At 29.8% G+C, this 72,089-nt stretch overlaps 6 protein-coding genes across 7 annotated transcripts in view; 4 read left to right on the forward strand and 2 right to left on the reverse strand.

The window, feature by feature from the left end:
• Positions 1–5,486: 5,486 nt before the first annotated feature.
• LOC127239963 (rho guanine nucleotide exchange factor 8-like) lies at positions 5,487–9,427 on the reverse strand. The gene is made up of 7 exons (XM_051258363.1): positions 8,993–9,427; positions 8,733–8,849; positions 8,468–8,622; positions 8,275–8,349; positions 7,919–8,188; positions 7,268–7,588; positions 5,487–6,155 (listed from the first exon to the last, which is right to left on the reverse strand). The coding sequence occupies exons 1-7, from the start codon at positions 9,063–9,065 to the stop codon at positions 5,685–5,687; spliced, it is 1,482 nt and encodes a 493-aa protein (XP_051114320.1). The 5' UTR covers positions 9,066–9,427; the 3' UTR covers positions 5,487–5,684.
• Positions 9,428–12,454: 3,027 nt separating this feature from the next.
• LOC127239979 (reticulon-like protein B21) lies at positions 12,455–18,240 on the reverse strand. Its single transcript, XM_051258384.1, has 9 exons — positions 17,326–18,240; positions 17,172–17,222; positions 16,993–17,095; positions 16,844–16,918; positions 16,588–16,741; positions 16,437–16,506; positions 14,661–14,726; positions 13,024–13,146; positions 12,455–12,819 (listed from the first exon to the last, which is right to left on the reverse strand). The coding sequence occupies exons 1-9, from the start codon at positions 18,107–18,109 to the stop codon at positions 12,713–12,715; spliced, it is 1,533 nt and encodes a 510-aa protein (XP_051114341.1). The 5' UTR covers positions 18,110–18,240; the 3' UTR covers positions 12,455–12,712.
• Positions 18,241–25,031: 6,791 nt separating this feature from the next.
• Positions 25,032–35,631, forward strand: LOC127239929 (mitotic spindle checkpoint protein MAD1). Its single transcript, XM_051258315.1, has 17 exons — positions 25,032–25,362; positions 25,900–25,999; positions 26,216–26,376; positions 27,819–28,016; positions 28,100–28,192; positions 28,724–28,834; positions 29,591–29,838; positions 30,188–30,359; positions 30,629–30,739; positions 30,838–31,041; positions 31,855–32,017; positions 32,699–32,789; positions 32,871–32,940; positions 33,835–33,963; positions 34,637–34,675; positions 34,955–35,343; positions 35,428–35,631. The coding sequence occupies exons 1-16, from the start codon at positions 25,165–25,167 to the stop codon at positions 35,042–35,044; spliced, it is 2,178 nt and encodes a 725-aa protein (XP_051114272.1). The 5' UTR covers positions 25,032–25,164; the 3' UTR covers positions 35,045–35,343; positions 35,428–35,631.
• Positions 35,632–42,263: 6,632 nt separating this feature from the next.
• Positions 42,264–49,125, forward strand: LOC127239926 (uncharacterized). Of its 2 annotated transcripts, none has more exons than XM_051258310.1 (12): positions 42,264–42,514; positions 42,585–42,702; positions 42,794–42,869; positions 44,204–44,300; positions 44,774–44,876; positions 45,651–45,784; positions 46,444–46,621; positions 46,902–47,059; positions 47,439–47,648; positions 47,745–48,092; positions 48,207–48,333; positions 48,729–49,125. In XM_051258310.1, exons 1-12 carry the CDS (start codon positions 42,374–42,376, stop codon positions 48,878–48,880), a joined length of 1,842 nt encoding a protein of 613 aa, XP_051114267.1. In that variant the 5' UTR covers positions 42,264–42,373; the 3' UTR covers positions 48,881–49,125. The 2 variants fall into 2 exon arrangements, with proteins under 2 accessions (XP_051114267.1, XP_051114268.1); XM_051258311.1 differs by having other exon boundaries at positions 42,266–42,514; positions 42,612–42,702.
• A 4,764-nt stretch (positions 49,126–53,889) lies between these two features.
• On the forward strand, positions 53,890–60,337 carry LOC127239873 (VAMP-like protein YKT61). The gene is made up of 6 exons (XM_051258227.1): positions 53,890–54,275; positions 55,774–55,871; positions 55,950–56,054; positions 56,160–56,225; positions 59,397–59,483; positions 60,020–60,337. Exons 1-6 carry the CDS (start codon positions 54,080–54,082, stop codon positions 60,068–60,070), a joined length of 603 nt encoding a protein of 200 aa, XP_051114184.1. The 5' UTR covers positions 53,890–54,079; the 3' UTR covers positions 60,071–60,337.
• Positions 60,338–70,904: 10,567 nt separating this feature from the next.
• The window catches only part of LOC127239995 (nod factor hydrolase protein 1-like), a 3,963-nt gene continuing 2,778 nt past the window's right edge, over positions 70,905–72,089 (forward strand). The window contains exon 1 of the mRNA XM_051258408.1: positions 70,905–72,052. Coding sequence (XP_051114365.1) covers positions 70,966–72,052 — 1,087 coding nt within the window. The 5' untranslated portion in view covers positions 70,905–70,965. The remainder of the gene's footprint in view (positions 72,053–72,089) is intronic.

Genomic DNA, 72,089 nt, shown 5'->3' on the forward strand with positions numbered 1-72,089 from the left:
ATGACTAAAATTGCAAAAATTTTTCACTTATGTGACTAGTTTGCGACATGGTCCACTTACATGACTAAAATGATAAGAGGGTCAGTTACGGGACTAAAAAAACGATTTACCCTTTAATTTATTATTATCATTGCATTTGATCTTTAAAAAAATTATATGATGCCACCAAACGATTGAAAATCATTAAGATCGATTTGGCTGTGGTGTTTTTGATAAAATTATTTTAGAAATAACTTTATTTTGTTCCACGATATAATAGGATGTCAAAATACATGGAACAATTAATGAAACTTAGAATTCATATATCCTTTTTAGCATTTAATTTATTTTTTTAATACTCTCTCCGTCGTTCAAATCTATGCACACTTTTTTTTTTGAATTGTTATCGAAAAATATTCTCATTTTCTTTTTAGGTAAAAAATCATTTCATTTTTGTACTTCTTTTACTATAAAAGAAAAAATTAACAATTATTATTCACTTTTATTAAAACTCGTACCCAGTCAAATGAACATACATTTGAACGACGGAGGGAGTACTTTATAATAATAAATAATTAATTTAGTAGTTCTAGAGTATTTAAAATCTAAACTAATTAAAATTTTATTCATTTAGAATTTACTATCAAATTTAAATTCACCCAACAAAATCAGCCCTTACAACTATATAAATTTAGTTGTGGCTAAAATGGTCACCACATATTCAAATAGCATGTGCAACACTAGGAGATTAAGAAAGACAAAGGAAATTTAGGGTGTGTTTCTTTTGTGTAAGTTTGAAAAAATTAGGTTTGAGTTTATATTGGATTTGAATTTTAGATTGAGTTTGAAATTTTATACTCTTTCCATCGTGCAAATATGTGCTCATTTGATCAGGCACGAATTTTAATAAAAGTGAGCAATAATTGTTAATTTTTCCTTTTATAGTAAAAAACAGTACAAAAATGAAATGATTTTTTACTTAAAAAGGAAATTCGAATATTTTTCGATGACAATCCAAAAAGAAAAGTGAGTATAGATTGACAGATGGGGTATTTCTTTTGATTTATAGATTTGGTTTGAGTTTGAGGGTTTTGATGTGTATTAAATTTGATAGGTAAAAAAATAATGATATAAAATATGTATTGAATTAAATTTTATGGAATAAAGAATAGTATAATTTGAGCATTAATTTGTGTTAATTATATATAAATATTTATATTTTTTATTTAATTATATTATATAAAATTTTATTCTTTACACAATGATATATATTATATATTTATTATTAAGGGTATGTTTCTTTTGACGTGGTTTGAAAAACTTTGGTTTGAATTTAGATTAAAATAATGTATGATGGGATGTTTTGTGAAAGAAAATTTATATTTTTTTTCGAGAATCGCAAAATTTAAATAGTAAAAATTTGAGGTTTGGGATTAAAGAAACACACCCTTACTGTAATATAAAAAATTAAAAATTATTTGTACAAAATGTATTATAAAATATGATTCTTACTCCATAATTATATACTCTCCCTCTTACCCTGCCGGAATGTACTCTACCGGGTTTTATAGTTGATTAATAAATAATAATATTTTATTGGTTAATAAAAATGTGTAAGAGGTTTTGATATTTTTATCAATATATAAAATAATTGTACGTGCAATAGTATGTTTATAATTTAGATAAAAATTAAAAAGTATTTTAGTATCAGCGTATAATTACTTTTTACTAAAAAATAAATAAATACTTTTAAATGATATTAACAAAAATGATAAAAAAATAAATAAATAAATAAATACTTTGATTTGGGATGAAGAAAGTATATGAAAAGGTTACATGCATGCGAATTTAATTTAAACAAATCATCTAATTTGCCTCAATCAACGTATATAATATATATCCAGACAATAGATATTTTTTATTTAACACAATCTCTTATACTCCCTCCGTCCTTTAACAATCTATCCATTTTTTCATTTTGGTCTGTCTCGTAACAAAGTATCTATTTCTTTTTTTAAGTAATTGAACTATCTACTTAATATTACAAATACCCTTTCAATTTACAATATATTACACAAATATCATTACCTTTATACCATACAATACTAATATGTTAATTTAGACTTTTTACTTTTATTTCTACTTTATCCCAATATAATACTAATATTTCTAAAACTCCGTAAAAAAACAAATAAATATATAGATATGGGACGAATTGAGTATTTCTAAAAAAATGATAAATTATGTGAGATAAACCGAAATAAAAAATATGAGCATTTTATGTGGGAAGGAGAGAGTAACAAAGTATACTTAATAAAAAAAATTATCTCAAAATTGATCCCCCAAGTGCTTCCGTCTCTGCATGTAAGACACTTTTAAAATTTCTGAAAAAAAATTTGAGATAAAAAATATTTAAACTATAATGGTAACTCTGGTTTCAAAGACAACCAAACACATCCTTACTGAAAATTACAGAATTGACGTTAAAACATTATAGCTGGCAAGAATTAGAGATTGAAAAATTTATCGAACATACCGAAATACCAACTTATTGTACCGTATCGTATCGAAAATATCGAAAATTTCGGTATGGTATCCAAACCGTACCGAAGTTTTCGGTATGGTATTGGTATGAATTTTCGAAGAGTTTGGTATTTCGGTATGATATCGTACCGATATTATTTTTATTAAATAATTTAATTATTAATATAAATAATAATTATTAATTTTTTCTTAAATAATAACAAAAAAAAATGTAAACTATTGAAAATTTATTGATTTTTTCATAATATTTTTGTGGTGGAGAAATGTGATATTTATTAATTTTTTAATTATTTTGAAATTTAAAATTATATTTTCGTTATAATCGGTATATACCGGTATCTACCGAAATCAAAATTTTCGGTATAAGCAGTATATACCGGTATCGTACCGAAATTGAAATTTTCGGTATAAACGATATATATCGATACCGTACCGAAAACTTTGGTATACCAAAATTCGGTATATTAAAACTTTCGGTACTGTACTTGTATGTATTTTCGTCATACCGAAAAATTTAATATGGTATCGGTATCAACCGATATTTTCGATACAGTACGGTATGCCGGATAGAAAGATTGAAGAGCATGAATTGAAGTAATCATTTGGGTGGGTTAATTTGCTTGTGGGTTTTGGAATTAGATGAGAAGCTATGAATAATAAATTTTTGAATTAAAATAATTTATTTAATGTATATAAAAAATAAAAAAAAATAAAAATTTATAAATATCATACCATAAATATAAGATATAAATTATACTTTCCTTGTCCTTGTCTGATTTTTTAAGATAGGAGAAGACAATATTATAGTTAGTAAATATTAAAAAGTATATTAGTATAATTGTATAATACAAATATTTATAAATTAAAATAATTAATTAATTTAATTAAAATTTAAAAATTTATAAAATTTAAAATACAATTAAAATGTATACATTATTATTTTAAAAAACAAATAAACAAATTACATGAATATATAAAAATAAAAAATATAGACAACTTATATAACATAGAGAGAATGTGCATTGAACAATTTTGACATTTTATAAAATTAAAAAAATATTATAGATTTTCCGTAAAGTTACTCCAATAAATAATATAGTAGTATAAAAATTAGACTTGTCTCGGTCAGCGGAATGGACTGGCCCATAACTCGCCGTAACCCGCAAATAAGCGGGTTATTTTCCGGTCGGCGGGACGGATAAAAATTTCATCAACTCAACTCAACTCATCGGCGGTGGTGAGCTAATCGGGCTACCCACTAGCATTTTAAAAATATTAATATTATAAATATTTTTTGTAATTAATATTTAAAAATAGTTTTATTGTAAAATTTAAATAATAAATATTTTAAATTAAATAACAAATATAGAAATTCTTAATTCTAAAAATTAGTATTAGTTAATGTATTAAAAAATAATAATAAGAAATATTTTTAACATAAATTATAATTAATTTTATGACTCTTGTGAATAGATTCTAGAATAAAAAAAAATTATAAAATGGAAGGCCAACAAAATAAATGATGAAAAATTGAAATAAATAAGATAGAAAAGAAAAATAACATGTAGACAATATTCATTAATTTATTTAAGCTAATGATAATATAAATTTTATTTTATTCGTTTTAACTAAAAATATCTCTTTTCAGTAGATTAAAAATAATAATATATTATTTATTTTAAATAAAGTGTACAAGATGATTTTGATATTTTTCTACTCTTTGTACCGTTATTTATAAATTAATTGTATTTATAATGGTATATTTGTAATTTAAATAAAATTTTAAAAAAAAGGTAAAAAGAAATTACATTCAGTTGAGACGAGTGAGTGCTAATTATTATATTTACTTGGCCCGCGAGCTAATCCGCCCCACAGACTAACCCATTTTCAACCCACGGTCCACAGGGTTGGCCCGTTTAAGCCCGTATTTTAACGGGCTTAAAAAATTACAACTCAACCCTCTTTAAAAGTGAGGCATGTCGGGCCAACTCGACGAATTCAACCCAATTTCACTGCTCTAATAAAAATATATTGCAAAACAAAATTCTTAATTATTAAAAAAAAAAAAAAAATGTAACAAAATATAGTAAAAAAGATGTGCATGAAAAGAAGAATATAGAAATACATTTAGGGTGGTGCGTTTGTTTGGGAGTTTGGATTTTGAGTTGAGATTTGAATAGTAAAAATTTTGAATTTGAATAATTGTATGATGTGATATAAATAGGTGTTGATGTGATGTTTTGAATGTAAAATTGATTTCTAATATAATATAAAAAATAAAAATAGGTGTTTGATTTGATATTTTCTGAGGCAAAAAATTGGATGAATAATAGTAAAAAAAGTCCAATCCCCCAAACAAACACACCCTTAATGCTTTAAAGGGTGAACGTGTTTTTGTTAATTTGATGTGAAAGAAAGATAAAAATAAAAACAAAAATAAAAATAGAGAAAGTCTCTATCTCAGTGCCGACAACGTGAAAATTCAGCAGTAATCAAAATAAAAAGTTTCTAAATATACATAAATAATATTTTTTAATCTAAAGTTTTTGAAAGTGTTAATAAAATAATACTGTATTTTTAAATAATTTGTGAAAGAAAGTAATATATTCTTATTAAAAGATATGAATAAAAAAAAATTATAAAGATATGTATAAAAAAAATTTATATTGAGATTGGAGAAAATAATAAGAGAATAAGTCTAAAGTTCCAAGATCGTTTCTTAATTATTTCCGCGAAATATCGTGAACGTTAGGATTTGTTTTTCTTTGTAATATTTTTTTAATATATTTTTTAAAAATAATTAATATATTACACTCACTCGTCAACTTATTATTATCTATACAGTTATCTATTCGCCGTATAAAAAATTTTCCTAGCACCCCCTTTAGGCTTTACAAGATAGGCAAACATGACTTAAAAATTAACAACTTAATGATCGAACCTTCAACAAAAACACAAAATAATACAACAAACAAAAAATTTACATTTCCTAAAAGTCAAGAGAACAACATCATCTACAACCAAATGAACAGACTCAATACATATACATATTTACTTTCCTACCCAAATGCGAAAATACAGTTCGACGAAACGTCACTCTATCTTTACCCTGTCGTTTTATTTTTTTAAAAAAAAAAAAAAAAAAATTTACTACCCGGTCTTTAATGTCGGGCAATCGGGCTTTTCAAACCGCTCAAATCGATCTTATCTATGTACAAATACTTCTTGAACGTACTAGTAGACTTAGATGCCGTGGTGACCACATTTTCTTCTTCCTCCTTCGCGTTACTATTGACGGGCTCTGCCTGAACCGGCGGGCTGGCATGCGCGACATCTCCCTCGGGAGGCTCGAGGTTCCATCCCATGAAATCCGAGAGGGTCATCGAAGAAGTCGGGGTCTCGGCAGATGAGTCCAACTTGTCGGAATTATTCTCTTCGGGGTTCGGATAAGCATTCAGTTTTGACGGGAGTGGCAGGGATTCGACCGCCTGGTGAGATGGAGGCTCAGCAGCAAGTGATGGATCACGAGCCATCTTATCGGCGTAAAGGACATCTTCAATTCGGGACAACACCGTGTTGCCCAAAGTTTCGAGCACCCTTGAGTAGCTCTCGAGGGAGGACAGACCTACATCCTACAAGGAACAACGAGGTTCGATTATATGAAATGAATATATTCGATACGCTTCAATTTTGCGTTCTGACAGCGTGATAATACAACACACACTACTGTATATTATTGATTTTCAGCACAATAAGCATATATATATATATATCACACTTTAGGATGAATAATATTATTTTATCCAACCTGATCACATGTTTACTTTAATATATTAAAAGCCGAGATTGATTAAAATCCATTATAGTAATCTATTAATTAAGAATAGTTAATCCTACCTAGATAGGTGAGATTAATTTATCCAAGCAATATTTATATTAAAGTCTGTCTTATTCATTAGTTAATCCGGCAAAGTAAACATAATATGAATAATCTCATATTAAGGATTATCATTCTATACTACGAAGTAAACACACTCTTGTATAAATTAAACCGTGCATGCTTCTATATAGCAGCATTATGTTGTGCTTAGAGCTGCTAAACGTGTTGAGCGAGCTCGAGTATCGATTGTTCGAGCTCGACTCAAACTTGTTAACAGTGGAGGTTCGACTCGATTTGTTAAGAATTTGAATCAAAATAGTGGCTCGAGCTGGGCTCAATAAGCTCAAATTCAAGCTCGAGCTGGGCTCAATAGGCTCAAATTCAAGCTCGAGCTCAGCTCGAATTTTATACATATTCTATATATTTTTTAATATATAAATTAAATATATTTAATTTTATTTATAATTTTTTATAATAAAATATTCAAATTTTATTAATAAATGTAGATTTTGATATAAAAATTATATATATTATATTAATATATAAATAATATAAATATACCATCACTAACGAGCTCAATTGAGCTACTTGCGAGCCAAGCTCGAGCTCGACTCGTTTATAAAAAAATAATTTTCGAGGTCGAGCTCAGCTCGTTTATCTTTATAAACAAGTCGAGTCTAGTCGAGTCGAGCTTAGCTCGCAAGCTACTCGATTCGTTTAATAGGTCTAGTTGTGCTATATAGAACCATGAGTTATTTGCCTTGCCATTAGAGTGCCGACTGGGCTATCAGCACTCTAATTGCCGCCATATTGGATATGTTTAAAGTAGTAAAATGCGTGAAAAGGCTTGGTAGCGATTCGTACTTTGTTGTATTGGATTTTGGTGATCTCGAGCGAGGATTGAGGGAGGCCGGGGAATTGATGTTTTAGCAGTAGTAAGATTGTCTCGGCTCTTTCCTCGAAGAGTTCTCTCTTCTCGGAGCTCAATGCCAATCCCCACGAAGCCTTTGAGTCCTTGTAGTGCAGCTTCCTCTTCCATATCACCACAGAGGCTTCGATTCTGTTCTTGAGATCAAGAACTTTGTGCTCGGAAGAGAGGTCCATTGTCGACAGGAATTGATGAGGATCGAATACATCGTCAGTAATGTTTTTGTAGATGGACTCCCCGAGGCTTGATTTTCCGTTCTGCAAGACAAACATAAATCAGTTCGCGGCAACAATTTTTCAGTTTTTTTGCACAAATACATTGGAAAATTGGAAAAAATATCTCACATGTATACCCATTATCACTTTTGTCTTGTATTTATCTCGCTGACAAAATATATCCTACATGTTTACAAAAGTCGCTATTTCTGTCCTTTGGCTGCGCGTAATGTTCACGCCACGCGCGGTTAAAAAATAGAAATAGCGACTTTTGCAAACATATAGGATATAAATACAGGACAAAAGTAATAATGGGGTATACATGTGACATATTTTTTGCAATTTTCCCCATTCTTCTTGGAATTTTTAGACCTTCGGCAGGGATTCGATGTAGCTTTCAGGAATGTCCATGTCGGAGAGTATTTGAGCGTTGATCGCCATTGAAGCTTTCTGCACTTGATTCACTGATTCCTTTTGCTTCAATATGAACTGTCGGGTTTCTTCTGATAGCCCGTTTGGCGGAACCTTGATCGTCGGTAGCCACCATTTGACGTCGTCCCTTTGAACCCCTTTCTCCGAATCACTAGCATTTTTCGATGCATACCAGAACTCGTGCTGGCCTTTGAAGTTATCCAGAGTGTCCTAAACATTACACAATTACATATAATCGAACGAACACAAAAAGCATAAAGCGAATTGGATCAACAATTGACACCATTGATTCTTACCACGAGCATTGCATCGAGCTTGCGCAGAGCTGGAATGTTCATAAGCAGGTCTCGCCTTTGTTGTGTTGTCATTACCTGCGAAATCATCGATGCATAACCAAGAAAAAAGGCGAATCGAATCGAAAGCATTTATATATATATCCATTCTCCTAAGGAATCATACGATAAGAAATGAAAATGAAATGAATTCAACCTCCATGCTCGATCCATCCTTCTGTTTCTGCTGAGAAGGAACGAATTCGACAATGTAATCAGTGACGGATAAAAGCCAACCGATCTCCCTCTTCCACCGAGCTTTTCTCTCCGGAGACATAGGCTCGAGCTTCGATTGTTCCCCGAAAACAGAAGCTGAATCAATTAGGAAATATCATTCATTGTTTGTCGAACAAATAAATCGCTCTTTAGATTCAAATGACCACAACAAAACAATAATTTTGCAGAAGCTATGAAATGCTTACCAGCAAGATTAGTAATGGCGTTTGAGAGTGCCAAAGCAGAGGAAACGCCTTTTCCACCTCCAGACATGTCCTCTCCTAGCAGAAGCTTCGCGAATTTTTCCTTCATCATCTCCATTTCTATAAAAGCAACATGATTCCTCAATTAACACAAACACACAGAACGAAGCAAAATTAGGGCTCCTAAATTTCTTCAGCAACAAACCGCCATTGAAATTCAAATCGGCAAAAATGAATCAGAAATTCAGAATACAAATACGCACCTGCTAGGAGTCGCTTATCCTCTGCCGATTCCATCTGTTCTGGATTCTCCTCACCTTGGTTCCTGACTTGCATTTTTTATTTTTTATTTTTTAGGATTATTACTATAATTATAACTTCAGATTGGATCGATGATTCGATCAGTCGAGAGAGTTGTAAATGGCGCGCGCGAAAATGGAAATGGCAGAGTAAAGGTGGGTAGAGTAGGCAGGTAGCAAGCGAAGCGAAAGCGCGCAAGGGAGAAAGCCCTAGACGTACGGAAACGGGAAAAGGGCTCTTCTGAATCCGGTGTGGGGCTACAGAGACAGTTTTCTGAAGGAGAGCGGCCATGGATGTGAGGAGAGGAGGAGCAGGTGGCTCCGCTTCCGGCGCTGCCCAACAAATCCGCTCCCTCCTCCATCCCCAAACTGAAACCCAATTTTTGGAATAGGATCATAACTAACTATCATCGCGACAACGATAATATAAATTAATTAATTAATTTCTTAATCACCGTTATTATATATCCTATCTAATCTTAATTATTTATTTATAACCTTGTAGGAAAAAAGAAATAGAGGTATCCTGTTTAATTATGTTATGCATTTGAGTTTAGATACCGGAGACAGAAATTTTAAGGCGAAGTAAATTGTAATATCTCGACTTTGATTTAAAAGTCTATAAAATAATATTATTATAATAATTAATATTCTAAATTAAATTTTATTATTATTTTTTATATCGATAAAAATAAAAATAAAAGTAAATATAAATTATATTATATATAATATAATAATATAATAATAATAAAAAAAATAAAAACGATGATAAATGTAAATAATAATAATAATATAAATTATATAAAAGATAATAATAATAATAATAATAATAATATATATTCTTTCCGTCCTAAAAGAGTAGTGAGCTTGTTATTATGAAGTCGAGGTTATTCCGGTTTGTGATTATGAAACCGAGGTTATTCTCACTGTTCACTTCGACGAGGTATATATGTGTGTGCATGTGCATGGTTGTCGAGTTCGATATCTTTGTTAGATCATTTCAATATTGACATAGCATGACATGTATTTTGTGATTGACGGAGATTGGACTTTATTATTTTTAAAAAAAGTATAACATGTCATATTTTATATTAGTTTTTAAAATATATTTAATTCTAAACTACTTTTAAGAAAAATAATTGGGTATGACACATCTAGGATATAGGACGTCTCGAGACATAGAAAGACGAGCTAATTGAGTGAACTTGTTCGTATGAATCATATGTAAATTTTTAACTAGAAAAACCTCTTATTTATGAGTGTTTTTTTGGTAAATATTCATAAAATTGCTTATACTTTTATAGTTAATTTTTAGCCTTAATATTGTATTGTGGGACCCGAAATAAGAGGCGACGACCTCATGATGCAGTGTAACAGTAGCATTTTTAGTATGAGTCAATTGGGCCTTAATACTGTATTGTGGGGTCCGAAATAGGAGATGACGACCTCTTGATGCAGTGTGACTGTAGCATTCCCCAGTTGGCTCATTTGGAAATGCTACTGCTACATTGCATCATGAGGTTGTCACCTCCTACTTCGGGCCCCACAATACAGTGTTAAGGCTAAAAATTAACTATAAAAGCACATTATTATTTAACACAATCTCATTTATGAATATTTACAAATATACGCTTGTAAATAGAATATTCTTTTTTCTGGTTAAAAATTTAAATATAATACATAAAAGCAAGTTCACTCACTCAACCCGTGTTTCTATCTTATGTGACATCACGTGTTCCGGAGGTGCTATGAATACTTGAACCAAATATTTTTCTTAAAAGCAGTTTAGAATTAAATTAATTTTAAAAACTAACATAAAATGATGCTATTGCATTTCTCAGTTAACTTGTCCATAAATCTCTCCACTTATTTTGACGTTAGATTGGACAATTGATCTTACATATGATCATTGTTTGACGATTACTCTCTCTTTTTTTTAGGGGTAATTATCTTGTTTCATAGCGCAGTAAAAAATAAACTATTATTTCTTATTCTAGCACTAAATCAAAATATTATGCATTTTATAAACAGGTATTCTACTTTTAATTTTTAATATTAATTTGAATAGTATTTTAAATATAATATTTTATATAAAAAAATTAATAATAATAATTTATTTTTTAAAAAAATTAAAAATTTAATGGTTAAGAAAAATCATAAAAAGAACAAACCATAAGTCTTTGAGCTCTAATTTGGTATTTTGTTCATATTAGGTTATAGTTAAATTTGGATTATATACTCTCAATTTTTATTTATTTATTTATTTCTTTGCCATTCCCTCAAAACAAAAAATAAATAAATATATAAATGAAACCAAATATTTCTTTCTATATCTCTCTTAAATAAACGCAATATTTATATCATATAGAACTTTCTTTTGCAAATTAATTTATATCAATTATATATAAATATATTATTTTTATTTTTATTATATATTAATTTTACTTTTTAGAAGATGATATGCATATTGAATATCAATGTGTAATTTTTAAAACAATCAAAATATATAATTTAAATATTCTTTCCGTTGTGCCAATTTTTTGGTCAATCGGCTAGACTATTTATAATTCATAATTTTATTAGTTTTATTTTAATAAATAGTAATCAATTTATTTATTTTTTTTTCAAATACCGATTATTTTTGTATACATTTTTCAATAAATTTCTTATAATAGATGTATTTTACTTTTTAATCTACCCTATTTTATATCATAATACTATTATTTTTTTGGTATTTAGATTCGAGCCAAATTCCAAATAAATAAAACCAAAGTTACTAGTTTTCTATTCATAAATCTCTGTTTTTTTATTATATATTTTTGAAATCTTTAGTTGCTTTTCTATACAAAATAAATAAATAAAAAGTATATTTTTGATATAATATCTTATATAAAAGATAATTTTGAATACAATACTTTTTAGACAAAAGCTTTTATGATATGAAAATAAATATAAAAAACATAAGCAAGCAAAGGTACGTCTCAGGTCACTGACACACATGGTTCGTCTAGTGTAACTTGTCTGTCGAGCTTAGTTTACATGGTATTAATTCTGACCGGAGATTTACCCAATGCGCACTTTCGGGTAGCGGCTACGGATTCCCACGTCATTAAAAAAAATTACTTAATTTTGTGTATTTTTTATAAAATACAAATGTTTTGTGTATTTTTACTAAAATATATATAAAAAAAAATGTTATATAGTCTACCCTTTTAATTATTCCATGGTTAAATATATATAAATATTCAATGTCTAAACCATAAAGCTCAATTATAAAATCATTTGAAAACTCCCTTTTACAAGTACTCAACTCAATACCCAAAGCTTTATAGATCAAACGGTAAAACATCGCTAACTTAGAGCCGGGCCGGGCTGGGCCGGGCTCCAGGTTCGATTCCGAGAGGATGTGTGTGAAATTCAAGTATCATTGAAATACCACATGCAAAGTATATTATACCAACATTGCTGCTTATCATTATTACTTTAAAAAATAAATAAAAATGAAAGAATACACTGATTCCTACTTACAAAACTATTAGAACATTTATTCCTGAACTAAACTAAGGAAAGACATCAGTATCACAGATAGACTCTGTATGAATTCACTTATTCTTAAAGGCACATATATATCTATATATATATATATGTGTGTGTGTGTGTGCGTGTCTATATATCGATGTAGTTTCAACTCACTTTGTTTTGCTTTCCTGTATCGGCTGGACTCCGGGCTTCTTCGGTTGTGCACGGTGATGACTGCTGGTAGTACTTTATCACCACAACTAACATGAAAGCTGAGGCATGGGAATCAAAATAGCAAACAAAGTGAAAAGATTATTCATATGAGAAATATTTAGGCCTAAGAAACAACTTGCACAAAAAAATGTAAGTAAAGCTTTTTGTTGTCTAGCAATATCTGACGGCGCTATATTTATTTATGCTAACAATGTGCAAAAATATTGAAAACTTTTAAGGAGCGAGATATACAGCGGGCATACCCATCCATATCCGGGCAATGAGCGAGGCCAAATTCCAAACCGCAGTGAAAACAACAAAGCCTACTATTTTCTTGTGAGAGCATGACTTCCAAGCATCGGAAAATCGGCGTACCCAGAATGAACCTACATTGGCATATTTCGAAAAAGCAATTTTATGGACAGCAGCTTTCGCAACAAAAAAAATTTAACTCATCTTTTTCACAAACTATATAAACATTTCTAGTTTATATCTAAAAAGCAGTGGAATCAGCATCATACTGATTTGACTAAATTAGCAAACTAACTTAAACTAATTAGCAAATCATTACATGGCAGATACCATACTACCAAGTTGTGCCATTAACTTAAATTAGCAAATCGGATCGCATATGTTATGTTATAATGTGCTATTAAAATATGTGTTATATATTATATTAATAGTTGTTACTTTCTTTATATATATTTGTTGATTGAATCAAATTATAATTGTGCTGAAATCATAATATATTTTACTGTATATAATTATATATTTATTATATTAATATTTGTTACTTTTATTATAAACATGTGTTGATTGGGTCAAATCAACATCATATTGATTTAATCCAATTAGTAGGATGACATAAGCCAACAGCACGGTAATCGAAGCGATCTAAGAATAACGCAATAGAATAGATTAGAGAAAATACCCTTTTATGGTTATAATGCATGGCTGCAAATTTCTTATTTTTTTCATTTTAATGCTTGTGAAATCTTGAAAGCTTAAAAAAGGTATTTTAATATAGGGGATATAAAAATAACTATAAAGCAAGTAACAATTCTAATTAGTAGCAATTTCTAAGATGTAATAACATGTCTCAATTTAGGTAGTAAAAAAGGATGCATTTTTACTTTATATAATTAAATATTCTCTCGTCCCATTTAAATAGCATCACTTTCCATTTAGAGTTGTTTTATCTAACTAACTTCTATTTATAATTTATGAGGCCACTATCCAATTATCAATTTACTTTTGTTTTTACTTCCATCTATCTAAATTGGAAACGGATCAGATGTTGATCAAATCAAATCAGTACGGTGCTGATTTAATCGAGTCAACATATAATAAAGGCATACAATATATATTTTTGCGTAAAAGAGCATATGTTATGTTATAAAATATCATATATTGAGTTATAACATAACATATATTGTATCATAAATTTTTTTGATTACTTTTATGTGATATGTTGATGCCAATAAATCAGCACCTGCAACCATCTAAATATTATCCCACACTTCATTTTTAGCCCCATTATATAATATATTACTTCCTCCGTCCAGTTTCTATTGTCCTAAAGTATATTTACACGGTTTTTTAGGTGATTGTCTTTTTGTTATGAATGGACAAATTTGCCCTTAAATGTATGGTAGAGATTAAAAGTAATAAATGAATGAAGGGTAAAAATGTAAAATTTGTGTTTAAAAAAATGAAATAGGACAATAGTTGTTGGACGTCCCAAATAGAAAAGTAGGAGATTAGTTTATGGACGGAGGGAGTATCTTTTTAATCTACTATTAAATTCTTTTGAGACAATTAAAGTGGCACAGAGATAGTAACAAGCCCGTATAATTCATTATGACTATATAAGTAAAAAATCACAAGAATTTGTAGTTACCTTGAGCAGTCATGCGAGAAGAGTAGGTACAGCAGAGTTTGGGCACAATAAATACTCCAAAAAAACCTGCCAAAAAATAGTTTTAAGTAAATATTTAACTAATTTAGACAAACAAATTAATTAATAAATCAATTATACGAAGATAGTAAATTATTAACACTAATTATTTCTTTCCTGAGAGTTATGTGTGTTTGTATGCAATTTCAGATATATTTTTGCACTGTAAAATTCACAGCAGAATAAATTTTTGCATCCAAAAAAAATCACACCAGAATATTTTACCTATGTTTTCAGCTTCATTTCACATTATTCATAAAAAAATTTCTCTAAATAAAATTATTATATCCAACAGTTATTCTCATCACATTCAACACCTATTTACCATTCATATTATTCACTTACTTTAAAAAATGATTATTGCATTATCAACACTATTTTATAAAATTTCAACACTCTACAAAACCAAATTTCAAATCATAACAACACATAATAAACATTGAAAATTATGATGGAGAAACTCTTAGGATTCTTTTTTTTTTTTTTTTTTATGACGTAGAAACCTGCAGTCGCTCCCAAAAGTGCGCACTGGGTAAACGATCTCTTGGTAGTGCTACTTATAATTTCAGTTTCTCTATTATACATTTCCTACTATTCCTTATAAAAAATACACTAGTCTTCTCACATCCAAACATTATTAAAATGCAAAACACGTACACAAAACACAAACACAAACACACCCCAAGTATTTCTAAATTTTGACCACACTAATTCATTTTATCTTTCACCATCAGTCATTCAATTTGCATCTTCATTATTTTTTTCAATATTTTTGTATTTTAAGAAATTTTACAAATTTGTGGAAGTATCTAAACGCCTATTTAAAACCAGAATGTTTATATGAAAAAATAAAAAAATAAGGATCTGGCTAACAAAACTTATTTGAAATAGGATGTTAGATTTGAGTTTTTTTTTGTTTAAATAGCATTTTGATGTAATGTTTCAAATCACAACCAGACACACCATAACAAAATCACTATTCTAACTGATTCAGTATTAAGATTCGCGCATCAACATTCAATTTTACCAATCACTCTATTAGAAGTAGGGTTGGTCCAGTATATCGAAACTTATACCGTGAACCGTACTGAAATTTTTAGTATAGTAATTTATCATACTGTTATTGAACCGAAAAATCGGTATATCGAAAATTCGGTATGACTTATATTTTATACCGTACCGTACCGATTATTCGGTATGCCGAACTATCCATACTTTATCGATATATACCGATTTATAACAAAATAACAAAATTTAAACAGTATCAATATATATCATATTATACCGAAATATCGAAATTCAAACGGTAGATGTATACCGATTATACCAAAATACCAAAATTTAAACGGTATTAACATGTACACTATTATACCGAAATACCAAATTAGTTTTTTTTTTTTTTACTATTTAGAATTATCAAGAATATATTACCATATATTATATATAAAAAAATAACAATTTCGGTATTTCGATTAATACAAAAGATACTAAAATACCAAAATATATAAAATAATTCGGTATGCCAGTTTTTTCGGTATATACCAAAATACCGAAAAAATTGAAAGTGCATACCGTTACCGTACAGAAAATATACAGTACGATATCATACCGTACTGAAATTTACAGTATATCGGTATATTTTCACACCCCTACTTAGAAGTATTCAACTTTCTTTTAAGATTTAAAGATAAATAAATTAACAAACAACTATAAACTGACCTAATTTCACCACTTTCCAGATGGTAATGGAGCCTCCACATTGTGCCAAAGCAAACAGCATCACAGCCAACTGCCAAAACACCCCAAAATTTTTATTGCCATTGATCAACATGACCAGCTTTAATTCAATCAATTTGAAAGCACTACTGACCTTCATCGTTGTCGCGGGATCCCCTGAAAAAAGGTCCTTCAAATTCACAAGAAACTCATTCAAATATGGTAGAAACATTTTTGTCACCCTAATGGCTTCTTCTTCCCCAATAACATACTCTTCATTCGAGCCATTAGCTACCTCTATCGATCCCCTTACAAGTTTTGGCAAAAAAACAAAAACCACAGGTGAAATTTGATTGATTCATTACAAGAATTACATCATCTTAAAATGGCTCTCGAATTTGTTGCAATACCTGGAAATAAGGGATCTGAAGATAAAATTTGCAGCAAGGTAGACAAGGCCCAAGTAAGAAACTACAGAAATAAAACTGCAGAATATATCCCCAGTCAAAAAAAATGAAGAAATTATAAGTGAATGTGTATGTGTGTGTATCTATCTAACCTGATGTTGAGATCATTTGTGAATGATGAAGAAATAATTGCAAATGTCCCAATCCCAAAAACAAATGCTGATTTTGATGCATCTCTCCACATTACCAAGTCAACTGACATTGATAAACCATAAGAAAATTTCATCATAACCCAAAATATTTCTTCAAAGACAGTGAAAGAAGCTCTCACCAAAGCTTTGAAGTTTGCCGCTGGTTCTGGGAATTTCAGGGGAACTTCTCTCTGAATGTTGAAATCAAGAACACAGAAGATTCAGACAGTAAAATTTTACGATCACGCAATATTTGAGTGGATATATATAAAAAAATAAAAAATTATTAATTACCCTCGTCTGGACTGGATTTTGATGGAATTGGGCGACGCAATTTGACATGACTTGCAGGAATTTTGACAGGCTTTGCATTGCTGTGGATGAGTTTCTTCTCTTCAGCCACAGCTTTCTTCTTCGGTTTCTGTGGCTCTTGCGAAGTGACTTCCTTAACAACCAGAGCGCTGCCGCCCACTCCTCCACCGTCGGATGGAGGCTTGATCCGACGGTTCACATTGCTCGAGATGGCTTCCTTCTCTACAAAATGTCGGTGTTCAGATCTCACCTCGTTAAGCTCATCTGGAAGCTTCTTCTCCAACTCTGTAACCAATTGATCAAGTGAATTCCCATCGGACGGCTCAGATTTCATCGTCTCCGAATCGTTCATCTCATCATCTCCGCAGACGGCGACTTCCTTCACCTGCTGGCCAGATTCAGATCTCTGGCGCGCAATTTGAATGATAGGGCTAGGGCTTCCCTCAGGATTCTCCGATTTCCATGTCTTCCTCTTGCCGCTCAAACCGATAGCACCTTGTTTGGGACGCGCATTGTCACTATCCGAATCGATCACTCCTTTGTCGATCTGCGGCTCAGGAGAAGCTGTGGCGGAAGATTTTCGCGGAGTGGAGTGAGCAATAATTCCATCATGAATGGCGTCGAAGGCTTTGATTTTGATCCCACCTTTAACTTGGTCGAGCTTCATTCTGCTCTCCCAAACAGAACCTGCTTTGGGGCCAGTAGTGCCCCTTCTTCTGCTCCCACCATCCGCAGCGGCCATTGCCTCCTTGGTGGTGCTCATCATTAGTTGCCAGTTCGCTGGGGACACGAATTACAGAGCAGTCTATTATTGCATGATGAATTGCAGCAAGTTGGGGTTTTTTGGGATGCACAGCAAGGAACGGTACCACCGAAGTCTCTTTTTCTTCTTCCTTTTTTTTTTTTTTTTTGCCTTTTTACTCTTTGTCGGGTATTCAATCAATCAACGTCTACTTGTTTCTTTATATTTGATAATTTTTTAAATGAATAATGTGTATTATTATTGGTTGCTTAACAATGTTTATTTAATTTTAATTAAGGCTACTATGTTATTTAGCTAAAAATAAAAATGGAAATAAAAAATTACACATTTTTTTATTAATACTATTATATAGAAACTATTAATATATATATTCATATAAAAAATATAAAAAATACTTTATTTATGTTAAAAAATAATAATTTAATATAAAATACTTCATCCGTCCCGTCACAGATAATCTCTTTCTATTTTTAGTAATTTTATCAATCTTAAACATATTTAACAAATATAAACCAATTTAGGGTGTGTTTGTTTGGGAGTTTGGATTTTGAACTGGAATTTGAATAATAAAAATTTTGAATTTGAATAGTTGTATGATGCGATATAAACAGGTATTTGATTTGATGTTTTTGGAAAAAAAATTGGATGAATAGTGTAAATCCAATCCAATCCCTCGAACAAACACACCCTTAATTAAACTTCTAACATCTTACCCGTAGGATCCACTTAAAATCCCTTTATTTATATCACTCCTCAATAAACATAATTTTTTATTTATATTTAAAACTCTTCATTTTCTATAAAATTAATTCATAGTAATGATAAATAAATAAATAATTTTTTGAAATATAATCTTAAAAAAATTTATAAAATACCAATAATATTATTCATATAAAAAATAAACTAATATCATAACTTATTATTGATAATTTACTAATTTACATTACCTAAAAAATTGTGTCTCTAATAAAAGGGTTTATCCCGGGGACAGAGGAAGTATTATTTTTTATATTATTAGTATATTTTTATATTTAATTAAAAAAATATTATTTTTTTTTAGGTTTAAAATAGAAAACAAGTGCACCTCTATGTATAGTTCTTTTAAAAAACTTGTGTACACACACCCATAGTATATATAACACTTATATAAAAATATATTATTATTTATGTGAAAATATCATATTTGATTTATTATTTACTGAGTATATAGATGATTTTCTAATTTTTTTAAATACATCTACAATAATTTATAAGTAATGGGGTCATACTCGACGATTTTCTAATTTTTTTAAATATATATCTACATTTTAAATATTTATAAATATCTTTTATAAACAATTCATAAATAATGTGGTCATACTTGATGATTTTCTAATTTTTAAAATATATATTTACATTTTAAATATTTATAAATAATTTATAAGTAATGTGGTCATACTCAATGATTTTCTTATCTTTTATATATATATTTCTACATTTTAAATATTTATAAATAATTTATAAGTAGTCGGATGAAACAAAAATATTTTCATGAACAACATGATGACGAACAATATGACAGTCAATTTCAATATGTTTAATGCATTTATGAAAAATATGATTGTGAAAATTTTGAATAACACCTCTATTGCTGCAATGCAAAGTAATACTCTATCCGTTCCAAAAGTATAGTTTTATTGTATTGGGCACGAGATTTAAAAAATATTGATATTATATTGGTAGTTGGTAAAAAGTAAGAATAAATAATTTTTTTTTGCCTTTGTGAGTATATTAGTGTAAAAAGTAGTTACAATTATGTAATAATAATAAAATATGAATAGTTTTATGGTGATATAATTATTTATGTAAATGAAACTATTTTTTTAAACAAATAAAAATAATAAATAAAACTATTGTATTAGGACGGAAAGAATAGAATATAATTGAAGTACTCCACTCTCAACAATAACCCAATATAAGAGCTCAGAAATAGCTAATGGCAGACGCACTAAGGAGCAAGCGAGTCCTTTAATTTTTATTTTTTGTTATTTTTTATTTGAACATATATATATATATAGATATATAATATGCAGTCCTCTTTTCGAAAAAAATTTGGTTTAAGTTTTGTATTAAAATAATATTTGATAGGATGTTTATAAGAAAAAAAATATATTTTTTCAGAAAACATAAAGTTCAAATATTAAAAAATTGAAAAATTTGCGCTAAAGAAACACACCATAGTAATAAAAAATTTTAAATTGAATTTTTTTTTTTTTTTGTGTGACATAAAGAAATTTTATGTGACATTTTGAATGCAAAATTTATTTTTAATAAAAGTAAAAAATATTTAAAAAACACAAATGAAACACACAGAAGAAAAAACAATTTTCAATATTTTTCTTTAATGAAATTTCCTTCGGATAAAAAATTGTATTTATCAATTTCAAACAATACAAAAATAAATATTGTAATATGTAGTTGATGTTGCTATAGTTTGTTATTTTGCATGGTTTTCAAAATATGACATCATAAAGAATAAAATTATTCGATAATAAATAGATAGTATTATTTCGAAAAATTTTAAAATTAGCCCCCCACTCGTCAAATCCTTGTTCCGCCACTAGAAGTAGCATCAGTAAGGGTACAATATTCAAATTCAATGCTAGAATAAGAAACGATTGTTCGCTTCTTGTTACCCCAAAAGACAAAACAATCACTTTAAAAAAAAAAAAAAAGACAGAAACAAGTCATTGAGCGATAATTAGTAGGATTGTCTGCCCAACCACCATTAGAATAACCAGATAGAGTTAAAAGAGTGATTTGGAGTTGTAACCATACGTACAGTTGCAATGTTGTGACACTCCGACCTGCAAGCCACTAGCCTTACAAGTTAACACGAATTCTTCCAGCGCACTTTTGTCATCACTCACACGCATCTTAGGAGACTTCTCAGTGGTCACCCATCCTCAAAGTATTTTAGGGAAAGCATCGTCAAATTACTCTAGGAAAAATACACTTAACTCTAGGGTTCTTTCAATAGAGCTTCCGAAAAAAAAATATGCACATTTTAATATGAATAGTTTATTCAATTCATTTAATTTCTATTTACTCTTGATTGGCCTAGCACTGCCTCATCCATACTCGAGAATTGACCTAGCAACAGCCTAAGTCCAATGGTATCACAAAAGTAATGAATGACGCGCAGTGCAACAATAAATCGAATAACCAGGTGGATAACTTAAGCAATGTCAAGATAGGTGATTGCCAAATAGATCAAGCAAGAGGAAGACATCCATTGGTGTAAAGTGGCATTTAGCATCGAGGGGTGTCATAATTGTCTTGCAATTAACGAGGCCAGCATAAGACAATATATCAAAAACATATGTTACTAAGACATGTAATATTCACTAGAACTATAGAAATTTCAAGATCCAAGAAATATCGAATGTGACAAAGACTCTTCGTATAAAATGTTTTTGAGGTAGTCTTACAGGTAAGAGATACCACACTTGTAATCTACACTAAAAATCATATCATCAATACATGGGGAACGATATTTGTTTTGTGTTTTTAATTTAAGTTATTTTTTACGTTAAGTATGAAAAAAATATGTATGTAATATAAATAAACAATATTTTATATTGAATTTTAATTTTTTAAAATGAATAATATATACATTATATGTAATAAGAATATATGTGTATTTTATATTTTTTATATAATAAATTAATTAAAATTGTGTTGAAAAGGTTTTGATAATCTTAGGGTTTGTTGGTTGTTGTTTGAATTGATTTGAAATTAGATATTAATTTGAGTTTTGTTTTAAAAGTATTTTGATAAGATATTTTGTAAAAAAAAATAATGTATTTTTAATGACATTGTATTAGTATAATAATATAATACATATAATATGATATTTTTGTCCCAATGATCTTATTTTTTTTCTCGCAAAAATTTATATTTTTTGCGGATTTTAAGTTGTGAAGTCTAACCTTTAATTCTATCTTGTTTATCTTTAAATTTTTTTTACAACAGCCTTATACCAGTGAATTCATACGAAACTAAAGTATGAGTTTTTATAATATTTCAATATAAGATTGAGTTTGTACTTCAACAATAAAAATGTGAATTTGTGATTAACGACTTGGATATATATATATATATAAACCTAAATTTATATGAAATTTAAAAATATAATTATAAACAAGACTTGCTAACTTTTTGCAAATAGCATTAAGAATTTATTTTATAAATGTAGTTTTCTTTAGAATTATTTTATCAATTTTCTATTTAATTTAACTATAAAAATACGTGATCTCATTTTAGAATTATTTTACCACCCATCCATCTAATCCAACCTTTAACTTTTTTTATTAATTTTCTTTTTACTTTGTTTTTTTTACCACGTTTCAAATTTTTAAAAATTCTACTTCTAACACAGCACTTGAATAAGCCGATGAACATTGTTTTCTGGGTGAGATGTTCATTGCAATTGATCGTCAATTATTGGGAAATGAGCTTCCAAAAATACGAAAACATAGAATGAATATGGAAGAGGGGAATGCTACACACGTGCACAATTACTTTTATGAAAATACAGTATATACTGATTATATTTTCCGTTGACGATTTCGTATGCGAAGGAATTTATCTAACCGTTTTTTTCCAACAAAAAGTAACCGAAACGGGTCAATCAGGATTGTCTCCACTATGAAAAGGCATTGCAACCATTGATCAATTAGCTTATGGAGTTTCAGATGACTATACGGACGAGTATCTGTGCATTAGTAAAAAATCTTCTATTATTTGCCTTTTTAACTTTTGTGAAGCTATTATGGAATTAGTTGGTGAACGCTATTTGAGGAGGCCAAACCGAAATGACGTTAATCGTCTTCTTCATTTGTACAATGGCAGACATGGTTTTTCAGTATGTTGGATAGTTTTGATTACATATATTGAATTTTGAATAATTGTCCAATGGCTTGAAATAAACAATTTACACGAGGTCATGAATCTCTTATAGGAATGCTTGAAATCGTTGCTTCTCAAGATTTATGGATATGACATGTCTTTTTGGTGTCACAGGTCATGTAACGATATCAATGTGCTCAACGAATCGCCGTTATTCAATAAAGTTACACAAATGAGCGGATTGAATATTCAATTCACAGTGTACCAAACCACATACTCTCGTGGATATCATCTTCCATATGAGATTTATCTTGAATGGTTTGCTTTCATTAAAGTTTTCTCTTCTCTTGAGGATCGAAAACCATTTTTCTTTTCTTTGCTTCAAATATACAAAAATATGCATAAAAGAATATGGAGCAAGCATTTGAGATTTTACAAGCTAGATGGACAATTATTTGAGAATATAACCACATATTCAAATCACAGTGAACCAAACCACATACTTTAATGATTATTATTTTATAGATGATATTTATCCGAAATGATCGGCTAAGCTTTCTCTTACCTTAGGATCCAAAACGAAAATTATTTAAGAAAGACAAGAATATACGAAAAAAGAATGTGGAATGAGCATTTGGGCCTTAGAAGCTAGATGAATAATGATTCAATAACCTGCACAATGTTGGTCTATAAGAAAGTAAAATATATATAATGTTAACTTGCATCATTATACATTGTTGAAGATGAAAGAAATATGTTAAAAATTGGTTACATGATGATAGATGAGTCTATTGAAGTTGTACAATATTGAATCCCTGAATTTACAGACTATCTTTGAAAAATTATGCTTTACATTAGTAAAGTTTACCATTGTCTGTCTACAAACTGATTTAGTTGAACACATGATAGATGTTATTTTGCAGCAACAATAATAATTCCTATGTTATGTTGATTAAACAATATTATTAATTTATATGTCTATATTATACTAGGATTATTTCAATGTAATTTAATATGAATATATTTTGATTTATTTCAAATAATATTAATTTCAGTTTAAAATCACAACAAAATTGCCCTGTAGTTATTAACAATCTCAACATTTGGACGAATATGACATTTTATGTTTATTTTAATATAACACTAAGTTTCATAATAAACAAAATATACTTCATCTATCCCAATACAATAGTCATGTTTATCATTTTTATCCGTCCCAATACAATAGTCTTATTTCCACAAATAATCATATCACCATAAAACTATCCCCATTTTTTCATAAAAAAGTCTTTTATTCTTACTTTTTACCGACTACCAATATAATATCAATATTCCTTAAATTTCGTGTTCAACCCAATAAAAACTATTTTATGGAACAAAGAGATTATTTTTTATATACTTACATATGTATGAGTGTATTTATCTAGTATTTTAATTTAAAGTATTTTTTTCCATATAAAATATAAGAAATTAAATTAGCAATATTAAATATTAATATTTTTGTTAAAAAGAAGAATACTATATATTATATATATTGAATTAAATTATCAATTTTTTTTAATGAATAATACATTAGGGTGTGGTTGTTTGAAGGATTTGTATGGATTTCTACTATTCACACAAATTTTTTTCCCTAAAAATATCAAATCAAATATTTATTTATTTATTTATTTATTATACTAAAAATTAATTTTACATTCAAAATATCACGTCAATATATATTTATATTGCATCATACAACTATTCAAATTTAAATTTTTTATTATTCAAATCTCAATCCAAAATCCAAACCCCAGACAAACGCACCCACAGTGTGAACTAAAATTAAAAGTAAAACAACATATGTTTAGGGCATTGGATTTTATATATATTATTCTTTCTATTTTTTTTTTAAAAATATCAAATTAAATACTAATTTTTTATTTTATACTAAAAATTATTTTTAATTTAAAATATTATATCAATAATTTATTTTATTATATAAATTCCGATTCAAAATCCAAATCATCGTAGCAAACGGACCTGACGAAGGTACACTGTGAAAGTAGAGAAGGCTATTTATTAGTTTGGCGCGTCCCTTTTCAAAAAACGTCTCTCCGTACAGATGGAACCCTAGCTTTCCAAAATTTCCACTCTCGCGATCGATTTGGAAAAGAGAGAGCTTCAAAATGATCCTCAGGACGCCACCAGCTAAGAAGAGAATGGCGGAGTCGCTGCCGTTGGACGAGCGCAGCAACGCACGGAGCTCAGGCTCCGACAAGCAGCTAGTGGTTTTCGAGGATTTGCCGGTGGCGGAATGTTCTCACGATCATTCAGGACCGATTGCCTCTGACCAGATGCTGTGTACATATCAATGCCGTCAGATGGTATGTTATAGCCGTATTTTCATTTCAGCGGCTCGCTTTCTCATGTCTATGTTTTTAAGTAGCAGTTTCATACACTTATTTTCCGGCTTAGTTCGAAAAATGAATTTCTGATTGACCAATGCACGAAATACTGGAATGTCTAATAGGTGTATGTACAGGTGAATAGAATACTCGAAGCAGCGTCTGGCATGAAACTTTAAAGTTTTATTTTGATCAATTTTCGCATCGGTCAAGTAACTTGTTTTATTTTATCAGGCTCAAGAAAAAAATAGAATGGGGATGAAAATTCCACTTTTTCAGTTTCAACTTGCATAATCCAATTAACCAAGTAATCAAACTAGTTTGAAAATTTCTCAATTAATTAGAGTTTTTTCTTTTCACTACATTTAGGCATCTTGAATTAGATTTATTATCACACTGCAAAATTTATTTTTCTTGATAGAAAAATAGTTGGCAAGAAATGTTGAAGTTCGTCAGTGGGTTTGTATGCTTGAATTTCTGCTTACAATTTTCATGGCCGAAAAACCTCACTTGAAGGTAAAATCAGAGTTTTTCGATGCCCTAAGCAGTGCAGAAAAGCAAGCACAAGAATATCAATCCAAATTTGAAGCAATCAGCGAGGACTTCTCAAAATCTGGTAAGAATGGACAGAACACGCCCTTAAGTCTTTGGCAGCAAGCAGGAACCATGCGTTCGATCTCTTGTTCTCTTCCACATAAAAATTAAATTTTATTTTAAGCTTTTTGTATTGGGTAAACTTCATCTTTTGAATTACTTGATTACATAAAGCAATTATGATCATAGATTGATGCCAAATACATAATGAAATTGTGATGCTATGAACATCTGGCAGAAGTTGAGAAAAAGAAATTTCGAGATAAATTTTTCAATGTGGAGCAAGAGCTGGCTGCTGCTAAAGGACGTGAACACATGTTACAAGAACAACTTAAGAAGGAGGTTGACTTCTCTCAAGAACATCTTAGGAAGCAAATACAATCCTATAGTGAACTTGAGGTGCCAATTATTACCTTGATTTAAATTATCCTTCTTGATTGTCTTGGATTTCCTTTCTGAAGATATGAATGGTTTAGTGGAGCCATTGCCCAAATGGCCCATGGCATGGCCTATGCCCCAAAGTCCGAGTCATGGAGCACCTTTTCTTATAATAATAATGCAATGATTTTATAACCTTTAAATTGAAAAAGAATCAGATACAACATTTGCTGCCAATGCCCTAACCTTGTGCCACCCATGGCTTTCCCTTTATCAATAAATTAATTACTTGTGTGATATTATTTAATTTTTTATTGTTTATTTGAGAAAAATAAAAAACTAGTGCACAGTGCCACCATCTCAGTTGATTGGTTCAGGATAATGACACCGAGGAAAAGTATTTTGAGATCATTTAACACGAAGAAGATGAAAATTGAATAAGAAATATATTTAATTCTGATGACTGGAGTTTATGATGAAGTAGTGTTTGATTTCAGGTTTTAGTGATACTTGAGATTTTATATAATTTTTATGTTTAGTTGTTGAAACATGATTTAACAACTAAACATAAAATATAATGGCACATGCGCACATGCAGTGCTGCTGCCCTATTGCACCTCAGTGCCACGCTGCACCATTCTAACAATGATATTGAGAGTGCTAAATTTTTTCTGAGAGTGAAAGTTTTCTTCATTCCTTCCTCTTGTTGGTTCTTTCAATTTTTGTCAAACAATGTCTTAAAGTTGAATGACCTTCCAAAGTTGTGCTGCATATTATATTCAAGAATATAATGTGTTTCGTCAACAACACACACATTATGTTGAGCTGTGCATGATATAATACTCAAGCTAATTGAAGAATAAGACCTAATTTTAACTCAACTGAGTCTTATAATAGGATGGTTCTTTTCATATGGTTCATATTCTCTGATGCAATGAATGACCTGTTCTGACATTTGACTACCTAACCTGTTATTGTGCGCCGCTTAATACTACAATTGGGGCACTAGCCAATTAACCTAAATTCTGGAAATTTTAGCTCTTGATTATAGTCTTTGTACCATGTATGTAGGACCAGTCTTTGGCCTTCATTGTAAAAATATTTTTGATATTGGACATTGCAATTAGTTCATCTATTTTGCACGGTCAGCCCAATAACTATCATTTTTTTCCTATTTAAAATGTAAATTCATTTCGTCAAGAAAATGGCTTGGTTAAAGATATACTACAATGTTACTATTTCAACAAACTCACATTGTTTTTTGGGTATCCACATTTCAATTGTATCTTATGCCAACTCATCTATGAGTCCTAACTCCTAAATCATGCTAGTGCTCATCATATCATTATTCTTACTGTTCCTATTATCTACTCTACCTGATATTTTTTGTGAAGACTATTTTGCCCCCTGTTCTGTAGTTAATCCTTGTCAAATGCTCACTAAAATAACCCATATTTTGATAGGTAAAGCTCCGAAATGAGATGGATCTTCGGAAAAAAGCTGAGTCATCAGTTGCTGAGGCTGAAGAAAAAGCAAACCTTTTAGAGGAAAAGCTAAGAAAAATATCAGAAAGTGTAGATAAGGAAAAAAATCATCTTCAAAGTGAATTTGCTCAACTGAAAAGTGAATCAAAGCTGTCAGTTTCTCGAATAAGTGCTGAAGTCAGTATTTCAACCTTGGTTATTGTTGATTTTCTGTTCATGTTGATATTGTTAATATAAATTCTTCATTATCTTTTGGTCAGCTTGAGAGAATGGAATGCAGAGCCAAAAATGCAGAGAAAGAGTCAGCACTACTGAATGCGCAGCTGGAAGAAATGAAAAAACGATTGGATGCGGTAACTGTTGAATATTTGTAGAGGTCTCGTGTCTTGTGAGCTTGAATTCACCTGTAGGGTTGCAGTGTACCTTCTGTTATTCTTTTCAAAATAACCATTCTCTACTGAGGCCAGGCTAATCCTTAATTGTCTTTAGGTTTATTTTAGGACAGTTGTGCAAATATACCTTGGTTTTTGGTTTTCTTTCGTATGGTTCATGTCTAACCTATATAAAAATATGACACCTACTAGTTGGAAAATTTAATTGAAGATCTGCGCGACCTCTGTAATGTAAAAATGTAATATTCATTTGTCTTTAATTTTCTCCATCTACTATAAAAAGGAATACTTAATTTTTGTAACAAAACCTACGTTCTAAAAATTCACCCATATTTCTTTTTTGTTGTGTTCATGGAATACAAAAGTTTTGGCACTGACTTCCTTTGTATAGAATAGTGTGTTCATTATTGTTATGACTAGCTTACGTGTATTTCTCTGGGCTACACATACGTAATGAAATAGTTATAATACAATAGTTGCTTTCTTCAACAGTGCATACAGGAGAAATTTGAGGCAGAGAGAAAGTTACCAATCAACTCTCTTGAAACTCCTAAGGACACTGATGTGTTGCTGAAGCATCTACAAGAAGAACTGAGGAACTATGTAAGCATTCTGTTTATATCATACTGGAAATTAACATGTTTCTTTAAATTTTACTTAAAACTGGCAGTCAGTTAACCATTTTATAGTATCCGGAAATTAACATGTTTCTTTAAAGAGTTCTTCCACCCGATGAAGACATGTTAAAAATTTGTCTTCTTGTTCACCCAAAAACCTTAGGTTTTAATTACCTATGCTATAGTAAATAATTCATTGCAGAAGATAGTTCTATAATGATCCTTCACTGCGTATTCCATCTGGAGTTATACATTGCTAAAGTGTCCTAGGGTATGTTTGTTTGTGGGTTTGCGATTTTGGGTTTGGATTTTTTAATAGTAAAAAGTTGAATTTGAATAGTTGTTTGATGTGATATAAATAAATATTGATGTGATGTTTTAAATGTAAAACTATTTTGTAGTATAATATAAAAAAAAAAGTAATTGTTTGATTTGATGTTTTTGGAGGGAATAAGAATTTGAATAGTAAAAATCTGTGCCAAAACCCATAAAAGAACACAACCCTAGGTGGTGGTGTGTTTGAAATTGTTGGTATAAGTTCATATATGCATGTGTTTTTGTCATGGATCACAATATCGTACCATAGACTAACCTCACCTGTTATGAATATAATGGGTTGCAAGGACCAGCCTGACCTAACCCTGTTTTAATTGCAAGCTTGTGACTGCAATTTTCATATTTTGACACACATTTCAGTTTAAAATATTCTAATGCATAATGGAACTGTGTCAATGTAACATAGGAAGCCGAAGTTTGTGAAGCAAGAAAAATAAAAGCTTCTCATGAAGATGTCAAGCTGTTGAAAGAAAAACTACATGAAGAAAAGAGCTGCAGGGAGAGGGCTGAGTTGGATCTATTGAAACTATATGATCTACAGTCACATATGAAAAGGTTGGAGAATGAGTTGTCTACATGGAAATCATTGACTAAGGAAATTCCTGGTGTTGCAACTGCTGATGATGTACCTTCCAAATTTGCGGCTTTGCAAAAGTATGCACTGTACTCTTCTTTTACTTTACTTTTTGTGCCTCATACATTTTAGGAATTGTCATTCAATTCATGTAGTAGTTCACTAGTGCGTATTACATATTCTCAGTTCATGACTGTAGGTGTTGCCATGATACTTGCACTTGTTTCCAAGGTATAGAGGTTACTTTAACAAAATGTGCCACATTTTGTTTTGTGTGTGTGCGCGTGTGTGTGCGAAGGGGAGCTCATGTGAACTTCACTTGTTATTCTATTGTTATTTTTTGTTGTGTAGCTTGGCATGAATTATGTAAAATCCATATCTGCATGTCTTCATTTGGAGCATCTCACATTTTGCATTGAACTCAAACAGAGACGTAGTTGATAACATGTTGAGAGTGGGTGAGGCCCAGGCACAGATGAAAGAAATTCAAGTGGCTCTTGATGCTGCAATGCTTGATAAACAAAATGCAGAATCTGAGGCTGTAATGGCAAAAGAAAAGGCAGAGTCTTGTAAAATTGAAATTAAAAGGCTGGAATCTATGGTTAGTATTCCAGAGAGAGATTTCTTAGTTCTTTGTTGCTAGATAAATTTTCAAAATGCTGCTTATTATGAAGTGTCTTCTTCCATCACCTTGAAGTTGTGGATTATTGGCTCTTAGTATATTTTATTATGTAGCGGTGCTCAATTGATCTGCTAGTGATTCTTTTTAAAGAGTTGATCTATCAGCTTGGTAGTAAGTGGAATTTGTTTATCTTATAAGATTTTTTATTGAACTACTTTTTTTTTTTTTTTTTTTTTTTTCTGTTGCAGCTCAGCATGACTACAGAGGAAAGAGACCACTTAAAAAATCTAGTCAGGGAGTTGAAAGATCACCCACATCATGAAGTTGGAACTGAATTAGCTAGTGACACTATTGCTCAGGTTGGAATACCAATTTCTACACAATGTTATAAATGTTACACAGTTCTAACATAAGTTTTCTTCATATTATTGTGGTTATTAATCTCTCATTTTGACAGGAGCTTGAAGCATTTACTGCCAAAAAGGAAAACTATATCAGGGAACTAGAGAACAGTCTAAAAGAAGCTAGAGAAACTAATAGCCGTCAGCAAAGTGAGATAAAGTTGCTAAATGAAAGGTTAACGAATGAAGCAAGAAGAATAAAAATGTTGGAACGAGAGGACGATCGCCTCCGTGCTGACATTGCATTGTTGGAGTCTAAGGTTGCTTTGCAATTTAAGATTCTTGCATATTGGATATTTTGGTCAATTTCTATTCTATTCTTTGGTGTTTGTCTGCTTGCCAAATCCAATATTATGATATTTTTAAGAAGTCCTACGGTTATAATTTTTAACTATGAGACTAGTATGCCTTAATAAGTTGTACTATTATTACCATCAAACATCCTCACTTAGGATGTTGATTTGCTTGTAAAGCCAAACTCATGAAATACTGTTTCATAATGAGCAATAGTGAGATTTTAGCATGGAATCCTTTTGGTACCACATTAAAAGATCATTTTACTGGAAAATTAAGTTGATAACTAAATATATCATTATATTATTTAATTTGATTCTTCTTAACAGAATAAAGCTATTGCATATTTAAACTGAAAACAGAAAGAATAGTTATGGTGAGAACATGATCTCATTTTCTTGAACTAATATACTCTACCTCGCAAGCATGCCCTTTGTGCAGAGTATTAGTAGAAAGCTCTTTAACATGTTCTTACGATATTCTGGTTGTTGTTGTATGCCCACCTGGTATAGATGGGTTACCAAATTAAATAATGCAGTGTTGTGTAACCCCTTGGCTTTATGCAGGTTTCTGATAGTTCATGTGTATTCGTAACTCCTTTGCATAGAATTCTGGCTTTAGCAGTAATGTCTATGAAAAGTGGAATACTAACTTATTTATCATTGAGGCAGGCAGTAAAGCCTATTATATATTATCTTTCCAGTAATAAATGGCTTTTTATCTTCTTCTACTTTCATCATTTCTCTATTTGTGACTAGAATTCCGTGTTTGTTTGGCAGCTGGGGCATGGAGATTTTTCTTCTGCTAATACTAAGGTTTTGCGAATGGTTAACACCCTGGCTGTTGACAGTGAGGCAAAACAAACAATAGAAGCTCTGCAAGATGAGCTGCAGAAAACAAAGGAAAAGTTGCAAGCGGTGGAGGAGCTCAAGAAGCAGTCATGTAAGGAAGATAAACTGTCATCAAACTCATATAATTTGATTTCTTGCTAGATGTCCTGTCCTATCTTAATTGGAGTATGCAGTTCACTTGATGACTTGGGCACTTTTTATAAGATGCAAATGAAAAGTAGTTTTCAGGGATGTAGGGGCAATATACTGGTATCTTTTGTCCAGTAGAATGGTGTTGGATAAACCAATAATCATTCCACCAGTTGAAATTGACACTGTTTCTTGTGCAAATGAACTTGTGGCAAGTGTAATGCGTCTAATTGACTCGAACATTTAAAGTTAATTATAAGCTCTTCTGATTTTAGATCAAAATGATTAAGTTGACTGCTGTAGCAAGATTGTAGGCCATTTTGGGTGGTGAAAAAAATATACCAACCCTTGTGATGCCTGCATCCATGAAAATCTATGAGCGCAGCGAATTACACCTAGACCAAAATTTTTTTAACTCTGTCTATAATTGGTCTGTATTTTATGCATTCTTATTGATCATACATACATGCATATGGATTGGCCTGACCTTTTCCTAAATTTACCTTATAAAGAGCTACCGGGCAATCATGTGAAGTCTGAGTAATACTAAACTTGCCATCTGCCTAAAGCTTTTGTGTATTTAATAAATCTTTTCGTATGATAAGATCTTTTTTTGTCCTTTTGTTCACATCCTGCTGTGTAGCTGATGCTGGCACAAATGTTGACTCCTACATTGCTGGAAAGATTAAGCAGCTGAAAGAGCAAATTGCTACACTTGAAAAGCGAGAGGAGAGGTAGTATATTTACTGTAGTGTAATAGCAGTTACAATTGTTTTGTGGGAAAACTCAGCTCTTGGAAATATGTTATAAAACAGATACAAGACAGTTTTCGCAGAAAGAATCACTGTTTTCCGGAGGGCATGCTGTGAACTTTTTGGTTATAAGGTATCAACTGTCAATTTTTGCTAATAACTCTACAGTGAAATTTTGTTGCAATATTGCCTCTGTATTTTTTGTGAAGTAACTGCATCTCATGCTCGTAATCTGAGCAGTGGACTATATAAATAGTATTGATAAGTAGAGCAGGATGGTAATTTCCTGGTACAGATAGACCTATAATTGTATGTGTACCGTATTATTGTGATTAAGAATATAGAAGAGCATATAATCGCTGAATCTGTGTATCGCTACAAATATCAATAAGAGTTATTATTTGAGAATTAATATTTGACAGCGGTTAAAGATATCTTGCAAAAGAGTCCACTTAAATGAAAAGGAGAAATTGACCCATGGTACGATTGGTTGCTCATTAGTACTGAGTGTACTGTCCAGGGTCCTATGGAACTCTTACGATATTCAAGTTCTTGAATATGCTTATGTTAATATTTTATGATAGGAAAAACATTTCTAACTCAATTCTACTTAGTTGTCCCTTGGAATGGATTAGTTATTTTAATTTATTCTTTAATCCACCAAAGAAGTATTAAAGAACACAGAACAAAGGCCTAACTATGATGTAGTTACAACAGGTGGGAAAAGAGGGAAAAGCTCCTGTCGACATAGGTTTTGTCATTTTTTTAGGCCTTATCGTTCATGAAATTTGCACAAACCCATAACAGTTTAACATACCGGATTTCATTAGAACTCGGAAGTTAAACGTGCATGGAAGAGAGTAGTACTAAGATGGATGACCTCCCAAGAAGTCTTCGTGTTGCACCAAAAAAAAAGAACATGAAATTTGTTTGCGAGAGGATATTGCTTTGATATGCTTAACAAATCCTATAATTGTGCAGAAATTTATTGTAATATTCTTAACATAATACTTTCAATATGTTTCAGATAGTGATGGACGACCACCACCGGGCTGATGGAATACCAGTCACAAGATTCACTCTCCATTCTATTTATGCACTCAGTGATGACGAGAAGCTTCAGTTTGAATATGAATCTGGGAACACAAACATTGTGGTAAAGTGGGTGTAGCTGGGCATTTTGTATTTTCCTTATTCTTGTGGTTCATGGTGATAGGGTGGTAGTTGGTCCGAAGACAAATGGAGAACAGGATTTCATTTTTAGCTCAATATTTCCCTTTTGTCTGCCTATATATGGTGAATAAAATATTTAGATATATAAAAGTAATTCAACCTGTAGACGTAACACACCTCAGTCTCCGTGATTCTAGAGGTACATTTATCAATAGGTAGAAAGATTGTAATAGAGTGATTCTTGTCGCATGTCTAATATGCTGAAAACTTTACCAGATGGAAATGGTGCAGTTTTTCTTTAGAGAAAAGAGAAAAATTAGTATACAGTGGTGCTAACACCATAGTAAAGATTGTTAGAAAGAGAAATGAACAAACAATATGTTTGCAATGTATTTTCTCAAGTCAAGTCCATTCAATATCTGAAAGTAGGTCAGAGTCTTATACAATGGTGAGGAGTCATTTGGTTTCAAATGATGTGAGGCCTGCTTATTAGATATGATTTTGGGTATGATGTCAATTTCTTTGTATGGAATTTGAACTTCCAAACTGACACATGAATTGCACACATGTGTATTCTTATATCATATGATCTTCAACTTTATATATATATATATATGATATATCATGTTTTAATATTTATTTTTTGAAAATGCCAGGTGAATGAATATGCTTCTCACCCTGAGATTTCAAGACAGGTATGGAAATATTATGTTTAGTGTTTTAGTTTGAGGTGTTTTTTTTTTTTTGTGGAGATAATATAAAAAATAATATTTTGTGTTAAATTGTTGGTTTCTCATAAAAAAATAGAGTATATATTATTTATATTATGTAAATGTGTATATATATTGTATTTTTTATTAATATTCATCAGGAATTGTGTTCGCCGGGTAAACAGACTCCTAGTTCTAGCTTTCATGTATGGCATGTATATTGGTTGTTCTGGCGTTTGATTAGCTCTCACTGGCATATGGCAGGTTGATATATTTATCCGCAAGATGAATTCAATTCCTGCCTTCACAGCAAATCTTACAGTTGAATCTTTCAATAGACGCACCCTTTCATAAAGTCTGCTCTTTTTGCTCCTCATCTACGGCAGTTTGTTTCTTCTTCTGTAATTCTAAACTCACTTCAGTTTGTTACTATTATATATAGACTTTTGTGGCCAGGTCCACTCATAGTCTATATATCCTGCTGTTTTTGCGACAATTGACAATCCTGTAGTATGGTTTGTTTTCAGCCGAAATGGTTTTGTCCATCGCCCTTGTAAATATGTTTTTGTGTGTAACTATACTGTATAAGCTAGTAATGCAAATGTAGCTGTGCATCATTACTGGGGGGTAGTGGGTACATCACTGCTGAGGAGGTGAGGTATCTATCATGGTCAAGTTTTGTCGATGATTCATGATTGTTAAGCATGCTGGCCTCTAATGTTTTATCTTGTAAACAGGGCACCCCAACCCCAACCAGCATTGGGGAACGCAAGAGAACATTGAAGGATGTCGTGATGTGCTATATTCCTGGTGCACGGTTAAGAGATCTTGGTTGGCACTAATGGCTTTCTCCAGGTTGGTAAAGGTGGCGACTATTGTATGGTTTTATTATTCTATCCGAATGTGATGGTTTTGCACAGAGAGAAAATGATTGTGCTCAAGTGTAGTTAGTAGTAAGTATTTTGTGGTGTGTGGTTGATTGTGTTGGAGACTCTCTCCCTATCTTGAGGAGCAAGAGCAGCCAATAACTAATTACTTTTTAATAATCGATCTCGATAAGGGAGGGTAAAAAAATCGAACTGAACCGAATTTTCGGTTAACCGATCAAATTCGATTCGAATAGAAATACTGCATATTTGATATTTGTTCGGTTCGGTTTCTGTTTTTATTATTTTTTTCGGTTCAATTAATCGAATATATTTATATTATTATATTTTAAAATTGTTGGGGGTACAAATCTAACAAAATTCCACTCTTATAAGTTCCTAATCAACTTTACTAGTATGAGATCTTTTGGGCAATAATATCTTACTAGTATTGAGTCGATTCAATCCCAACAAAAATTTATATTAATAATTATATTCGGTTTAGATATTTGAAATATTTATAAATATTTTTTATTTAATTACAATTTTAATTATTTTTTAATGTGTTTTTTTTTTTTTTTTTAATTTCGATTCTATTCGAGTTATTTGCAAATATTTTCGGTTAACCGAAAATTCGGTACTAAAAATATGGTTAACCTAAATTTTCGGTTCGAATAATGTTCGCGGTTCGGGTATTTGTTCGGTTTGGTTTAGATATGAAATATTTGTACATTTGCAAATACACCCCTCGTTCTCAAATCTAATTGACAATGACAGCCATGGAGTGGAATCAGATGCCTGGTAAGCCTGTCTGTCCATGACCGGTTCTCAGTCCACCACATTTAAGTCCTTTTGGTTCGATACACTGAGTAGAAAAATAAATATTCCCTCCCTACCATAATGGTTTTATTTTTCATTTTTGTGCATTTTAAAGTTATTATTTTTTAGTTTAGTAATTGGGTTACGGCTTAATATAATAAATATTCATTATAATTTACAATATATTATATAAAAGTTATTATTTTTATATTATATAATATTAACAAGAATATTTTTGTCTTTTTTTTAATTACAAATTAATATAATATTAATATTTTAAATCTATATGTAATAAATAAATGTTACACTTTTATAAAATGAATACATATTAATTTCTACTTTTTAAAATATAAAAAAGTAAAATTGATGTTTTTTTTTTATTTTTACGTTATTTTTAAAATAATAATTTTAATATAATATTTTATAAAAAGTAGTTTATATTTTTATATGAAAAAAATTATATATATATATATATTTATATATTTTATTGAATAAACACACTTTAGAGTTGCATAGGGAAAAAAATTGAAATAAAATTGCAAGTGATTCCATTCCAAAGAACAATTATATTCTTATTCCATAGGTTATAGGTCTATCTGAGTTAGATGGTTTTTGAATACTTGGCATAATTTACCAAAAGAATATTAAGATATTATTTTCGTTCCGAATAATTATGCTATTTTTCTTTTTTCTTTTTTAAATGTTTATTAATTTATGCATAATTTGTTTATAATAAATAAATTTATTAATCCATAAGTTTATTTTTCATATTTTTGTAAATAATAATTAATTTTGTCACTATTTTTTTTTTATTGACTCTTTTACTTTATTATTAACTATCTAATTAATTTTTTTTATAATATTCATATTTTATTTTTTAGGTGACCAATTTTTACATTACAATATTATTATTTCTTAGTCCATTTACCTAGATATTGTAACATAATTAGCCTGGGGAAGGACTAATTTTTCTATTTACTCTATTATTTTATTATTAAATTTTTTTATAATATTTTTACTTTCTTTTTACACACTCTATTTTATTAAAATTTATTTTTTAATTTTTTGTGTTACTATATTGTGACATAATTAGTCAGGTAAAATTACTTTTTTTATCTATCCTTAGAGCAGTAAAAATGGGCTGAGTCCGTCGGGTTGGTTCGCCCTGCCTTACTTTAAAGAGGATTGAATTGTGATTTTTTAAGCCCATTAAATGCGAGCCTAAATGGGCCAACCCGCGTGGACCGCGGGTTGAGGATGAGTTAGCCCGCAGTGGGACAGGTTAACCCGCTGGTCAAATAAATATAAGAATATATTTTAATTTTATATAAATTACAAATATACCATTATAAATACAATTAATTTATAAAACATATTAAAATCATCTTGTACACTTTATTTAACAAATAACATATGTTTATTTTTAATCTATTGAAAATAAATAATTTAAGTTAAGACGAATAAAATAAAATTTATATTATCATTAATTTAAATAAATTCAATATTGTCTACACGATTGTTTTTCTTCTCTAACTATGTTATTCATGGCATTGTTATTTGTTTCGATTTTTCATTATTTGTTTTGTTCGTCTTCTATTTTATTATTTTATAATTTTACAAATTCATAAAATTAATTATGATTTATATTTAAAATAGAGTATTTCTTAAGATTAATTTTTTTAAATACACCAATTAATAATACTCCCTCCGTCACAATACAAAAGTCATATTTATCATTTTTGTCCGTCCCAAAACAATAGTTTCATTTCCATAAATAACCATATCACTATAAAATTACTCTTACTTTTTCATTATTATTACACAATTGCCACTACTTTTTACACTAATACACTCACAAGGGCAAAAAAGGTATTTTATATGTATTTTTTACCCACTACCAATATAATATTAATATTCCTTAAAACTCGTGCCAAATACAACCCAGACTATAGTTTTGGGACGGATGGAGTATTTAGAATTGATAATTTTTATATTTGTTATTTATTTTAAAATATTAATTACAAAAATATTTATAATATTAATATTTTTTTAATATTTTTAAAAAGTTCGTGGGCGGCTTAGCCCGCTTAACTCGCCATCCGCCGATGGATTAGGTTGGATTGATGAAATTTTGATCTCGTCGTAGGTTTACTCGCAAACAACCTGCTTATCTGCTAGTTAGAGTGGATTGTGGGCCAATCTGCCCCCATTAATCCGTTTTCATAGGTCTACTTATCCTATTGCTTTACAACTTTAGTATTAACCATTTAATACATTTTTTTATAATATCTCTATTTACTTTTTTTAATTTTATATTAAAATATTATTATTTTTTATTTTATGTTACAGCATAATTTGCCGGAACGAAAGAGTAACTTTATATAAGAGTCATCCAACAAATGAAAAAGTTTTCTAATGCTTTAAGAGCTTACAGTTGAAGCAAGGAAACGCTAAAAAAAAGAAAAAAAAAAAAAAACTGTTAATTTGTTAGAAGATTTTTTGCTAAGGAATTTTTTTTGGCACGATTTTTTTTTTTTTTTTATCATTTCATCTGTTTTTTAATTCAAAGTATTTATTTATTTTTTTAAAAAATAATAATATATTAATATCAAAATATTTTTTAATTTTTACTAAAATAAAAAAAAATAAAATGACAAAAATATTAAAAATTCTTATACACTTTCATTAATTTTTTAGTTTACTATAAATCTTTAAAAGTCCCATTTAAATTGAAATAAAAGAAACATATTTTTAATTATATCCCATAAAATTTTTATATATATAAATAATAATTATATTATACTTCATTCGTCCCAATACAATAGTCTTGCTTATTATTTTTGTACGTGCCAAAACAATAGTCTTATTTTCATAAATAACTATATCACTACATAACTATCCTTACTCTTTCATTATTATTATACAATTGTCACTACCTTTTACACTAATATACTCAAAAAGGCAAAAATGTCGTTTACCTATATTTTTTTATCCACTAGTAATATAATATCAATATTCCTTAAATCTCGTGCCCAACACAACCAAGACTATAGTTGCGGGACAGATAGTATATATATTAGTGAAATAATAGAATTTAAAATATATTTATTTTAAAATTTTTAGTTATATATATTAGTTTTTATTTTTAAAATATGAAAATTATTTATCTTTTGTGAAAAATAAATAAGTTAATATTATAAATCGCCGTCATTAAAAATATGAGGAAGTGAGTATTTCTAGGGTGTGTTTCTTGGCCAGTGAATTTGCCCAAATTTTGGCTGTTTGGGTTGGGGGGACACGTCTAAAAAGGCTGTGGTTCTTCTTTCTTTCTTTTCTTCTAATTTTTTAAAATTATAAATAAATAAAAAAATTTATAATAATTATAATTGAATAAAATATATACACAACATATGTTATTTTTAAAAAATAATTTTTTTTTAATACAAATAAATAAAAATTTATAAATATATATATAAATATAAAATAAATTTATATCAAATTATACAAATACACATTTATATTATTATATATATTCATTACCATCTAATCAATACATATCAAAATTCTTCAAACTCAATCCAAACTCAAACATAAAAGAAACACATAAATTCAAACTCACTTCAAAATTCAAATAAAAATCGAACTCAAAATCAAATTTCCCCTAAACCCACTAAACAAGCACACCCCTAATAATAATTTATTTTGTTATTAATACAAATATTATTATACTCGCTCCGTTCCGGTCACAGATGACCAATTTTCTTTTTTAATACGTCCCATAAAAGATGACTTCTTTCCATTTTTGGTAAGTTTATCAATCTTAAACATACTTAACAAATATAAATCAATTTAATTAAACTTCTAACATCTTATCGTAGGACCACTCAAAACCTCTTTATTTCTATCTCTCCTCAATTAACATAATTTTTTTTTATCTATATTTAAAACTCCACATTTTTAATAAAACTAATTTATGGTATATTATATAAAATTTTATTATCTACAAAATGATATCCATATTGCATATATTTTTTCGAGATATAATCTTAAAATTTTTAAAATACTAATACTATTATCATATAAAAAATAATAAACTAATATCATAACTTATTATTAATAAAGTAAAAAATTATTTTTTAGTCCCAATATAACCAAAATTCATTAATTTTGGTCATAATATAAAAATCTTATCAATTTTGGTCATAATATAACAAAAACTCATCATTTTTTGTCTCAATATAACCAAAACTCATCATTTTTGTTTCAATATAAAAATTTTATCAATTTTAGTCATAATATAACAAAACCTCATCATTTTTTGTTCTAATATAATCAAACCTTATTTTTTTTGTCCCACCGTCAACAAACCGACGGAAAATGCTGATGTGAAAAAAAAATCAAGCCTTATATTTATATTTGAAGAAATTGCACAATTTTGCAAGTCCACGTCAGCATTTTTCGTCGGATTGTTGACGGTGGGACCAAAAAAGATAATGTTTGATTATATTGGGACAAAAAATGATGAATTTTGGTTATATTTGGACTAAAATTGATAAAAATTTTATATTGAGACCAAGAATAATGAGTTTTGGTTATATTGAGACAAAAAATGATGAGTTTTGGTTATATTATGACCAAAATTAATAAATTTTTTATATTGAGACAAAAATTGATGAATTTTGGTTATATTTGGACCAAAAATAATTTTTTTTTCTTATTAATAACTTACTAAATTACATTACCTAAAAAATCGTGTCCCTAATAAAAAAAAGTTCATCCATTGCGGAACCGAGGGAATATTTTCCAAAATAACAAATAATTTATAAAAAACAAATGAAAAACTTTTTATCCTGTTACTAAACCTACCGCGGCAGCGATTTATGCACTTCTTCCCACTTTCTTTTTCTTTTTCTTTTTCTTCTTCTTCTTTTTTCTTTTTTTTTTTTTTTTCATTTTCGCTCACTGTACGCCAATCCTCGAGCTCCTGAGGCCGCTAGTACAGATGTCAAACAGGGCGGGTTAGCCCTGGACCCATCCCGGATCCGGTCTTAATGAGATGTGTTGAGGTCTAAATAGTTTAGTTCAGAATGGATTGTAAATTTTGTGTTTAAGATTTGGCCGGGTTCGGGACAGGTTACGAGTTTTACTATAAATCCGCCCCATCTTGGACCCGGACCAAAATCCGAACATGGATATTTTAATAATTATTATAATTTATTTATATTTTTATACAATATAAATTATATTATTTATTTATTTAAAAAAATTAAATATAAAATAGAATCGTAATTCTAAATAAATTTATTTTCGCATTTGTTTTTTCTACAATTCTCTTTCTAATCAGGACTAGTACTGACCGCTATCACTAAAAACTATTATCAATATTTAATTGTTACTCTCTCCATCCCAAAACTATAGTCTGGATTGTGTGTTTGACACGAGATTTAAGGAATATTGATATTATATTAGTAGTGGGTAAAAAGTACGGGTAAAAAACATTTTTGCCTTTGTGATTATATTAGTGTAAAAAGTAGTGGCAATTGTGTAATAATAATGAAAAAGTAAGAGTAATTTTACAGTGAATGGTTATTTATGTAAATGAGACTGTTTTTTAGACAGACAAATGGTAAATAAGACTATTTTATTTGGACATATCAAGTATTATTTTTGAACTATAATTTCTTTTGGTGCTTTGATGCAATTTTTTAGTATTAAATTATTTTTAAAATATTTAATTTAATTTTATATTTAATAAAAAAAAACCAGATTTGTTGGATTGCCCCAAACCCGAAGGGTTCAGAACGGATCCTGGAGCCAGATTGAAACTGGTCTTGGTCCTAATATTTTCGAACTGGGCGGGTCCGGGCCTGCAAAACCCACCCGTCCCATTGACATCCCTGGCCGCCATCGCGCTGTTTAGGTTTGAGGGAAAAAGAAAAACTATAGAAAGAAAGGTAAAACAGCGTGCTAAAAAGAACAGAGCAAAACCTTAAGAAGAATGCAAGTTTTTGCCGCTGCTTCTCCAGCGTCCGCCACCATCGCCGCCGCGTCTTCAGTTTCCAGCGATACAAACCAGGCGCACAATTGCTTTTCCCGACTCGCTTCATCTGCTTTTTATGGGTTTTCACTGAACCAGCGGGTATTCAAAGTTTTTGTTATTTTTTTTGTAGTGTTTGAGATTGCAAAGAATTAGAATTTGAATGTTGTAGATGTTTCTATTGAATCGAGGTGTTCAGTTGGCACCGACTTCGAGCAATTTAACTAGGCTTAGGGTGAGAGCTATGACAGAAACGTTTACGAAGCTTGAATCGAAGCCCTTAGTTTCTGGTACATTTATTTTATTTATTTCATTTCTTGGAGAGGATTGTATGTGGAAGATTTGATAGTTTAGTGTGATAATATACTTGAATTGTTTCAGAGAAGAGGCAAGCATTGATTTCACTATCAGACAAGAATAATTTGTCTTTGCTAGGAAATGGACTCCAGGAACTAGGGTAAGTTATCTTACAGACTTCAAATCCGTTGTGGATTCTTTGAACATTTGTCGAAATCCAAGAAGATGCTGGAAATATTTGTTTGAGTAGTCAAATGGATACTTCATTGAGTAGTCAAATGGGAATTGGTGAATAAAATGAGAATTCAATTGTCTTGTAATTCTTTTCAATTTATTTTCAATTGAATTCCATTGCTTTTATTTGACTGCAAGAGTTAAGTGTACCGGGACTGCACCCCTTAGATAGTTGTCAACTTATTATACAATGTTTGAACCTCTTTTGAAATCCCTAAACTCCATCGATAAAATTAAGTAGTTAAAGTTTTGAGAGACAAGAAATTTATAGAGAGCTTTAAAGTTATTACTCCCTCTGTCATCCAAATCTAATCTCACTTTCCTTTTTTTTTGTTCATTAAAATTTATCCACGTTTCCCTTTTTTAGTAAAAAAATACTCCCTCCGTCCCAAATACCGTGTCTGCTACACTGTAGACACGGTATTTTAGGAGGGGTGTAATTAGTAGATAATTAAGAATATATTAGTGAAAATAATTATCCTATAATATAAATAATTATAAATTAAGATTAAGATAACTAATTAGTTTAATTAAAATTAAAAAAAAAAAATTTAAAAATTTAAAATGAGATTAAAATGTGTAATCATTTTCCAAAAAAGGACAGTGACATGGTATGTGGGACGGACAGAAACGGCAACGTGGACATGGTATATGGGACGGAGGGAGTACCATTTTTTTCTACTTTTTTTTTTTTACCATAAAAAGTAAAAGTTTCTATCTTTACCTTATTTTTCTTAAAATCCGTGTCCGGTCAAATGAGCACACAATTGGATGATGGAGGGAGTATTATTTATTCCCAAGTAATTTTGCTAATAATGTTCCACAAGCCATGTAAAGAATCAGGAAGAAGTATATTAATTCTGATATGATGTGTTAGTGACTTAGTTCATGATTATGATCCCATGGGTGTTAAAGTGGTCCCTCAATTATGTACTTCAATATAACAATCGTGAAAAGGATAAAATTCTTGTGAAAGGTTGACTCGTTGTGATGTTAATTCATTGTTTACCCATGTTAAATTTTTGCAATTTATGTAATGGAATGCTCTTTAGTTAATGATTTGAAATGGTGTCATGTATTGGTATGAAGTTCTGGACAGAGTATGAACTCACAATTGTCAATAAATTTTTAATTCATAAAGAAATTATTAAGGAGTAAGGTCTTGTTGCCATGGCTGCATTTGTAGCATAGCACAACTACACATTAACAAAAATTTGAGTGTCTTGATGTTGTCTAATATCACAATCTTTTATCCTTAAGATTTACAATTGTTTCTACGGGTGGAACTGCATCTGCTTTGGAAGGTTATGGTGTCCCTGTCACAAAAGTTGAAGATCGTACCCATTTTCCTGAAATGGTATACTTTTTCTCCTACTTTGACATTTATTTCCTTGTTGTTTCATATCTTTTGGGAATATCCATGTGTGACCATGACAATGTAATTATTCTTTTCCCAGTTTATTAAATTGGATGGTATGGCCCTCTTACGGTCTTTTTGTCTAGCAATTTTAAACCTGTTGTTAAATGTATCTATTATATTCATTTAGTTTATTGGCTTCTTTGCGGCATGAATAATACTACGTCGATTGCTTGGCGAAACAAATATTTGTTGATCTATGTTTGCCATTGAGAACAATACTTTATGTTGCTAATGTTAAGAGATCGCCCTTGTTAGAATACTCCCTATATACATCAAAATTACTTTTTTACATGGTCTCTTTCAGCAACATTCTTGCACTTTTTATGTTATTATTATAAAAATAATGTCCAAAATGTGTTGGTAAATCCGATCAGGTTCTTTTTCATACAACTCTTTTACATCCTGTACAGCTTGATGGACGTGTAAAAACTTTGCACCCTAACATTCATGGTGGTATTCTTGCAAGAAGAGACCTGGAGCATCACATGGAAGCCCTTAATACTCATGGGATTGGTGAGTTAATATATTTGTTGTCTTAAGCATTTTGTGAGTGATTATTGATTGCAGTAAATTGTATGTAAGAAATTTTTATGTAGTTTATAGAGTTGTTCGTGCAGTTCTATTAACTGATGGGTTTCAAATTGATATAAGAGATTAAAGAGATTACACACTTACCAAATTGTATGTTTGAACTAGCCAAAAAAAAGGATAAAGAAAAATTTGTGATTATTACATCACAACTATAAGGCACAAAGTAAACTCCAACTGATTACGTAAGACAAAGTAAATCAACTGAAATAGAGAATACTATCTACTAAAATATAAGAGGGTACCCTTGGACAAACAAGGCTAATCGAACTCTGGACAGTAGCTAATATTTTGTTTTTGATGCTCACATTTCTTCTTAAATTTGTACTCGCTCTTGTGACATATTTTACCTAGTCAATGATATCTGGATAACAATTAAAGTAATCTAAGTGTGAAAGATGTGTCCAGCAGTCTATGTTCTTGTTTACTAGCCAAGTTTAATTTCACTTTGCCCACCAAGTGATAACATAAAATTAATCTAATGCATCTGTCTTACTGAGTTACCTAGCAATACATGTTAGTCATGCATGTAATCAAATTCAATGGAAACAACATTAATCATTGAAATTATTAATTGTTATATTGGAATTAAAATGATTAACTTTGTCCACAACATTGAACTCAGTTACATGTCTTATAAACAATTCAACATTTTGATAATGATTTTATTATGTGTTCTCTCTTTTGATCTTTCCACAGGTACATTTGATGTAGTAGTTGTGAATTTATATCCATTCTATGATAAGGTTTCCTCGTCTACTGGAATTTCTTTCGAAGACGGGATTGAAAACATTGATATTGGCGGGCCAGCCATGATCAGAGCTGCTGCAAAGGTTTGAGACTCTGTTTGATATCGAATTACTGGTTAAAAATCCAATTATACTGTTCATTTTTTCATGGGCATAAGCTAATGGCAAATCAAATATAGAGAACACCTTATTGTCGCTATCTGTGGCCTTGTATGGCACTGCAACACCATGTACACAAGAAGTGTTCCTCATATGAAATGTGCGAAAAATAGTGCCGTAATAATTGTCTCCGTAGCTATAAAAAAAACTTTAATAACTGGAAATTTCTTTGTAAGCACACCTTGCTAATTTTATTTGGTCAGATGCAGGTTTTTTTTTTTTTTTTTTGTAAACCTTTCTCTTTTCGAGTAACTCCATGTTTAATGTTCCAGCTGATGTTAAATCTTCAACATTTGCATAAAACAATTTATTTCATTGATGAAGTTGCAAAAGAAAAAGGTTTTCAAAACCTTGATTGCTTTCCATTTGACAGCTGAAAATATTTATTGATGTGCATTATGTCTCTGGAAAATTTCTTAAAATATACGGGCAAGTTGAAATGTGTAGCTTACCTAGTGGAACATATTTCCAAAAGAAAAAGAACAAATGTTGAATACCTTGGGAATTTAGTTAAGTTATATATGGTGGAGGATCTTTGTTAAAACCATCATTTGATATCTCATCAATTGTTTATCATTTGACAGAATCATAAGGATGTTTTGGTTGTAGTCGACTCCAATGATTATCCAGCACTTATAGAATATCTCAAAGGAGGACAGGAAGACCAACAATTCAGGAGGAGACTGGCTTGTAAAGCTTTTCAACATGTTGCTTTGTATGATTCTGCAGTTTCAGAATGGCTGTGGAAACAGACTGAGGGAGGTATAACCCTGTATAATTTAAGGCATCAGAAACCAACTATTTATATTTTCAAACTTGTTTTTGCAGTATTCATGAAAACTCCAAACCAACCCATTTTTTTTTTTTTCAACCTTTCACTATTTCCAAACCAACCCAAAACTGCAACACACTTCCCAAACATGTCTAACACAACCCAAGTAATTAAACATGATCTATATTAATCAAGAAGTTTAAAAACCTGAAATGGGTGTAACACTTTAATTGCCCTTTATATATTCTTATATTATAACTATCTTTGCAGACAACAAGTTCCCTCCAACATTTACCGTACCATTATCACTGAAAAGTTCACTTCGATATGGTGAAAATCCCCATCAGAAGGCTGCATTTTATGTTGACAAGTCTCTTGCTGAGGTCAATGCTGGGGGCATTGCAACTGCCATACAACACCATGGAAAGGTGAAGCTTTGTTCTTGTTGAGATATCATTGTTAGTTATGCTTTGCCATCCTTTGCATGTGGTTGCGTGTACAATTTTCTGATTGGCTATAGATTGTAAGTTAATCCGTTGTCAGTTGTTGGCTTGTTTCCGTTTGATCCTCTATTCAAAATACATTTAAGTTGAAGTGTGATAATTTTATTGTATTTTCCAACCATTCCCCTGAACATGCTGGAATATGTGTGGAATGGTGGTCCTAAAAGTAGTTTTTAGATTTGTAGATTTTTGCTTGCATCCTTGTCACACACATATATATATATATATATATTCAGTTAAAACAACTCTTTCATATTACATATCTATTAGCTTCTTGTATAGTTGATGTTTCTCATTCATGCAGGAGATGTCTTACAACAATTATTTAGATGCGGATGCAGCATGGAACTGTGTGTGTGAGTTTAGTATGCCAACTTGTGTGGTTGTAAAGCACACAAATCCTTGTGGAGTGGCATCACGCAATGATATTATTGATGCATATAGACTTGCTGTGAAAGCAGATCCTGTTAGTGCTTTTGGTGGCATTGTTGCTTTCAATGTTGAGGTTGATGAGGTACAATTGGTTTTTAGAATTAATTTGTTTTCTTTAGTGGATGTTGTTGCAGCTAAAGAGGCATTAATAGCTCTCATGTTTCCATGTGTTTGACAGGCTCTCGCAAAAGATTTAAGAGAGTTCAGAAGTCCGACGGATGGTGAAACTCGTATGTTCTATGAGATTGTCGTTGCCCCTAAGTATACTCCAAAGGGTCTTGAAGTACTCCGAGGAAAGTCCAAAACTTTAAGAATCCTCGAGGCAAGCAAGAACAAGAACGAAAAGCTCTCTCTAAGACAAGTCGGTGGGGGATGGTTAGTTCAGGACGCAGATGATTTGACACCTGATAATATCAAATTCAATGTTGTTTCTGAGAAATCTCGAAATGAAAATGAGCTTTGCGATGCTCAATTTGCATGGCGTTGCGTGAAGCATGTGAAAAGCAATGCTATTGTTATAGCAAAGGTGAAGAACATCATCTTTATTCTTCTGCAGTTATCTCGTAGAGTTTGATTTCAAAATAATTTTATCAAATATAAATTGTTTTCAACTGCAATCTATATATATATTGTGCTACAGGATAATCGTATGCTAGGTATGGGAAGTGGACAACCAAACCGCCTTGAAAGTTTGAGGATAGCAATGAGGAAAGCCGGGGATGAAGTCAAGGGAGCTACATTGGCTAGTGATGCCTTCTTCCCTTTCGGTAATTTGCATTTTAAACTTTACATTCATTTTGTATGATAATGTATGCTCCCTTCGTCCCACAACAAACTATTCATTTTTCTATTTTAGTCCGTCCCATAACAAAGTATCTATTTCTTTTTTTAGTAAGTGTACTATCTAGTAACATTACAAATACTCTTACAATATACAATATATTTCACAAATGTCATTTCTTTTATATCACACAATACTAATAAGGTTATTTTAGTAATTTCTATTTTATTCCTACTATATCTTAATATAATACTAATATTTTTAAAATTCCGTGCAAAAAGCAAACAAATACATAGTTATGGGACGGAGGGAGTACTACTGTTAGTCTATAGGTACACGAGAATTGCATATTAAATCTGAATTGATTTTGGTATTGGCCAGCCTGGAATGATGCGGTCGAAGAGGCCTGTAAAAGTGGGATTAGCACTATTGTCGAGCCCGGTGGGAGCATAAGGGATGCGGACGCAATTGATTGCTGTAATAGGTACGGGGTCTCGCTTATTTTTACCAATGTGAGGCACTTCAGGCACTGATTAACTAGTCAGAGATGATCGTGTGACTATTTCGACTTCTTTTTAGACTTCTTTTCATCGTTCTAAACTTTTCTTTGTCAAGAGGGTAAATTTTGTCCAATTGTGTTGTTTGTATCTGATATGACATGTTTGTGTTGGCTAGATTTACCTACAGTTAACTTTTGTTTTGGCTAGATTTACCAACAGTTTACTTTAGGCACTGATTAACTAATTGATATGATCGTGACTATTTCTTTTTCTTTTAAGGGCGTGTTTGTTTGGATTTTGGATTGAGATATGAATAGTAAAAATTTTGAACAGACTTTGATCTAAATGGGTGTTGATGTGATGTTTTGAATGTAAAATTAATTTTTAGTATAATATAAAAAATAAAAAATATGTGTTTGATTTAATATTTTTGGGAGGGAGAATGAAATAAATACTAAAGTTTGGAGAAAATCCTTCAAACAAACACACCCTTAGTCTTTTTTCCATAGGTAGAACGAATGAAAAGAAAAAAATAAAAATATTTTGTAATATAAAATTAATATTTGTATAAAATATTATATAAATATAAAAATATTTATAATGAAGCAAAAGATAAATGCAGTGTCGGAAAGATTATAAAAGAGTGGGGGTTAAATTTAAATTTTGCAAAATAATATTTCTCATGTCTCATTTATTGTGTCTGCCGGTCATTTTTTTTATAGAAAAAATTATTTTTAATTTCATTTGAAATTATAATTACTTTTATTACATGATAATTATTTTTACTAATTTATTTTTAAGTTTGTACTAATTATACTATTTCTATGTGAAGATATATATATATATATACCATTTTAGGGGTTTTACAACATTTAGTCATCAATTGACACATGACAATATATAATAATGACACCTATTTGTGCAACAACTAAATAAAAAAACGTAACTATAATTTTTATTATATAAAAAATAATTATAATTTTTATTATATAAAAAAATTGCATCACGGTTTTCTTATATTTAAAAAAAAAAACGTTAGAAAATGATTTTCTATCAATTTGCATAGCGGGCTTGGAATGCTTATTAAATTTTTTAAATACAAAATTTAAGTTGAGTTTCGAAATCACGATGAGTTAATGACAAATTTGTCTTATTATTATTATTCATAAATTAGGAGATAAAAAAATTGTCCAAATTATCTAATTCTTATAAGAATCTCTATGGTTGTGTTCTTTTTTGTGGATTTTAACCCAAGTTATATTTTTTTTTCTCCAAAAATATTTCATTAAACAATTATTATCTTTTATTACAATTCAAAACATCTTATCAAATATAGCATCAAACAACTATTCAAATTCAATTTTTTACTATTTAATCTAAAATCCACAGAGAAACGCACCCTATATTTCTTATCTGTCATGATTAATATAAAAACACAATGGCTATATTCTAAACATATAAAATATTATTTTTTGTATAATGTATTTTTTTTTTAATTGAAAATAGTACCCATTGAAAAGTAATATTTTTAAATTTGTAACCTACAACAAACAAACTTAATATGTATATATATATCTGTAAAAATAATAATAATAATATATACAATATATAATGTAAATATAATATAATATTTTAACATTATTACAATTTAATCAATTAAATTAAATTAAATTGTACTTCCTATATATTTTTATTTTAAATTATCTAATTATAAAGTAATCATCTTAAAAATACTCATTTATTTATTTATTTTTTTATTTTTTTATATATAACAAAATTATCTTCATACTATTTTACCTATTATTATTATTAAATAGACTTCACACACAAAACAAAAAAAATATACATTTTCAAACCGGAAAAAATTAATGGGTGTGTTTATTTGTCAGGTTTTACACCTACTGTTCCAATTTTTTTTTCTCCAAAAACATCAAATCAAACACCCAATTTTTATTTATTTTACTACACTAAAATCTAATTTTACATTCAAAACATCACATCAACACATATTTATATCACGTCAAACAACTATTTCAATTCAAAATTTTACTATTTAAAATCAAAACCCAAAACTAAAACCTATTATATTGTATACAGTCAGAGACATAATTAGATGGGAGTGGAGCAGCTATCTAGCCCCCAAACTAAATATTAGTATAAAAAATAATGAGTTTTGACTAAATATATGATTTGTAAGTTGTGGATTGCGTCATTTTAACATAAACAACATAGTATAACTCGAAGAGGGTATCTTAGGTTCGGTCGGGGTTTACCCAATGCGCACTCTCGAGTAGCGGCTGCGGATTTTCATGTCATAAAAAAAAAATGATAAACGGATCTATTAAACATTCAAACATCAAAGTACTTTACATATCTTTACATTTTAACCATAACTTGGGCTTAAACATTTATACCTAAAAGTAAGTATATGTTCCACCTCATGTGGAGGTAATTCAATGATTTTCTTTTTTTTTTTTTCTCCAATAAAGTTGAAGAAAACTAATTTGGATAATCATTCCTAATCCGATGAGACATATTTTTTTTTTTTTGTAATAACGTCTTCCTTTCAAAGCACCACGGAAGCGAAAATAATTATAATCCAAGACTGAAGGTGCAACTTCTGAACAACGGAACAATAGATCACATACATTGGCACGACTAACTTGATTCCAAGGGAATCCTCCTTCGGTACTTAGCTCCATTACATAAAGTTCTTGTAGAAATAAAAAATGTCAATAGGTTCATCAAATTGAAAGGGCAATATGAGTTCAACCCAAAGTAATTGAGATGATTTTGAATTGGATTGATATGCGATAGATTGGAATTCATGTTTGACGTTATGGATGACATAAGTACTATACCATATAATGTCTATCTTCACGACAATCATCTCAACTTGATCAAAATCATCAACAATGATGATATTACATTATGTGTATCAAGATCAAACAATACCAAGAACCTAAATTTCAAAGTTGTCTCAACAATCACCATCACATACACACACACACATATATATATATACTTTCTTCATCCGGCTCTAAGATTTTCATTTATTTTTTGCGTCTTGATCTTTGAATATTAATTATTATATCAAAACGTAGTACAAATTAAATTTTTTTATAAAAATACATCTATTAGTGTCTTATGATACCAATAGAAAGACATTTGTACAAAAAATTATATAAATATAAAAATATTTTTAATGTTAAATACAATGATGTAAAATATAAATGTGACCCTTAGAGTCGGACGGAGGAAGTATATATATATATATAATAGGATTGAAAAAAATTTGCTAACAATGCCCAACAATACCAATATATAATAAAAGCTAAAATCCGAATTCTTAAATTAAAGCATCCTTGCAACAAAAATGGAGAAAATAATTGTCTCACACTCTGGCACACACTCACATCCCCAACGGAAATTTCACCCAACACATGCATACACGCACCCACCCAAGATCAAACCTGAAACCCAACCCTTAAACGAAGAATGTCTCATCACTTGAATCTAAAAGGGTTTGATTTCACACTATATAATTTAAAGGTAAAACACATGAGATATGTAAGTGTATTTGGATTAGCCCCAGTAACATCTGAAAAAATCCAAAAATATCAAACAAAGTTTATAAAAATACAATTCTCAATAGCAAAAAATCTTAATCAAACATAAATAATGTTAAAAAATATTACCGCTTAGTTAGTTGAATTGAGAATTCGGAGGCTACCGGCCAGGAAAAATACGAGACGGAATTGGGGAGCATAGATAGCGAATGTGAGAAATTTGCGGAAAAAAAAAAGATTTTTTTCTTCAGATTGTTTTCACTCATTCACTTTTATAAATTCACACCGGTACATTCATCAACAAACACTAACACTGACACTAACAGAAAAAGAATCCAAATTGCATACCAGCCCCGACTTCAATTCTTTACGAACTCACTACTCTTAATCTCCTCCAAGATTTAACTGGATATAAAAGATAAAGCTTTCTCCGCCGTCGCAACCGAGCTAATTGAGCCACTGACTGAGATGAACGCACTGTTGGGGTGCAAACTCAAGTCCCACATTGAAAGTTGTAAAGAAAATTTCACACTTTATAAGTCCTAAATCAACTCCACTAGTACGAGACATTTTGGAGAAAGTCTAAAAACACATCCGTGCGGGCTTAGCTCAAAGCGGACAATATCATACTAGTGTTGAGCTGACCAGTCCACGAGTGGTATCAGAGCCGCTTCGATGGTGAAGTGGGGGCTTGCGAATGTGTCTTATGTCAAAAGTAAAAATAAATCCGTGCGGACTCAGCTCAAATCGGACAACAGTACACATCGGTATATTGACGTTTTTTTTTTTTGTTACGAGGACCATTGTGTGTGATAATTTACAAGAAGCCCTCTAAATTTCATTAATTACATATGTTTTCCACATATCCCTAGACTTGCCCAAACGATTCAAACCGCCGGTTACAGTTTGTCAAAATATCAAATTGAAATCGAATGTTCCGAATGACGATTTCGATTACGGTTCGACGCTTTCGATTACGGTTTATAAATTGTCGATTACGGTTTGAACTGTCGGTTTATATATACTCATTTTTAATATTTTCCTTTTTTATTTTCTATTTTTCTAAAAATTTGAATTTTATTTAAAAATAATTAAGTTTATTTTAATTTTATTTAGATATATTTATTATTTATTTATTATATAAAAATCATATATATAAATAATTAATTTAATTTTTACAATATAAAAATAATTAAAATAATAAATATAGTAAATAATTAAATTATAAAAATATTGTAATAGATAATAAAATAATTCAAATATATATATAATTATATAATAATAATAAAAAGAAACCAACCGGCGGTTTGCGGGTTTGAAAAAATCCCGACGGTTCGGGTTTGGTTTGTGTCCGGTTTCGGTTCGAACCGTAACCTTCGGTTCATAAACCGTCGAACCGGCGGTTCGAACCGACGGTTCGAAACCGAATGGGCAAGTCTACATATCCCCATTTTGAATGTAGAGACAGAGGAATCCCACAAAGCGCCTGATCTGCAAATCCATTACGATATAAAAGTGATTCCGATTCGACAGATGCTCCAAAGTTCCATCCATTTCAGGGATTTTGGCGTTTCTTGATCAGAAAGTTTGGAAGATTTGTTCTGTCTTGAGGAAAGGATCCTATCGGACTCCCCTGCAGTTTTTATTGTCGTGGATTGGGAGGATGGTGAAGATCACGGCGTTGCTGGTGCTGAAATGCTCCCCGGAAGGCTCGGATCCCGTTATATTATCGAACGCGTCGGATCTAAGCAGCTTCGGGTTTTTTCAACGCCCCAGCGTCAGGGAGTTCATTGTTTTCGTGGGTCGGACCGTAGCCAAACGGACGCCGCCTAATCAACGGCAGTCGGTGCAGCATGAAGGTCTGATCATCTGTAATTCTTTGAGCCTTTTTTTTTCTTTGCTTGTTTTAGGTTTACTTCTGCTCGGTTTAATTGTTTGATGTGCGGCGAATTTTGGGTGTCTCCGTTGTTTTCATGTTTCGATTAGGGTTTTGAATGGGTAAGTTGTTTTCTGTAAGTCATACGTTTATTATGTCTGCTCATTGTGTTTATCTTCGCACTGTTCTGGTGGGGTTTGATTGTTGGAGCTTCGTTTGTTGATGTTTTTCAGTTTTCATGGAGATATTTGTAGTCCTATTATCTCTTTATTTGAGTGAATTTCACTTTCACGATCTTTTGTCTTACTCTGATTTTGTCGAAAACATAGTAATGGTGCCCTTGTTTTTGTTTATGTTATGGGTGTATTGTGGTGGTGTTGTGGGCTATGTATATTTTAATATGTGAAATCAGATGTTTTTAATTATAACTCAACAACTGATGGACTGAAGGATCATTAGTGGATTAGGAATATGTTTTATTTTTTTTCGTTTTGGATAGGATGGACATTGAATTGCCCTGCTGCTGACACCTGAAAAGGAGGTTGTTTGTCTATATGCGTGTGTGCGGACGCACGGGCCCTTTTTTCAATAAATAAGAAGCTAAGATTAAACCTGATTTGGAAATTAGGATATAGATTCATGTAGACAATAAAGAGGATAGTGGCTGATTGTTTTAGAGGCCTATTTACATTATATTTACTACATTGAGTACATTGCGAACTTCGTATTTACAGACTAACAGCTGTTATTGCTGCATTAAGCTAGAATGAGATGGTTATCTTGTTTTTTTTTTTTTTTTTTACTTGTTCTTAACATTGGTAAGACTTTAACTGATCCGTGCCTTGAATTCAGACGGTACATGATTTAGTGCAAAATTGTTTATTCCAATGTGTTGTTGATAATTGGTGATAGCCATTCATGTAGTTGAAATATGTAGGTCTTAGTGCTGTTTCAAATAAGAGTGTAAGTGTAATTACACTACGAAAAAACTGTCATTCAAGCTATAATGGTTACGATGATAACTTAGCAACCATGGCAATTCTGAGCAGTACGGGTGCAATTGCCTCAACATTTCTATTGCATTTATATTTTTGCCGCTGGTTATTTGATAGGGGGATAATCCACCATGGATTTACAAGGAAATAAGAACATATAGTCTACAACTGGCCAATAGGAGAGTCGTGATAGTTTTTAGGTTCTCAGACTCTGGTAATGGTGAAATTGTGATCGAGTATTTGAAGCCAAAATTGTAATCAAACTCTGCTAGTAGTGACAAGTTCTCTAGGTATTCGGTAGTCTAAGATCAAGTTCACATGTAACTTTGAGAACATTTACTTGAGATGGATGATTAACACAATGATGCAAGCCTATGTTCTTGGAAAACTTCATTTCATGTTTATCCCACATCAAATATTTCTACTAGGTTATTAGTTGAATTTTCAAACAAACTGACAGCCCTCTTTGGTGATTTTGTTAATCAGAATACAAGGTTCATTCATACAACCGAAATGGTTTGTGTGCATTGGGTTTTATGGATGACAACTATCCTGTCCGAAGTGCATTTTCATTGCTTAACCAGGTAGGCCGTCATACGCTATATATGTATTTATTAGGTGGTTGATGATGTCAGGTTCCAATAAATGTGATTATTTGGCAGGTCTTGGATGAATATCAGAAGAACTTCGGTGATTCATGGAAAACTGTGCAAGCTGATACTACTGAACAATGGCCCTATCTAAGCGAGGCAGTAACGAAATTTCAGGTACTTTATTCCCTGTATAAGGAATATGAATGCATATTGCTGGGGATTACTTATAGTAGCTTCCTCATTAAGCACTCTGATCTGTTTTGTCATACTGCTTTTTAGGACCCTGCTGAGGCTGACAAGCTGTTGAGAGTTCAGCGGGAGCTGGACGAGACTAAAATTATTCTTGTAAGTATTTTTTCCTCTTCCATTTCCATAGCTGCTTCCAATCTTATCAACCATTTTGCATTCAACTATTGCCGGGATATACATGAACTGGTTTTCAAGATCAATTTTCATATTTTCTAATTTCATGAAAAACATGAAGGCTTATAGCACCACCAGCTTTAAGTTTTCCCTTACTGGTTTGCTCATAGCTTTATGGAGGTTTGATGTTCTATTTTCGATTTTATTGCTTCAATTTTGTTTAGTGTTTGCTATGAGCGCACTTGTCGAATCAGTAGATGATCACATCCTGATTATAGCATATTATATGGTGCCCCCCTTAAGTGTAAGTTGCATCAAAGCTGAATGAACTGGAGATTCAGTACCCTAAAGTGAATTGGATTTTCTTCGCTTATTTCTTTGGAAGTGACAAAAGTAGAACTAAATCCTTTCCCCTGGAATCAAAGGTTTGGTACTTGTGCATCTTTTTCCCACCTAGTTTTTACTATTCAACCTCCTAATTTTCCCTTAAGTAACAACAAAATCAAAAGTACAAAAAACACCTCAAGTAAACAAACCCAAAAGAGGTGGGGTTGTCGGGTATATATTAACTAGTTTAATGGTATTCAACCAAAAATTTCTGAAATTGCACTATTTCTTTCCTATCTTCTTACATTATTAAAGATAAAATAAAAATTCAAAGAATTAACAGTTGAATCGAATTCATTACACAAAGAGAAAAATTGATTCTCAGTACAAGATCTATTCCCATAAAGCATATCAAGTACTCATAATCATTTGAAAGGTATACAAATTCCGTTGAATTATAATATATATATAGATATATGTATCTTATGCATGCATACATTCTGGCTGTTAATGACAAATGCTGCATGTAATAAAATATGCTGAATGCTTTACCGCTATTGTTTTTTGCTAACTAAATAAAATCTAAAACTAATTCCATATTGGTCTCTCTTACTATCATTGTCTTTCCTTAAATTAGTGAAAGTAATGATGGTGACTGTATTCTGTGTTAATTACAGATAGTCAGCATGTGATCAAGCCAAATATCTAAATTGTAAACAAATCAAGTTTGAATAATAATAAAAAAGTCTCGTGCTTGATTTTCTACTACTTTAAGCTGAAATAAATTTATAATATCTATAAGCTGTTTGAATTATGTCTCTGCGGTTTTCCAAATTGTTGTGTGCATGAATATTGATCCAGGTTTTAGCTGCCACATTTCATCTGAACTAAGGGTATGATATTACTGCTTTTGAATTCTGATAAGTAATGTCAGTTTAAGTATACTGGACCTGTGTTGACTTTTTTCTTTTTTAAACAAAAGGGGTGCAATCGAGTTTCTCCGATCTTTTAATCACTTATCTATCTTGTGTTTAGAATGGGATCATATAACTAACTAATCATGGTCCTTTGGAAGTTGAAACACCAATTTTCAAAAGTAGTATTTAAAAAGAATGGGGAAGGGTTGTTGTATCATACTATTATTTCCTTCTTTTTAGGGCTTAGTTATCCAAAACGATTAGCTGTGATTGAATGATGAGAAGTGCTGAACAGTAATAAACATGTCACTACAAGCCATTGGTATTGTCTTCATATTCCAGTTTTGAAAATTGGAATTTTGACTGACATAGCGGTAGTCAGCTGTAAGGTCCGTTTGCAAGGAAAAACTTAGTGTTGGAAACTATATGTTGAGTTATAAAATATCGTTGGTCCTAACGAAAATACTTCAACTCAAATTGACTTGTTATCATTTTCCAATATTATATTCATATTTTATCAAAAAACCCTTGAAAAAGTTATACTACCTCCGTCTCATAACAGCTTATAAATTTGTTTTTTGTATATAGATCTTTGAATATTAATACTATATTAATACGTGGTACAAATCAAGAGAAAAAAAAATACCTTTATTAGTATTGTGTAATATAAATGTAACGATATTTATATAATATATTATAGAAATGTAAAAATATTTTTAATGTTAAGTGCAAAAATCAAATGGATACGTTGTTAAGAGACAGAGGGAGTATAAGCATTTTCTAATTCCTCAAGTTATGCTTAGTAACTGAACATATAATATATATTGTTTGCACTGAATTTAGTGTATTTAAAAAATAAATAAGATAAAGAAATGGATGCCTTATGCTTCTTTTAAGGTATATGGGGTATAATTTCTAGCCTTTCATTAATTAATAGTAAAAGAACAATAAATATATACTTGGCTTGTTTTACTTATTTTATATATTTAAATACACATTGAGATACTTTATATCTTTATAAGAAAATGATATAGCAATCATTTAAATCACAATCTTGTTAAACAAACTACTTATTTATAGAAATGTTAATACTATATGAAACGGCCATTCAGTCCCTTTTGTCCAATTACATGGCTCACCATTTTTTAGATGTAATTCTTTCTGTTGGTTTTCTAATATGAAACAAATGGCAGAAATCTTTTACTATTATTATTTGCTAGCTCACCATTTCTTGTCTACCTCTTGACTTTTATTTTTATTTTGTCACCATTCCCACAGTTCTATATTGGCTTCTTTTTATTCATGTTCTTTCCTTTTCTTCCTCCACCTTCTTTCAGAATGGTTGTTTCAGTTTCTTTTTTATTAATTTCTCCAATTATAGGTACTTTTTACGGCACAGCTATTTGTTATTTCATTTTTTTTTGGGATTATAGTATGTTGAAAACATTTAATTTTCTTGTTAATATGTAAATTTTGTGCATAATTTTTCAAAAGTTAGTAATTGCGTAGTATATTTAGGGTGTGTTTGTTTGGGGGTTTGGATTTTGAGTTGGGATTTGAATAGTAAAAATTTTGAATTTGAATAGTTGTATGATGTGATATAAATAGGTGTTGATTTGATATTTTGAATGTAAAATTGATTTTTAGTATAATATAAAAAATGAAAAATAGGGGTTTGATTTGATGTTTTTGGGGAGAAAAAATTGGATGAATAGTGTAAATCCAATCCAATCCCCCAAACAAACACACCCTTAATTTATTTTATAGTTATGATACATGCTTCACTAGGAATGTTCTTGGTGTAGTTAAGAAGTGCTTGATTTGTTACATTTGCCTATCTCATGCATATTTTTGTATTCTTTTTAAAACTTAATTTTAATATGTTATGCCCTTTTGCTCATTGTTCCAGCACAAGACTATAGACAGTGTCCTAGAAAGAGGTGAGAAGCTAGACAGTTTGGTTGAGAAAAGTTCTGATCTCAGTGCCGCTTCTCAGGTTTGTTTTCCATTTAGTTCTACAGTTCATATTTGTAACATGCTTCTTATCTATTAAAGCAAGTTCATTAAGGGCGAAAAGTCTCTTCGAAAAATGTTTGTAGCACATGTTTGCTGCCTTCTGAATATAATAACATGTGCCCTCTAGCATGCTTTGAATGTTTTCAAAATTTAAGTGCTCAAATAAGTTTTCTGTCGACTCAAGCGTATTCAAGCTTGATTGGAGGCAAACAGGGCTTAAGTTAGATGTTTAACTTGATAACAACCTGAGCATGAAAATACCCTGTTGCCAAATTTGATCTCTCTCGAAGTAAATCAAAATTGTGATAAAGCATTATGCTAAATCCTTGACTTGAGCCAAAGTTATTCATTTGAACTCCTATTTATAAATTGTTGTGTTGATTGAACCGTAAAAAAGTAGGAGTAAAAGTGTGCTGCAGAAGCTATTCTAACCCGAGCCTACTATAATATAACGCCAATGCTGTTCATGATGATATCAAGTCTTCTGATATTTCTAGTTTTTGTAAATTGGAACAGATGTTTTACAAGCAGGCAAAGAAAACAAACCAATGCTGTACCATCTTGTAAATGCTTTGGTAGCAAAGAGTTCAGTTGAGCTATCACACCATACAGCTACGTTCCTCCATTTTCAACTCATGAAGTACAACAGAGCTGTTTATATTATACACAAACACATATATCTATATATGCATATATATTATAGTTTTTGATTGTATGGCTTAAATTTGCAAGATGCTTGTGTTGTGTGATTTTAGTTTCATCTTAGTTGGAGCTGATTGATATTAAGATGGGTGTTATATCAAATTGAGTTACCATTCAATTGCCATTCGTAAATTGTATCGTCTTATCTTGCGTTTTCTTTGTGTGTTCATCTGATTTTATTAGTAATATGTTGGGGACAGTTTAATGGCCATGGATGTTCACTTCCCCTACTGAGGCAGTTTAGGAAAAGGTTGAATTAGGGTTGAGTTGAGTACAATGGATGGGAATGGCGATAACTGGATTTATACTCAGAAGAATGACTAGAGAGAGTAGCCTAACCCATAATCATGTTACAAGGGGGGTGAGCATCGGTCGGTCCAAATCGAAAAAATCTAATTTTGTTTTTCGGTTTGGACTGTTCGATTAATTGGTTTGGTTCGGTACAAAATCGAATTTATAATTTTGATTTCGGTTCGGTTATGGTTTTCAATTTTTAATTTTAAATTGAATTTTTAAAAATAATAAAAAAATTATATATTATTAAATAATATATATTATAATTTTGAGTATTTATATTTGATTGTATATGTAAAATGTATATTAATAAATAGAAGTTAGGATTTTTCGGTTTTAAATCGAATTGAACTAGTTTTGTTTGGTTTATTTGGTTTTGAAAAACTTGGGTTCGATCTTTATTTCAATTTTATAATTTGAAAATCATCAAAATTAAAAGTTCGGTTCGGTTCAAATCGACCGAATGTACAGCCTACATGTTATTGAATGCAAAATATATGAAAGGAAGAGTTCCCATTCATGATATAGTTGAAATTTATTTTAAATAGAGTATTACTGTGAGTTTTTGTTTAAATAATATTTTAAAAAATTATAGATAGTCAATAATAATATTTATTTTGATTTGAAATATTAAAACAACGCACCAATGCATGCCTTCTTTAATTAATTAACCATGGTGCTTGAATGAGATGGCTATGTGAGGTTACAAAAACTTGTACAATTCAACATAAACTCGATGTGGAATAAAACAAGTCGATTTTTTATTAATCGAGTCGATTTCGAGTTATCTAACCAATTTTTAAAAATTATTAAATAGATTAATGGGTCGTTGTCAGGTTAAATAGGTTTGGACGGGTTGAGTCTTCTTACTCGTTTAAAAGAAACAAGTTGGATATTTTGATCAGTTTAAAAAACCAATCCGATTCGAACCCAACATGACATGATCCATTTTCGGCTCTACATGTTGGTAGGGTTGACAAAAAATGAGCAAGGTTAGAAAGCTTGGTCGGGCACGGTACAAAAAAAATATGTTTGAGTCTAAAAAACATAAACTTGAAAATTATTGGAATTGGTTCATACTGGCCCAACAGTTTAGAATCGGGTCAGGCCGGCCCAAATGACCACCCCTACATGTTGGCGTCCGATCCTACCCATAAAAAAAAAAAAAAAAAAAAAAAACAAGAATATAAATTATTAATCTAATAAAATGATGTAATTCCAGGTTAATTAGTGGATTTGGTGTGGTCACTCGTCACCTTGTTATGTATGTATAGTCAACGACTATTTTATAAGATTATTTTAATAGTGATTTAAATATGATTTTTACAAAAATAATAAAGTAATAATAATAATATATTGTTCTATAAAATCATAGAATTTGTTCATTTATACTTACATTAATTTACTAACAAAATATTTTATCCATATTTCTTAATAAATATATTTCTACTATTTCTCCCATATAAAATATTTCTACTATTGTGTAGAAATTTTAAAGAAACACATCCTATAAAACATAACTTTAAGGGATTGTGATATGATTTTCCATAAATATTTTAAAAAATACAATATGTATCAACACAATATATAATATATATATATATATTCTATTCATCTAAAAAAATCAACAATTTAATATAAAATATTAATTTTTATTTTTTTATATTACTCGTACAATTTGCATACTCTTAACATAAAAAAAAATATGTTCATCAAAAAACAAATAGTGAACACACCACACAATTGTGTTAAAGAAAACAAAATTTAAATATATGTATATATACTTGTATTTGACTTATCTATACAACTCCTTGTGGGATGAAATTAAGGGTGTGTTTGTTTGGAAGTTTGGATTTTGAGTTGGGATTTGAATAGTAAAACTTTTGAATTTGAATAGTTGTATGATGTGATATTTTGAATGTAAAATTGATTTTTAATATAATATAAAAAATAAAAAATAAATATTTGATTTGATATTTTTAGGGAGAAAAAATAGGATGAATAATGGATTTAAAATCTAATCCTCCAACAAAAAGTAGTATTGAATATGTTTGATGGTTGGCTTTCTTTGACTCAGCAATTTTAGGTTTTGACTGATGATTATATGATAATCATATTTAGATAACTTCAAAATCATGCACACTTATACCTTCTAGACACACACACATATATATATATATATATATAAAATTAATAATACTCCTTTTGTCTTGGTTTATTGCTAGTTTTATTTTTTATATTCTCTCTGTCCCATTAGAAGAGTGACATTTGCTTTTTGCACGTAGATTTTTTAATATCAGTATTATATTGGATTGTAGTAAAAATGACAAAAATACCCTATTAGTATGGTGTAATATAAAAATAATGACATTTATGTAATATATTGTAAGTTGAAAGGATATTTATTATGTTAAGTAGATAGTATAATTACTAAATTAGAAAATAATAACCTTGTTTTGGAACGAACGAAAATGAAAAATAGTAACATTTTAATGGGACAGAGATAGTATTGTTATTTATTAGTATAATTATTAAAAGAAAAACTATTGATCAGTCTTTACTAAATGGTTTTATAAATTATATTCAAATGATTAAAAAAGAAAAAGTAATATAATAAAAAAATATTGTAAAATATTCGAAATGTCTTAAATTACAAATCAAATTGTTTCTATATTGACAGTGTCGAATCAGCATCAAATTAGAACATTAACTAAAAAAGTTTCTGCACTAATTTGACAAGTTAATACATTTAATCAAATCAAACGGTATATGTTAATTATCATCATGATAATACAATATACAATATATGATATAATTCAATATAACATAATATATCATTAATTTCAATATAATATATAAACCCGTGTTGTGGGTCCGGTGGTTAGAGTGTCGATGTGATCAAATCAAGAAAATATGAATAATAAGAAAAAGAGAGAGAACTATTTTTCAAGTTTTGTAATTGATTTTTTATTATTTTAGTTTACAAATGTAAATCGTCCCGTTAAATGAATTTTTTGACACAATTGGTCATCTACCAACGGAGATGCGCACGTGACACGTTTTTGGGCCAGATGACCAATTATACTAAAAATATTTACTTACGGAATATAATAAAATGATAAGAGGATCACTTATCGAAAAAAAAAAAAAAGTTTTCTAAAGATAAAAAATAGAATAAATTATTGTTACTCAATTTAGCAACTATGCATAGTATGAATTATTATTTGAATTGAGTTAAAGTTTGGCTTTCTCTATTAGTACAATAGTTTTGGAAAGTATTTTTTATAATACTGATACAAATCTCTATATCTAATACAAAAAATAAATACTTAAGGGTGTCTTCGTTTCAAAAACTTAAACCAATTTTTACTATTTATTATTATTTTTTTTTCAAAAACATCAAATCAAATATTTATTTTTTATTTTTTATATTATACTAAAAATTAATTTTATATTTAAAACATCACATAACACATATTTATATCACATCATACAATTATTCCAATTCATAATTCTTATTATTTAAATCTCAACTCAGAATCGAAACCCATCAAAACACACCCTTGAAAACACAATGAACAAACCCTCATTTCAAGCTACTATTATATTTTGGGTGTGTTTGTTTGGGGGATTGGATTTCAAAATCCACTATTCTATCATATTTTTTTTTCTCAAAAACATCAAATCAAACACCTATTTTTCATTTTTTATATTATACTAAAAATCAATTTTACATTCAAAACATCACATCAACACCTATTTATATCACATCATACAACTATTCAAATTCAAAATTTTTATTATTCAAATCCCAACTTAAAATCCAAACAAACACACCCACAAGTCAAACTGCTCTAGGTAAGCTCATTATCTTAATTTAGTTAAAATACGCTTATTCAATCAAATTTGACGGATATTGGCAATTTGAATAACATTATTATTATTATTATTATTATTTGAATAACGTTAATTTTTAATTATTTGGCAAAGTGTTTTGGTTTGTTTTTCTTGTTTTTACTAATGGAGAAGAATTTTCTAAAGGGTAAACAATCCACACAAGATACGATATTCCATTTTGAAATGAAACTAGTATTTTAAATTTAAAATCAAAATAAAGAGTGGCGTCTGCTTTTTTGCACGTAAATTTTTGAATATTAGTATTATATTAAATTGTAGTAAAAAAGACAAATCTCTATTAGTATAGTGTAATATAAAAGTAATGACATTTGTGTAATATATTGTAAATTAGAAGGGTATTTATTATATTAGGTAAATAGTATAATTACTAAATTAAGAAATGATAACCTTGTTTTGAGATGAAAAAAAATGAAAAATGACAACCTTTTAATGGAACGGAGGAGTATAATATTTTGAGTAAATAATATTAAATATAATTTTATAAAAAATAAATATGTTTTTTTTTTTTTTTTTTTTTTTTCAATTTGTATTGGATTCCAAGGTTTGATTTTTTTTTTTCTTTAGTTAAAATATTATTTAATTTGATAATATATATTAGAAAATGTAAAATACAAATAATAAAAATAAGTGTAAGCTTGAAAATGAATAAAGTAGATACTAAAAATTTGAGAAAAGACACCCCAATAAGCAAATCAAAAGTTTGACTATTTCACCCATTTATGGTCCACCGCATTCCCCGCTAATGGATGGTTGACTCCAATTATCATATTTTTTATATTAAAAGGTGTGTTTTATTTGATAAATTATGGTGAACAAATATTATTTTATTTATATTTTTACATTAAAAATTTAAATCAGACATGAGGGTTTGTTTTTTTTTTGATAAATTTTGGAAAATTTTGGTTTCAATTTAGTATTATAATAATGTATAATAGAATATTTTGTGAGAAAATAAAATGTATTTTTTTCCGAAAAATACAGAGTCCAAATAGTAGATATTTTAGTGTAAATAAAGACACCCTCAATTTGCTCAATTTTTTGTTTCAATTTATTTTATTATGCTATTCTTGTCTTTGTTTGTAAATATTTGGAATTGAGTTTAGAGTTTTTTATAGTATAATTTTTAATTAAAATAATTATTTGATTTGATATAAATAAATAATAAAAATTATATTTTGAATATAATATTAATTTTTCGTAATAATAAAAATACAAAATTAACTTTATATTAGTAAAAAAAGTAAGTGAATAATAAAATTTAAATTGACAAATCGTAAACAAATAAAATCATACTCTTTCCGTTTCAGAACTATAGTCTGGGTTGTGTTTGGCACGAGATTTAAAAAATATTGATTTTATATCGGTAGTAGGTAAAAAATACAGGTAAAATATTTTTTATGCTCTTGTGAGTATAGTAATGTAAAAAGTAGTGACAATTGTGTAATAATAATGAAAAAGTAATGGTAGTTTTATAGTGATATAATTATTTATAGAAATGAAACTATTATTTTGGGACGAACAAAAATCATAAACAAAACTATTGTATTGGAAGATTGAGTAATTCTTCGTAAAAATAATTGCTATAAAAAAAAAAAAACAAGGGTTTGTTTATTTTGTTTTTTGGTTTGAATTTCTTTTATTTTTAATTGAGAAGTAAAAAAAAATTGTACAACTAATATAAAAATATAAAATTATATATAAAAAAAATATGTAAGGGAATTCTCACACACCAAACAAATCCCAAACCTTTGAAAAGTTCAACGCACTAACGGCGAAGAATTCTTTTGTATTTATTTACTTTTAATTTAAAAGTCAAATAATTTTGGGTCACATGTTTTTAACACTAGTACTAGTGCGCACATGCTAATCTAATTCCTTTTTTATTAATAAATGTAAAGCACCACATTTTTATTAATTTATGGTAAATTATACTCCCTCTGTACCGGAATTATAGTTTGAATTATTTTTAACACGTGATTTAAAGAATATTGATACTTCCTTCGTCTTATAATTAGATATTTATTTGCTTTTTGCACGTAATTTTAGAAATATTAGTATTATATTAGGATGTAGTAAGAATAAAATAGAAATGACTAAAATAACCTTATTAGTATGGTGCGATATAAAGGTAATGATATTTGTGTAATATATTGTAAATTGTAAGGGTATTTGTAATATTAGGTAGATAGTACAGTTACTAAAAAAAAAAGAAATGAATACTTTGTTATGAGACGGACTATGTTATGAGACGGACTAAAATGAAAAAATGAATACTTTGTTATGAGACGGATGAAGTATTATATTGGTAGTGGGTAAAAAGTACGGTAAAAGACTTTATTGCCCTTGTGAGTGTATTAGTGTAAAAAGTAGTGACAATTATGTAATAATAATGAAAAAGTAAGAATAGTTTTATAGTGATATGATTATTTATGAAAACGAGACTATTGTTTTGGGACATACAAAACTGATAAACAGATTATTGTATTGAAAGTATAATATCTATGTGTATTTTATTAAATATATATATATATATATATAATATCTAGTGTTTTATTATTACATTAATTTTTCATTGTCATATCAAAGTAAGCACTAACTATATTCTCTATCCAAATACTAATATTGTTTGTAAATACATATCTAAATATACAAGTAGAAAAATTAGTTGAAATATTTCAAATATAATTATTTGAATAATATAAATAAATAAAAATTGATAGTCTTTCATTTTCACAATTTTTTTAATAAAAACGGGTCATAATTTAATTTTTATAATATGACATAAATGGTTAGATAATTTTTACTCTCTTCCTCCACTTACAATGTTTATGTTTACATATTTTTATTTGGGACGTCCAATTACAAAGTTAATATTTCATTAAATACCCTATTTTTTTTTTCCACAAATACCATTACTTTACATCACATCATTACTTTTACACAAAAAAATAAGGGCAAAAATGTCATTACACTACTTTTAACTACTCACTGTAATTAAAATACTATTATTTCTTAAACACCGGGCCAAAAGTAAATGTAAACTTTGTAAGTGGACGGAAGGAGTATTATTTATTTATTTTATTCAAATAATTATATTTAAAATATTTCATCCAATTTATTTACATAATATTTGCATAATTAGACATGTATTTACGAATTATATAAGTGTTTCGTACTTACTTCAATATAATATAAGAAAATTTTATGCAATAAAGAAAATATAAAATATTTTTGTATTTATAATAAAATACATATATAGATGTTATGCAAATGCCAATCAATATATTATTACAAGCAAATTAAAATCAATTAAATTATTTGGTAAAATCAATTAAAAATTTGATTTCAATTAGGTTTAATGAACTTTTGAATTGTAGAAGTCTATAAGTAAGTTTTATTGTCAATAATCATTAATAGTATAATTTGAGATATTATCTTACAGATAAAATATATTTCATTCGTTCCAATACAATAGTTTTGTTTATTATTTTTGTCCGTCCCAAAACAATAATCTTATTTCCATAAATAATCATATCACCATAAAATTATCTATATTTTTTTTTTTCATTTTTATTACACAATTATCACTATTTTTTACACTAATACACTCACCAGAGCAAAAAAGTTTTTTATCCATACTTTTTACCAACTACCGATATAATATCAATATTCTTTAAATTTTGTGATCAACACAATTAAGAATATATTTATGGGACAGTGGAAGTATCTTTTATGGATGATATTTTTCTGATCTATTTGTCTTAACTTAAGGATCTAAAATGCAATTATTTGCACAAAATCAAAAAGTTCCTTGAAATAATATATATATATATCATACGTTTTTACAAGCAATGTTCCATTATTCATTTGGTTGGAGGATTTTGATAAAATTTTATTATTAATAATTTTTTTTTCTTTAAAAATATCAATTCGGACATTTATTTTATTTTTATATTATATTAAAATTAATTTTACATTCTAAATATCACATTAAAATCTATTTATATTACAATATACAATTATACAAATTCAATTTATTATTATTATTATTTTTTATTATTTAAAACTCAAACTCAAACTCAAAATCTAAACCACAACCAAACACACCGGTAAGACTATAAAACATACTCCCTCCGTTCCAGAACTATAGTCTGGGTTGTATTTAACACGATATTTAAAAAATATTGATATTATATTGGTAGGGGGTAAAAAATACAGATAAAAGATTTTTTTGCCCTTATGAGTGTATGAGTGTAAAAATTAGCGGCAATTGTGTAATAATGAAAAAGCAAGGGTAATTTTATGGTGACATGGTTATTTATGGAAATAAGACTATTGTTTTGGGACGAAAAAAAAATGATAAACAAGACTATTGTATTAGAACGGATGAAGTACATTATATTGTACTCCCTCCATCCCAGAACTATAATCTTAATTGGGTTGGACAAGAGATTTAAAGAATATTGATATTATATTTACAGTTGGTAAAAAAATTTAAATAAAAGACTGTTTTGCCCTTATGAGTGTAGTAGTGTAAAAAAGAGTGGCAATTATGTAATTAAAATGAAAAAATAGGGGTAGTTTTACGATGATATGATTATTTATGAAAATAAAACTATTGTTTTAAGACAGACAAAAATGATAAATAAGACTATTATATTGAGACGGAGGGAGTGAAGAAAGAAATACATAAGAATATATATATATATATATTATTATAATGTATCTCAATTTGAACATATTGAGTAGATAATATTGCAGCTCAAGTTAACAATATTATGTAGACATACACAGCCTAATAATTAAGTTCCTAAAGAATAGGATGCGAATTTAATTCTATGAATAATTAAGTTATTTCTTTTTATTTTAATTTAAATATTTCTATTCTATTTATAATATATTTTCATTTGAAAAGTTCAGTTATTATATAATTTTTTTTTTCCCAAACAAATAATAATTATAATAATAAAATTACAACACTCAAAATGTATTTCGTTAATAAAATTTCAAAAGTAAAATAAAATCTAACTAAATAATAGATAATATAAAAAAAATTAATTATTCATTAATACATTAATTATTGGCAAGAAATAATAAGTACTATTAATTTATTATTTATTAATTATAAAATAAAAAATTATGACTTAAAAATAATAATATATATACTCCCTACCTCACTTTCATAATAATATCTATATTATATTATTTTTATATGTTTCAAAAAAATAGTTTCATTTTTATAAATACTAATATTATCGGAAAATTATTTGTATATTATTATTATTAATATAATAGTGTAAATATTAATGTTTTTTATATTTAAACTAAAACATATTTATATATAAGACAAAAATGTTTTTCAACTAATACTTTATACAAACTATTAATATAATATTAATATTTTTTAAATTTTAGTTCCAAAAATTATATATCATAATAATACAATAATAAAAATAAATAAAAAATTGCTACGATTCTATTTTTCAATATAAAAGAAAGAAAAATGATGTATAAAGAGAATGTGATGATACTCCGTATTCAAATATATATTCATATTTTTAACTTTATTACTCCTTATTCAAATCTATGCTCACTTTTTTTTTTGGGGTTGTCATTGAAAAATATTCTCGTAAAAAATTATTACATTTTTATATTTTTTTTACTATAAAAAAATAATTATTATTACTCACTTTTATTAAAATTTATACCCGGTCAAATGAGCACAATCTTTATTATAAAAGACAAAAAAAAAAAAAAAAAAAATTATAAAAGACAAAAAAGAATAATTATTACAATCTTTATTAAACTTATGTAAAAATATTCTAGCACGTAATTGGACTAAAGAGGAAGTAAAATATAATGAAAGTACTAAAGAAATGGATATATCCATTGCGTACGGTCTAACTTATCATTTGACTTTTATATCGAAGATTCGAACCCTTGATAGACAATGTCATATTTGGAAAAAATAATAAAATAAAATTCGCATAATAAATTTTACTAACAAACACAAAAAAAAATCAATCGCCAAATTCGATTCGAATACAAATACTGCTTTGATATTTGTTCGGTTCAGTTTTGATTTTTCATATTATTTTCGGTTCAGTTAACCGAATCAAGTATATTCATATATTTATATTATTACTTTTAAATTTTATATTAATAATTATATTTTCGGTTTTAATTTGAATATTTGAAATATTTATAAATATTTTTTTAATTAAAATTTTAATTATTTTTAATACTATTTTTTTTTTTAATTTCGATTCGAGTTATTTGTAAATAATGCAAAGATACTAGATGAACAGAAAATTTCGTCCGAATGCAATTCGCAACTTTGAGTATTTGTTTTTTCATTTCAAATATCAAATAGGTATATATATATATTTGCAAATAATATCCATTTTGACTCCACTTAATTTATCCATTTTGACTCCACTTAATTTACAAGTCTTCCCTCTTCCCTGCCTGACATATATATACATACACACAAATATATATATATATATTCATCCCATCTCTTGAATCAGCTCCACAGCAAAACAAAAATGGCGGAAAAATCATTTTTAACAATGATCATCACCATCTACACAACATTTACGATTGCCTCTGCAAATTCAATCAGAGGAGGCTACTACCCTTCATGGGCTCAATCTTCCTTCCCTCCTTCCGCCATTAAAACTCACCTCTTCACCCACCTTTACTACGCCTTCCTCTCCCCCGACGCCGTCTCCTTCCAATTCAACATCCCCGCCGACACTCAGCTCCTCCTCACAAATTTCACCGCCGCCGTCCACGCGTCGCGCCGCCGCGTCAAGGCGCTGTTCTCCGTCGGCGGGGCCTCCGAGGGGGCGGCGCTCTTCTCCCGCATGGCCTCCACGTCGTCCTCACGCGCCGCCTTCATTCGGTCCAGCATCCAGACCGCCCGCCGCTTCGGCTTCGACGGCGTCGACCTCGACTGGGAGTTCCCGGAGGACTCCGGCGACATGCGCAATCTCGGCCTCCTCCTCCAGGAGTGGCGCGTCGAGGTAGAAAAAGACGGCGGCGGGCGGCGGCCGCCGCTGCTGCTCACCGCCGCCGTGTACTACTCCGCCGACGCTTTTCTCTCCGGCGCGGCGCGTGCGTACCCGGTGGATTCGATCGTACGGAACCTGGACTGGATCAACGTGATGAACTACGACTACCGCGGCGCGTGGGACACGGCGGCGACTGGCGCCCACGCGGCACTGTTCGACCCGAGAAGCAATCTGAGTACCAGTTTCGGGCTCGGATCGTGGATCCGGGTCGGGGTCCCGAAGAGCAAGATAATTATGGGGCTGCCGTTGTACGGCAGGACGTGGCGACTGAGGGACCGGAGTGACGACGGCGTCGGGGCTCCGGCGGTCGGCGTTGGCCCCGGGGAAGGGGGCGTGCTGACGTATGCGGAGGTGGTGAGGTTCAATAGGGAGGAGAAAGCGAAGGTGGCGTACGACAGAGAGACAGTGTCGGCATATTCGGTGGCGGGGACATCGTGGGTCGGGTACGACGACGCCATGGTCGTCACTGTAAAAGCTCGGTATGCCCGGAGACTTGGCCTCAGGGGATACTTTTTCTGGGCAATAAGCTATGATCATAACTGGACACTTACAACAAGAGGTAACTAATTCAATTTAAGCCTGCGTTAAATTTAACT

This window comes from Andrographis paniculata, unplaced genomic scaffold (assembly GCF_009805555.1).
Source record: "Andrographis paniculata isolate CXL003 unplaced genomic scaffold, ASM980555v1 Contig78END, whole genome shotgun sequence".
NCBI lineage: Eukaryota > Viridiplantae > Streptophyta > Magnoliopsida > Lamiales > Acanthaceae > Andrographis > Andrographis paniculata.

Excerpts from the sequence above, each read along its gene's own strand:
- LOC127239929 (XM_051258315.1), top strand. The coding sequence starts at position 25,165 with ATGATCCTCAGGACGCCACCAGCTAAGAAGAGAATGGCGGAGTCGCTG. Across the intron at positions 31,042-31,854 it reads TTGCATTGTTGGAGTCTAAG|CTGGGGCATGGAGATTTTTC; the intron begins GTTGCTTTGCAA and ends TTTGTTTGGCAG. Across the intron at positions 32,790-32,870 it reads CTTGAAAAGCGAGAGGAGAG|ATACAAGACAGTTTTCGCAG; the intron begins GTAGTATATTTA and ends GTTATAAAACAG.
- LOC127239963 (XM_051258363.1), bottom strand. The coding sequence starts at position 9,065 with ATGCAAGTCAGGAACCAAGGTGAGGAGAATCCAGAACAGATGGAATCG. Across the intron at positions 8,189-8,274 it reads AGCTCGATGCAATGCTCGTG|GACACTCTGGATAACTTCAA; the intron begins GTAAGAATCAAT and ends TGTAATGTTTAG. Across the intron at positions 6,156-7,267 it reads CCAAAATCCAATACAACAAA|GATGTAGGTCTGTCCTCCCT; the intron begins GTACGAATCGCT and ends TGTTCCTTGTAG.
- LOC127239979 (XM_051258384.1), bottom strand. The coding sequence starts at position 18,109 with ATGATGAGCACCACCAAGGAGGCAATGGCCGCTGCGGATGGTGGGAGC. Across the intron at positions 17,096-17,171 it reads CGGCAAACTTCAAAGCTTTG|TTGACTTGGTAATGTGGAGA; the intron begins GTGAGAGCTTCT and ends TATCAATGTCAG. Across the intron at positions 16,507-16,587 it reads ATCCCGCGACAACGATGAAG|TTGGCTGTGATGCTGTTTGC; the intron begins GTCAGTAGTGCT and ends GTGTTTTGGCAG.
- LOC127239873 (XM_051258227.1), top strand. The coding sequence starts at position 54,080 with ATGGTGAAGATCACGGCGTTGCTGGTGCTGAAATGCTCCCCGGAAGGC. Across the intron at positions 55,872-55,949 it reads CATTTTCATTGCTTAACCAG|GTCTTGGATGAATATCAGAA; the intron begins GTAGGCCGTCAT and ends ATTATTTGGCAG. Across the intron at positions 56,055-56,159 it reads AGGCAGTAACGAAATTTCAG|GACCCTGCTGAGGCTGACAA; the intron begins GTACTTTATTCC and ends ACTGCTTTTTAG.
- LOC127239926 (XM_051258310.1), top strand. The coding sequence starts at position 42,374 with ATGCAAGTTTTTGCCGCTGCTTCTCCAGCGTCCGCCACCATCGCCGCC. Across the intron at positions 42,870-44,203 it reads AATGGACTCCAGGAACTAGG|ATTTACAATTGTTTCTACGG; the intron begins GTAAGTTATCTT and ends TTTATCCTTAAG. Across the intron at positions 47,649-47,744 it reads TCAATGTTGAGGTTGATGAG|GCTCTCGCAAAAGATTTAAG; the intron begins GTACAATTGGTT and ends TGTGTTTGACAG.